This window comes from Salvelinus fontinalis, chromosome 41, assembly GCF_029448725.1.
Source record: "Salvelinus fontinalis isolate EN_2023a chromosome 41, ASM2944872v1, whole genome shotgun sequence".
NCBI classification, from domain to species: domain Eukaryota; kingdom Metazoa; phylum Chordata; class Actinopteri; order Salmoniformes; family Salmonidae; genus Salvelinus; species Salvelinus fontinalis.
This window is the reverse complement of record NC_074705.1, coordinates 21,064,393-21,133,863: the sequence shown is the minus strand read 5'-3', so window position 1 is coordinate 21,133,863 and position 69,471 is coordinate 21,064,393. Positions and strand designations below refer to the sequence as shown.

Genomic DNA, 69,471 nt, shown 5'->3' with positions numbered 1-69,471 from the left:
TTTAGTTTTACAACTTTTTTTTCCATTGCGTGCCCTAATGAACACAACCTTAGTAACACCTCACATTACAGTAGCCTCATATCAGTCTAACTTCAGTGGAGTAACTGAAGTACCTGATACATTCAGCTCTGCAGAATTCACAACTATTCACGCTTTAGCCAAGTCATTATTCATAAAAGATAGACAGTACTACGCCTACTGACCAGACGGACCAGTCACTTGACAGTAGACTACCAATCTCAACTCCAGGACCTGGATTCACAAAACACTTCTAAAGAAAAAATAAGAAGCTTCTTAAGAAAAAAAAAAAAGAGAAAAAGTCCAGAAGATTGTTCATAAGTGCAATTCACAAACATATTCTTAATAATTCATGATTTTCTTATGAACCTTGTAAAATATATTATTTTGAAGGTTTGTGAATTCGGGCCCAGTCTCTCTTTATCTGAAGATACTGCAATGTATTTGGTGAGTGACAGGACAGGTCAGATGGACAGGTCAGTATCTGGAGTGTCTGACATAGCTCTGGGACTGGTAGGACTGATGGCACCACACTCCTCAGGGATACTGTGGGAGGAGTGCCCGTTCACACTGGCATTGAGACACAGCACAGCGGTGCCTGTATGGATGAGACAAAATGGAGACTAGGCTCATTTTCAGCAGGAGAATACAGGAGAAAGTATTTTGAAACGGAGGTGCCTCGTCATACATGAACTTGTCCAATTAGAATCCAAAGTGTTTCGGTACGTTGTGTCCTCCCCTACTACACACCAGCCCCGACTAACAACTTATAAAAAGGGAATGTATGTGTGCAAGAAAAATACTGAACTAACATAACAAAATGCTAAAAAATACACTTTTTATTTATTTCACCTTTACTTAACCAGGTAGGCTAGTTGAGAACAAGTTCTCATTTACAACTGCGACCTGGCCAAGATAAAGCAAAGCAGTGCGACACAAACAACAACACAGAGTTACACATGGAATAAACAAACATACCGTCAATAACACAATAGAAAAAAAGTATATATACAGTGTGTGCAAATTAGGTAAGATAAGGGAGGTAAGGCAATAAATAGGCCATAGTGGCGAAATAATTACAATTTAGCAATTAAACACTGGAGTGACAGATGTGCAGAAGATGAATGTGCAAGTAGAGATACTGGGGTGCAAAGGAGAAGAAAAAAAATAACAGTATAGGGATGCAGTAGTTGGATGGGCTATTTATAGATGGGCTATGTACAGGTGCAGTGATCTGTGAGCTGCTCTGACAGCTGGTGCTTAAAGCTAGCGAGGGAGATGTGAGTCTCCATCTTCAGTGATTGTTGCAATTCGTTCCAGTCATTGGCAGCAGAGAACTGGAAGGACAGGCGGCCAAAAGAGGAATTGGCTTTGGGGGTGACCAGTGGAATATACATGCTGGAGCGCTTGCTACTGGTGGGTGCTGTATGGTGACCAGTGAGCTGAGATAAGGCGGGGCTTTACCTAGCAAAGACTTCTAGATGACCTGGAGCCAGTGGGTCTGGCGACGAATATGAAGCGAGGGCCAGCCAACGAGAACATACAGGCCGCAGTGGTGGGTAATATATGGGGCTTTGGTGACAAAACGGACGGCACTGTGATAGACTGCATCCAATTTCCTGAGTAGAGTGTTGGAGGCTATTTTATAAATGACATCGCCGAAGTCAAGGATCGGCAGGATAGTCAGTTTTACGAGGGTATGTTCGGCAGCATGAGTGAAGGATGCTTTGTTGCAAAATAGGAAGCCGATTCTAGATTTAATTTTGGATAGGAGATGCTTAATGTGAGTCTGGAAGGAGAGTTTACAGTCTAACCAGACACCTATTCTAAGTCAAGACCGTCCAGAGTAGTGATGCTGGACGGGCGGGCAGGTGCGGGCAGGTGCGGTCAGCGATCGGTTGAAGAGCATGCATTTAGTTTTACTTGCATTTAAGAGCAGTTGGAGGCCATGGAAGGAGAGTTGTATGGCATTGAAGCTTGTCTGGAGGTTAATTAACACAGTGTCCAAAGGGCCAGAAGTATACAGAATGGTGTCGTCTGCGTAGAGGTGGATCAAGGAATCACCCGCAGCAAGAGTAACATCATTGATATATACAGAAAAAAGGGTCAGCCCGAGAATTTAACCATGTAGTACCCCTATAGACTACCAGAGGTCCGGATAACAGGTCCTCTGAATTGACACGTTGAACTCTATCTGATAAGTAGTTGGGGAACTAGGCGAGGCAGTCATTTGAGAAACCAAGGCTGTTGAGTCTGCAGATAAGAATGTGGTGATTGACAGAGTTGAAAGCCTTGGCCAGGTCGATGAATACAGCTGCACAGTAATGTCTCTTATCGATGGTGGTTATGATATCGTTTAGGACCTTGAGCATGGCTGAGGTGCACCCATGACCAGCTCGGAAACCAGATTGCATTGCGGAGAAGGTACAGTGGGATTCGAAATGGTCGGTGATCTGTTTGTTAACTTGGCTTTCGAAGACCTTAGAAAGGCAGGGTAGGTATATGAATAAATAAAATTAAAACACATGGAAGATGTCTGGTATGTGAATTCACAAACGTAGAGTCTGAGAAGTGACATAATTTGGTAATTACTGTAATGTTTGAGGGGAGCAGTGTGCGTGTGTGTTTGTTCATTCATATCTCTTACGGTCCATCTCATAAACACAGCTGTCACTGTGAGCCTCTGTGTCCGAACAAGTCCGTGTCCTCCTCTGGGTTGACCTTTGACCTGATAACACACCCTCCTTTGGCGGGAGACCAGACCTGGAAATGACAAAGGCTTCACTTAGAAACACAGCTCCAGGGTGAATTTTCCCCTAGATACAGATCTAGGATCAGCTTCCCCAACCCTAACCATTAGTGGGGGAAATATAAAACTGTCCCAAGATCAGCGTCTAAGGGCAAATTCACTCTACACCTAGAAGCACACGGGTAATGACAAGGACCTTTGTAGTAGAACCAGTGGAATGTTTTCTGTACGCAAGAATACCTGTCAAAATTGTACGTGCCCGGGTAACTTATGGACCGCTTCATCTGCAAATGAAAAAAGGAAATGGACACCGTTAGTACCTGTGCCTATCACTGAATATCAAGGACTTTAAAATTGATTCCTACATTGAGCCTATTCACAGCAGCATAAAAGCGAACATCCACAATTGTGGTATATTCCAAAACCGTTGTATCAAAAGTAAGTAACATAGGAAACTAAAACACAGTCCCTGTTCAAGTCTACAGAAGCCAGAGGCAAAAAATAAATAATTGTACACTCTTGGAATTCTCATTAGAACGACTTAGTATATCGTTTGAATAACTTAGTATCTTGTTCAAACGACTTTTAGTATATTTTTCAAACAATTTGTATCTCGTTTGTCATTCAAACGATAGTATCCATTTTAAACAAATTAGTATAAGTAGTTTCAACCACTTATCTCGTTTGAATGACTTAATTGTTATTTTGTCTAATTAGGCCTCATTTGTTACGTAGCTTGTCAGACCGTGTAATGGTTGTTGCAGCCATTCCATCCATTGATATGATTATTAATTGACAGTTCTTTGATCATGCAGGGCTGCTTTTGAATGCCAGAGCATGTAAATAGGCCGCAGAGCGTAATTTGAGCAGATAAAAAAAATGGTGTCGGCCTTCTCTTCCGCTCCAATGTCACTCTGGTACTGCTCAGCCACAAGTTCTGGCCATGCTCTGCCTAGCATTTTTCGTTTCCTCTATCACTATTTCAATTAGGCCTATTCAGTTGTAATCATTTAGCCTACTCCACCCACAGTAGTCGATATCTAGTTTATATTCTACTTTCTAACTATAGGAAATGTAATTTCAATTTTGAAGGACTTTAAATGTATTAACAGATGTTTTAGGTAGGCAATAAATAGGCTACTGTCAAATGTTTTTCTTGGAATAGAAACACCATAACATAAATCAATTTAATTAAGCTATAATCTCAGAAATAAATAGTAAATAAAAGGCCACTATGAGCTTCTTTTCATAAATAATCATCTCAAACTGCCACAGTCAATTGATTTTGCGCACAGCAACAAGCACCAACAAGCTTCACATGTGCAATGAGTGTGGGAAATGTGCTCTACAAATATATTTGAATTATTATAAAAGACAGAAAAATACACATGTAAAAGCTTAATTACATAAAGGAATAGTAGTGAGAATATAGACAAGAGAAAAGAGGTACGTAATATATTTGAAAAGCCTCAAATTGAAAAATGCATTGAGATAAAGCCGTCACCTTGTGTGGATGTTATTTCAAAAAAATCTATTACATTTAAGTAGGGACCGGCACAGAGTCCAGCAGGACAGTGTCACAAGGCTGCATAGTCGTAGGCCTACACTTCACCATTGCTGTACGGAATACACAGCCGTCCTTGATTGTGAGCTAGAATTAAATGTGTGCAACACTACACGTAAACAACGGTTTTCCATCAATAGAATCAATGTAGGGAGGTAACGTGATAAGAAAATTGCTTAGACCGCATTTACCGGTAGGACTAGTTATCTTACGCGCTCTGGCAGAGAAATAGCCTGTGAGTTCTTTAACAGTAGCCTAAAGTAAAGTATCCATCACCAACAAATTCATGAATTTCCGAGATAATAGGCTGGTTTATGCTGCGAACAACATGCTTTTATCAGGCTACCAAAATCACCTACAAAAACAGGTTCGTGATAGGCCTTTAATTTAATAGTTAATAGCCCACAGTTTACAATAAGAGGAAAAAATGTATTTAAATCACTGAAATAAAATGAAGCGGTAGTAAACTTTCATGACATTTAATTTAATCTTTAAAGTGTTGGCTAATGGTTTACTGAAACATAAGGAAGCTATCTGATTTTCAAATCGCACCGATGACAATAACCTACTAACTTGATGGTTAGGCAAAAAATATATATCGATCTGAAAGCATCCTTGAGAAGGAGCGCTTGAGAGGGAGAACCATGTGCAATGGATAGAGTGTTGTTAAATAAATCCTTGCATTGCAGGGATCCACTTGATTTTTGAATGACTACCTCATCTATGTACCTCACACATACAAATCATTTTAAGGTCCCACAGTCAAGCAGTGAATTTCAAACAGTTTCAACCACAAAGACCAGGGAGGTTTACCTATGACTCGCAAAGAAGTGCACCTATTGGTAGATGGATAAAAAAAATACAAAAAAACAGACATTGAATATCCCTTTGAGCATGGTGAAGTTATTAATTACACTTTGGATGGTGCATCAACACACAGTCAATACAAACATACAGACGTCCTTCCTAACTTAGTTGTCAGGGATTTCAGCATGAGGCCAATGGTGAGTTTAAAACAGTTACAGAGTTTAATGGCTGTGATAGGAGAAAACTGAGGATCAATCAACAACATTGTAGTTACTCCACAATACTAACCTAATTGACAGAGTGAAAAGGAAGCCTGTACAGAATAAAAAAAATATTCCAAAACATGGAAGGCACTAAAGGCAGTAAAGTAGACACTAAAGTAATAATGCAAAAAATGTGGCAAAGCAATTAACTTTTTTCCTGATTACAAAGTGTTATGTTTGGGGCAAATCCAATACAACACATTACTGAGTACCACTCTCCATATTTGCAAGCATAGTGGTGGCTGCATCATGTTATGGGTATGCTTGTAATCATTAAGGACTGGGGAGTTTTCCAGGATAAAAAAGAAACAGAATGGAGCTAAGCACAGGCAAAATCCTAGAGGAAAACCTGGTTCAGTCTGCTTTCCACCAGACACTGGGAGATGAATTCAACTTTCAGCAGGACAATAACCTAAAACAAAAGGCCAAATCTACACTGGAGTTGTTTACCATGTTCATGAGTGGCCAAGTTACAGTTTTGACTTAAATCTGCTTGAAAATCTATGGCAAGACCTCAAAATGGTTGTTTAGCAATGATAAACAACCAATTTGACGGCACTTGAAGAATTTAGAAAAGAATAATGAGCAAATATTGCACAATCCAGGTGAGGAAAGCTTTCACAGACTTACCCAGAAAGACTCACATCTGTAATTGCTCCCAAAGGTATAACATGTATTAAAGGAGGTTGAATACTTATCTAATCAAGATATTAGTGTTTCAATTATCAATCATTTTTTACAAATGTTATAATTTTTCTTCCAATTTGACTTTACAAAGTATTTTGTGTAGATCGTTTCCATTTTAATCCCATTTTGTAACAACAAAATGTTGAAAAAGTCAAGTGGTGTAAATAGTTTCTGAAGGTATTGTAATTAAACAGTATTTTAGGGAGTGCAGATTACCAGCGTAGAGCTTTTTTTACGCAATAATCTGTGTTCTCTTTTGGTGATATCACCATTGCGCATGCACTTGGTGACAGTGTGTTAGATTACAGCCAAAAATTGTTTTGTTGGGTTTGTAGTGAGTCTCTTATAGAACGTCTGATAATTCAGTTGCCTGAGTAATTCAGTTTTATAGACAGCATATTCTTGTACAGTAAAAGCACCTCCCTTGTCCACTGGGTGGATGATTATAGAGGTGTCATTCTGCAGATTTAGGGGCTTGTTTCTCAGAGCGGGTAAAGTTATTTCTAACATGGGGATATGAAATGCAAATCTTTGAAATTGTTGCATGTTGAGCTTATATTCTTGTTTAGCATACATAGGGGACTGTATAGCTATGCTTTGGATCAAGTCAAGCAAGGATGAAACAGATAAGAAGAGATAAGAGATAAAGAGATAAGACATCTGGGTAGTGTTCATTAGGCACCAAATGGGAGAAAACAGATTGAAACGGAGTGACAACCTGTAATTTTCCAATACGAAATGCTCATTTTGCAATATGTTTTAAAACGTTGTTTGTTGCATGCCTTAATGTGCACACCCCTGTGATGAAGCTGTACAGAACATGGTGAAGTTGCCCCTAGACATTGATCATGGGTCAAGTGTTGCATTTTCCCCACTAATTGGATTGGGGAGGGGAATCTGATCCAAGATCTGTACCTAGGGGAACCTTCACTAGACAGTATATTGAATACCATCCTACCCGGGCCATCTGTATTGGGGACGGAGAAACAGGGGACATCATCATATCGTCTGGAGGGTTCAACAGCACCATGTCTGTCTTGAATTTGGAGTTGGCCATCTTCATACATTCTTCCAGTGTTTTGATGAAGGTGTTACACGTGGCACTCAGTAAAGAGGAGGCCTCATTCAGAGTCTGGAGCAACAAAGAAAAGACAAGGAGAGGCGAATCAGTCAACTACAATTGGAGATTGGGCACAGACAAAAATAAAAGACATAAATATACACAATATTAAGCCTAATATACACTGCTCAAAAAAATAAAGGGAACACTTAAACAACACAAGGTAACTCCAAGTCAATCACACTTCTGTGAAATCAAACTGTCCACTTAGGAAGCAACACTGATTGACAATACATTTCACATGCTGTTGTGCAAATGGAATAGACAACAGGTGGAAATTATTGGCAATTAGCAAGACACCCCCAATAAAGGAGTGGTTCTGCAGGTGGTGACCACAGACCACTTCTCAGTTCCTATGCTTCCTGGCTGATGTTTTGGTCACTTTTGAATGCTGGCGGTGCTTTCACTCTAGTGGTAGCATGAGACGGAGTCTTCAACCCACACAAGTGGCTCAGGTAGTGCAGCTCATCCAGGATGGCACATCAATGCGAGCTGTGGCAAGAAGGTTTGCTGTGTCTGTCAGCGTAGTGTCCAGAGCATGGAGGCGCTACCAGGAGACAGGCCAGTACATCAGGAGACGTGGAGGAGGCCATAGGAGGGCAACAACCCAGCAGCAGGACCGCTACCTCCGCCTTTGTGCAAGGAGGAGCACTGCCAGAGCCCTGCAAAATGACCTCAAGCAGGCCACAAATGTGCATGTGTCTGCTCAAATGGTCAGAAACAGACTCCATGAGGGTGGTATGAGGGCCCGACGTCCACAGGTGGGGGTTGTGCTTACAGCCCAACACCGTGCAGGACGTTTGGCATTTGCCAGAGAACACCAAGATTGGCAAATTCGCCACTGGCGCCCTGTGCTCTTCACAGATGAAAGCAGGTTCACACTGAGCACATGAGCACATGTGACAGACGTGACAGAGTCTGGAGACGCCGTGGAGAACGTTCTGCTGCCTGCAACATCCTCCAGCATGACCGGTTTGGCGGTGGGTCATTTCTTTGGGGGGCCGCACAGCCCTCCATGTGCTCGCCAGAGGTAGCCTGACTGCCATCAGGTACAGAGATGAGATCCTCATACCCCTTGTCAGACCATATGCTTGTGCGGTTGGCCCTGGGTTCCTCCTAATGCAAGACAATGCTAGACCTCATGTGTCTGGAGTGTGTCAGCAGTTCCTGCAAGAGGAAGGCATTGATGCTATGGACTGGCCCGCCCGTTCCCCAGACCTGAATCCAATTGAGCACATCTGGGACATCATGTCTCGCTCCATCCACCAACGCCACGTTGCACCACAGACTGTCCAGGAGTTGGCGGATGCTTTAGTCCAGGTCTGGGAGGAGATCCCTCAGGAGACCATCCGCCACCTCATCAGGAGCATGCCCAGGCGTTGTAGGGAGGTCATACAGGCACGTGGAGGCCACACACACTACTGAGACTCATTTTGACTTGTTTTAAGGACATTACATCAAAGTTGGATCAGCCTGTAGTGTGGTTTTCCACTTTAATTTTGAGTGTGACTCCAAATCCAGACCTCCATGGGTTGATCAATTTGATTTCCATTGATCATTTTTGTGTGATTTTGTTGTCAGCACATTCAACTATGTAAAGAAAAAAGTATTTAATAAGAATATTTCATTCATTCAGATCTAGGATGTGTTATTTTAGTGTTCCCTTTATTTTTTTGAGCAGTGTATTACTACATGTGCCTCAGGCCTTCTTAGGTGGTGTGAAGAAACTACTCCTTAAATTGGCAACACAATTTGTTACTAAAAAGTGCTTGAAGAGTTTACAACGCTCCAAACTACAACCATTTTAGTCACATTTCACGACCCTTTGACTTGGCTGTGAAGGTTACATTTTTAAAATTGGACATACCGGTGAGAGTTGCACATTTTACCTGGTCACCTCAATCAAAACTTCAAATGTTTTGGGTGGATAAACCCATGCTTTTGTCAAACAGTAAAGTGCATTATCCTCATGGTTCCTGTAATGAAATTGTCTGGCCTGCCACTGTGCCTGTTTTGATGGGGCCGGCTGATGCAATGAGTGAGTCTCTCACACCCTCTTCTCCCCCCTCGTGCACCCCGAAAAAATGCATTATGATTGTATAACATTTAAAAATGTAATTGCGGGGGTAAAACAACTTTGGAAGCAAGCCGCTGTCCATGCAAAAAATAGGAGGATCTCGGCTTCTGTAGGTATACTTATTATTTCTCAACTCTCAATATTTAGCTCAAAGCACACTGTTTTACAATCAAGATGTCTGATATGGCTTTGAAATACGGAGCGTGCGAACTGCATATCAGCCATCACGAGTGCACTAGGCCTCATTGGGAACATTTAATATACTGTTAGATTAATACATGGCAACACAAGCAGTAGGTGTTATATTTTTAGTCAGCAATCTAGCTAATGTGTTTGAAATGTTCACTCCCTTAGGTGGTGAATTAGTACCAATTTAATTCTGGAGTCCTATTTTGACAGTAAAACATAACAATAATTAATTATCAACCATTCATGACAATCACTGGATTATGTTACATACCAAAAATATATTGAATTACGCATTCCTGCTTGGACATGTTATATGTAACAACGTATTTATTGAATACTATATCAGTCCATTACACTAGCATTGCACATCTAAATTACTTTCTATTGCGTGACCCCGACCAAATTGCTGCTAGTGCCACCAACTGAAAAAGTTACTGGCTCCAGTGCCACCAGGGGGAAACGTTAGTCTGGAGCTCTGGCTCAACCCTGGGCTTGCAGACACACCAAACACCCACGATGAGTGCCTTGCTCAAAGGCACAACTGCAGTACCAGCTTGCACCAAATATTTTCTCGCCAGCCCAGGGATTCACACCGGCAACCGTCCAGATCTTGGCCTGTCGCTTTGATCTCGAGTACAGTGGCACTACCACGACTTCATTTGGCGTAGATGAAGAGTGAAAGAGCAAATGGGGAAAGGTGGATACCTAGTCAGTTGTATAACTGAATGCATTCAACTGAAATGTGTCTTTCGCATTTAACCCAACCCCTCTGATTCAGAGAGGTGGGGGGGGGGGGGGGGGGGGGGGGGGGGGGGGGGGGTGCTGGCATAATCGACATCCACGTCTTCGGCGCCTGGGAAACGGTGGGTTAACTGCCTTGTTCAGGGGCAGAACGACAGATTTTTACCTCATCAGCTCAGGGATTCCATCTAGCAACCTTTCGGTTACTGGCCCAATACTCTAACCACTAGGCTACCTGCCGCCACGCTGGTGATTTCTGACAGCCAACACTAGGGCTGCATCCCAATGGCACCCTATTCCATACAGTGCACTACTTTTGACCAGGGCCCATAGGTCTCCGGGCAAAATAAGTGCAGTATGTAAGAAATAGGGTGCCATTTGGGACACAGCCTAGCTAAAACCATGCAGGTATAGTTACCTCCGAGCTGGAATTGGAGTGGTCTCCTTCCTGGTCCTCCTGGCCCACAGACTCCTGTATCGTGTGGACCTGCTGCATTAGCAAGTCACAGTAGAGACGCAGCTCGGACATCTTCGTTTTCAGAGATTCTGTCGTCTCTGTTATTTCTTCCAATAAAAAAAAACAGAACACTGTTATGTTAGTGAGAGGCCCTTTAAGGTAAGGTACTGTAACTCTAGCCTGGTCGGTGGTCCTAGATCTGTTGGTGCTCTTCAGTTTCCCCCTAGGATTTTTTCCAGCAGCAGTGTCAGAGTTAGCGGTGAGGGGGGTCTCCCTGCGGGGGAGATGGGGTCTTTCTGGGGCATACATCTCCATATTTTTTTTTACCATTGCGGCCACGATTGCGATATGCTTGAAGGGGACACACAGCCATTTCCAACTTCATTGCTGTCATTTGGCATCACAATTCCATAAGGATTAGTCAGCAAGAGAGCATAAACAGACTGACATCCAGGTTAAGGTAACACATGATCCCTCATCTAAGTTCGGTTCCCTTTTTAAGGGCAATGTGAACACAAAGCTCCCCAGGTTCACTTGTCATTATTCCCGCACCACACAGACTACTGCAACACTTCCCCTGCCATGCCCCTCACATTGGTGCCACAAAACAGAGATGATGATGAGAAAGTTCAAGGGGAAAACGTGTCCGTTTTTGGATATTGATTAGCGATTTGATGGAGAGAAATTCCCAAATATGTGTAGAGATTTGTACTGGCACGATAATCAGATTATTTGTTTGCAATATGTGATCTAATCCAATGTAGATTTGGCCATGTGTTTTAAGGTTATTGTTCTGCTGAAAGTGAAATTCATTTAAGCAATTATTTTACTCCTGAACGTATTTAGGCTTGCCATACCAAAGGGGTTGAATACTTATTGACTCGAGACATTTCATTTGTAAACATTTCAGAAAAACATAATTCCACTTAGACATTATTGGGTATTGTTTGTAGGCCTGCGAGAGAAAAATTCAGGTTTACCAAATAAATCACTGGGAGCTTGAGTGTGCGGCTCTCTTTATTTTTATAGCCTACAAATTACGGATGTAACACATCAAAACATGTAAAAAGTCAAGGGGTGTGAATACTTTCTGAAGGCACTGTACATGAATGATCCCAATACAAGTTCAAAGACGGGCGCAATTAGAAAAAAATGAAAAACTAGATTGTGCTGATTTATAGGTACATTGTATCACGTCACAGATTAAAAACTCTGTGGATAGTGCCCAAACAAAGACTTCATATCTGAATTCCGCCATCTTTATGCACCTTCGCCATTACAGCATTATTTAATCTGCAGTATTCTTCTGCTATTTATTCTGTTACCAATAATATTTACATGCTAATATTATGTTCTGATTAGAATTGTCTCATCTTTTAACTAAATGCAATCTATTAGCTTTCAAAATGTTAGTTTTGAAGTTTTATTAGTTGTATTTACGGGATACACATGGTATACATCGTCCAACGAAATGCTTACTTGGAGGTTCCTTCTCGACAATGCAACAATAAGAAATAATAAAATAAAGTAAATGGCTTAGTAGAATAGAATAAATATTTTAGCATTGGTATAATACAGGAAGTCTAATATTTACAAGTGTATTGTGGAAGGGGGGCAGGGCAGTGTTTAATCTGAGCAGTATAATAAGAGCCTGGTAGCAGCAGTTGTGAAATGTGTGTAGCATGAACGTAAACTCAGCAAAAAAAAGAAACGCCCTCTCACTGTCAACTACGTTCATTTTCAGCAAACTTAACATGTGTAAATATTCATATGAACATAAGATTCAACAGACATAAACTGATCAATTTCCACAGACATGTGACTAACAGAAATGGAATAGTGTCCCTGAACAAAAAGGGGGGTTAAAATCAAAAGTAACAGTCAGTATCTGGTGTGGCCACCAGCTGCATTAACTACTGCAGTGCATCTCCTCCTCATGGACTGCACCAGATTTGCCAGTTCTTGCTGTGAGATGTTACCCCACTCTTCCACCAAGGCACCTGCAAGTTCCCTGACATTTCTGGGGGGAATGGCCCTAGCTCTCACCCTCCGATCCAACAGGTCCCGTCGTGCTCAATGGGATTGAGATCCGGGCACTTCGCTGGACATGGCAGAACACGGACAATTCCTGTCTTGCAGGAAATCACGCACAGAACGAGCAGTATGGCTGGTGGCATTGTCATACTGGACGGCCATGTTAGGATGAGCCTGCAGGAAGGGTACCACATGAGGGAGGAGGATGTCTTCCCTGTAACGCACAGCGTTGAGATTGCCTGCAATGACAACAAGCTCAGTCCATTGATGCTGTGACACTGCCTCAGAACACCCTCCCAGACCTTCAAGCCCTCAGTCCAGCCTCTCTCTATTGCGTACAGTCTGAGCACTGATGGAGGGATTGTGCGTTCCTGGTGTAACTCGGGCAGTTGTTGTTGCCATCCTGTACCTGTCCCACAGGTGTGATGTTCAGATGTACCGATCCTGTGCAGGTGTTGTTACACGTGGTCTGCCACTGCGAGGATGATCAGCTGTCCATCCTGTCTCCCTGTAGCGCGGTCTTAGGTGTCTCACAGTAAGGACATTGCAATTTATTGCCATGGCCACATCTGCAGTCCTCATGCCTCCTTGCAGCATACCTAAGGCACGTTCACGCAGATGAGGCACCCTGGGCATCTTTCTTTTGGTGTTTTTCAGAGTCAGTAGAAAGGCCTCTTTAGTGTCCTAAGTTTTCATAACTGTGACCTTAATTGCCTACCGTCTGTAAGCTGTTAGTGTCTTAACGACCATTCCACAGGTGCATGTTCATTAATTGTTTATGGTTCATTGAACAAACATGGGAAACAGTGTTTAAACCCTTTACAATGAAGATCTGTGAAGTTATTTGGATTTTTACGAATTATCTTTTAAAGACAGGGTCCTGAAAAGGGTGCGGAGAATCAGAGCAGGTTGTGGCTGGGGGTGTGTGGGGTCCTTGACGATGGGGTCCTTCCTCAGGCAACATTTTGAGTAGATGTCCTGGATGGGTGGGAGTACGGTCCCAGTGATGTATTGGGCCATCTTCACCACCTGCTAGAGGGCATTGTGGTCGTGGACGAAGCAATTAACGTACCAGGCCGTGATGCAACTGGTCAGGACGCTCTCAAAGTGGTAAAACCTTGAGGACCCGGGGCAACATACCGAATTTCTTCAGCTGCACTCTTGACAAGAGTGTAGTTGGTCCATGACAAGTCCTCGTGATGTGGACACAGAGGAACTTAAAACTTTTGACTCTCCTGCTCCCTCCTCTGGTTCCTGAAGTCAACAATCAACTAATTTGTTTTTCTGACGTTGAGGGAGAGGTTGTTGTCACGACGCCACAATGCCAGTTCACTTACAGTTGAAGTCGGAAGTTTCCATACACTTAGGTTAAAGTCATTAAAACTCATTTTTCAACCACTCCGCAAATTTTGTGTTAACAAACTATAGTTTTGGCAAGTTGGTTAGGACAGTTTACATACACCTTAGCCAACTACTTTTAAACTCAGTTTCACAATTCCTGACATTTAATCCTAGTAAAAATTCCCTGTCTTAGGTCAGTTAGGATCACCACTTTATTTTAAGAATGAGAAATGTCAGAATAATACTAGAGAGAATGATTTTTTTCAGCTGTTATTTCATTCATCGCATTCCCAGTGGGTCAGAAGTTTACATACACTCAATTAGTATTTTGTAGCGTTGCCTTTAAATTGCTGAACTTGGGTCAAACGTTTCAGGTAGCCTTCCACAAGCTTCCCACAATAAGTTGGGTGCATTTTGGCCCATTCCTCCTGTCAGAGCTGGTGTAACTGAGTCAGGTTTGTAGGCCTCCCTGCTCGCACACGCTTTTTCAGTTCTGCCCACACATTTTCTATAGGATTGAGGTCAAGGCTTTGTGATGGCCGGTGTGAGTTATTTAGCTTCTTTTTTTACCCCAAAGTTCACTTTAAAAAGGACTGCAATTGGTTATTTTAAAGAGGACAGTATGTGAAAACACCCTAAAAGATAGGCCTATACAGTACATGTTCAATTAGGACACTTAATGAGAACGCATGAGGGTCAATGTGAGAGGGAGACAAGCACAAGGGAGATTAATGACAAACAAAGAAAACACTGCTGGGTCAGTACCTTTTTCTTTATTGGCCCTCGTGTCAGCAAGGCCGGCTTTGGAACTTCCAAGTGCCACAAGCCACTTCTGTCGTTCGGCAGCATTGACAGCTTTGACGTAAAAATGCTGCTCTCCTGGTATGATCAGTTCCAGTCTGTTATTGTCAGTGGGGTGAACTAATGAAAAATACATCAACACAACCCTTCAGCACAAGAATCAACCATAAATTGAGATTTCAATAGCAAATACTACCTGTACTGAGATTAGAGGGGTTTAACTGGCAATCTGGGATTTAAAAGAACAATGAAGCAGAAACCCTGCCAATGTTTGGGAAAACAGCTGAGGGATGGGAGTTGAGAAATGTAACCACTACCAAATTCATTGGGTGAGTGGCACAATATAGGCCTTTCAGAAACAAATCATACCTTTGATTTCACAGACGGACATCTTAATACTTCCTTTGCTCCCTTTGCAGACATCATCTTGAGAATCATAGTAGGAAATTATTCCATCGTCTAAAACAAACCAGCGTGGCTGCCACCCTGTAATCATTTCAGATGAGCTAGGTTAGTTCTTCTTGCACTGACAACTTCTGTTTTTACAGGTTGGTTCTTCCTGTGCAGACAACTGATGAATCAACATAGCTAGATATCAACACAACCAACCAGTATTACCAAGAACACCTAGTCAAACACTCTCTTCCAGGTAGCCTAAACTCAACTCCACAATTTACGATGGAGTTGAGCGGTGACTAGTGTGAGAAGGGGGCAATTGCGACCTGCAATTTGGGGCAGAATTGCACGTGGGCATTCTTGCATATGTAGGAATCCCTCTTTATACTTCTAACGGTCCATTTTTAAGCTAGGATTCCGGTACACAGGCGGGGGTTGGGGGCGCTCCAGTACAGTAGGTGGCGATAATGCACCATAATGATGGATGCCAACTGACAATAAACTCCACAGAAGAAGAGACGGGGAGACAACGGTCGCTAGCTATGGTAAACAGTGTTCTTCACTCCCGCCTGTCGTGCAATGTTTTCCTGCAGTTCTGTTAACAAGGGCAGTTCTTCGGCAGGCATTTAGGACAATAGGTGCTAGCTAGCAAGCTAGGACTCCGTTACACAGCAAGCAGCAGGCGGGATAGGTAGCTAGCTAGCACACTGGTAGACAGTATCCCTCGCCCCGGCCTGTCAGGCACTGCTTTTCTGCAGTTCTGTTAACAATGGTGAGGCCAGGTGTTTGGCAAGAGGGAGCAAAAGACACTGTGTGCTAACTAGTTAACTGGGTCATTCCTCCATTGCGGTGCATGTTCTGTCGCCAGGAAATATCAGTTCTTATTTAGTTTAAAATGTGATTCCAAAAAAATTTAAATATGAGATCAGGTGTCCTTTACCTTAAAAACACCAAAATATGGATATTGAAAGGGCATTTTATGCATTTTGAATACTTTTTCTGTGGATTTGGGTGTTTTTGCCATGTACCCAGGTGTTATTCATCAACTTCTAATAGAAATATAAGCCATAAAAAAAATCCCCCCCCCAAAAAGTCATTATTTTATAGTCCTAGTTAATAAAATCTCAAAGTTTTTTTTTCATGATTGTATTTATTTTTATTGCATTTAAAATGTTCTGTATTCTTGATATCACTTTCTACCTTGTTAGTTTGTAGTAATTCTCCTTTAAAGCTGTCATTTGTAACTGTTTGGGTGACCTGACCAAATTCACATAGAAATACGAGTTATAGAGATGAAATTGTCATAGAAAGCAAGTCTATGTGGGCTATTTCTATGCTTCCCATTCTTAAATTTAGTTTTAGCCTCAGTTTTGTACACCAGCTTCAAACAGTTGAAAATACAATATCTTTAGTTATGGAAAATATTTTTCACAACTGTTTAGATGGTACAATCATTCTCTACAACAACCTTGCTTATTTTGTCACATGAACTGAAAATAGCCCATTCTATTAGAATTTAAGCAACAGAAAATGACAGAGCGATTTCTGCATAGCACATCTTTAGACTTGCTTTCAATGACAATGTCATATCCATAACTCCTATTTCTATGTTCATGTTGTTGTTTGGTGGGAAAACAATGGTGCAAAGCTAAATAGATATAAAACACTCGGTTTGATTTATTTTCCCATGTTTCATGACACTTGTCTGTCTCACACATGCATTTCCACCCTATTAGGCTAAATTTTATAGAAAATGTAACACATTTTCTAAATGTTAAAATACATTTCATATAGAAGTTCAAAACCTGTTCAAATGTTTACCATTATGCTAGTTTAATCTCAATCACCCACAGAGCTATGGCTAATTAAGGCTACACATTTCCACCCTGTTAGGTTCTACCTTGCCTAAATATCACTGTTTCCATGGTTAATTATGAATATCACTCTGAAAGAAGTCGCTGTAAAAAAGAGGCAATAGTCTCTAAGAGGCAGAAAGTTAAATAAAATTATATTGACACTTAATTTACTGGTTGTACATGCTATTGGTTCTTTTGTCGGTAGGAGGTGGAGATAGGGTATCCACAGGAAAGTGTTGTTTACCCCACTTTTTGTGGCGCGGTGGGTTCTGTCGCTTGTGTTTTTAATCTGTTGATGCATTGCACGTGATGCTCAATATGTAAAAAATAGCCGAACATAACCAAATGTAGTCGACCGAAGCACATTTCCTCACAATCAGCTGGAAGTGTTTGCCGTTCGGTTAGGCTCGGCCATATTGTGTAAGTGTTTGTCACATGCGAATTGCATCAGTATTGAAAATAAAAACCAGAAATACAAACGATAAACAGACCAGCATAGGCCTACTTTAGGTCGGGTTGATAACACTACTCTGGGAATATTTTGTCTCACATTCCTATCTGCAAAAGGACCAACCACACAGACAACCGGTAAAGTATGATTTTATTCAGCATTCTGGCTCATAGAGGTTGTGAAAGGAAACTTTCCTGGTCCAAACGTTAATTTCTATGTCTAGGGTCTTTAGGCTAGGTTCCACCCCGTTATTATTATGCAATAACTGTATGGGGTTATGCACCTAAAATAGATCAAAGTGTCTTAGTTTGACCAAAATGTTTTTCTGAAAGTCAAAGATGTCCTTTTCCTGAATAAAAAAATATATACAAATATTTGTTTTGTATTCTAAAGTTATGAGGTCCAAAAGGTACTGCAATGTAGGAATGACCCAACTAGGAGGACTCCGATGCACAGCAGGCGGGAGACACCGATAGATATCTAGGACACTGGTACAGTGTTCTTCACCCCCAAAAACCGTTGATAATACTTGTATTTCCCTTTTGACAATATTTTAATCGCATAGGCAATCAGGGGAAATCCAGAATATCAAAAGTGTCACAGAAGCATGAAGACGGCATGGGGGGCCCATGCATGGGGGGGGGGGGGGGGGGGGGTGAATGCCCACATGCAGGAACGCCCCGAATTGCAGGTCGCAATCATACACAATTGACTAGTGTGGGCAGACTGGAACATCAACGTCACATAAAAAAACGACTGATTTCAGCACCCAAAGAACAGCCCGCAATTACACACAACATTGGTAATTGTATGTGACAGCTCCAGTCCGCCCACAAGCACAGCACTAGTCACAGCCCAACTCCATCGTAAATCGTTGAGTTTAGTCGGTTAGTGCAAAGTTAGCTAGCTTATAAGTGTAGGTTGTAAGTTAGTAAGAATCGTATAAGTTAGTTACCTTACACATATATCAAATGACACAGCAAGGGCTGTGAAGGGCAGACAAGCAGAGGTAGGTTGTGTATCTAAGCTAACGTTAGCTTAGCTAAATTGAATGTCAGTGTGACAGCTATGCTAACGAGATAGTCAAGCTAGCTAGCTAAACTATGGACCAAACACATTAAATGCATAACGTTACCTGTCATATAATTTGTCCACTTATAGAGAACTCCTTCCATAATGAGCTTGCAGAAATACCACACGATCCACGTCCCCAAAAATCTCGTCACTAGCTAATACTGATAACGTACCAAAGCTAATAAGCCATTTAGCTTGCCAACTTCATGATGATAGCTAGGTAAAACCAAACTAAATATGTATGTTAACCTCACAGTATATAGTGCCATGTGAATTACTATGCGTCAGCCAACAACACAGTGTAAACTCCGTTCATTTTGTTATCGTTTTGTAATTGAACTAGCGTTGAATAAACATTTGCCAGCGGATTGCTTCCTAGCTAGCTAGCTATATTTGTAAACAAAAATAACGTCACGTCCGTTTTGAGCCTTCAAAATACAAGCTCTCGTTTGATTTAGATGCCTTCTTTACAAGCACAACTTTACACCCCGTAATTATCCTACATGGAAGAGAGAAATAGTAATAGCGTAAACTCTGAAAATAAGTTATGTTTTAAACACAGGTTTAGATCTTATACGTTTTGTTCTATGCGTTCATTTTCATCAGCTAATTTCACTTTTTGTGAATTTTGAAGAATTTATGTAATAAAAAAAGCACAAAGGCCTATTCATAAAGGTAATGTTAACTGACTAATATTATCTCATATAACAAAAAGTTATGCATCTCCTAAACCTGTGTCAACCTCAGACCTTATTTTGGCATTTATTCCAAAGGGATGGTTGAACAAACCAGAGGAAACTCATTTCCGGGTTCCTGGACTACAAACTGGCGAACTCTATAATCGATTTGATTTCATACCCCCTGCTTTTGGTGAGATGAGGTAACTGGCAGTTAATCCAAGAAAGAAGACCAGTAGGCGGCCTGTCCATTGCAATAAAAACGATTTGTCTTAGCTTCCCCTGTAAACTAAAGTGCACTTAAAAATTCTCAATACTATTTATCCATCCAGTTAATTTCTAAGGCTTCGTTTCAACCTTGGTCAAAACTGCGGACCATGCATGTATTCTTCTCCTGTACCTTCACCCAAACATGCTGGACTGCTCTTCAAGACAGAGATAGCGTTTTCAAGCAATTATATCATATACTGTATATGGTGATATTATAAAATATTCAAATTCGGAATTTCTGACCAATGTAATAAATATTGCCCATTTTTTTATCCACAAAGTGACATTTACGAAGGCTATCCACAACTTTGTTTTCCAACATGAATTCCACATTTATACAGAATCTCTTAAATTGATGAAGAACAAAAAAATATGTAAACTTCAGACAACTGTTATGGATGCAAATCTGATTTTATGAGAACCCCTGCTACAGTATGTACTGTTCTACTCTTTTTTTTTGTATTTTCTTTTTATGTATCCTATTATTTTCATTGTAAATCCTGCGCAGGCCTTTGTTTATATGATATTGTGAAACTATTGTGCCTATTGTTGTAAATTGAATTATTGTGAATCTTTTTTCTTCTTCTTAAAACTTCTAATTTGATTAGAAGACATAACAATTTTACATAAAATAATAATGGTCACAGTTATTGTTTAAATCATCAAATGTAATTTCGATTAATAAAAATGAATTACAATAATAACTCCTTTTTTGACATAATACATTACCAGACAGTTATTTGGACCGATTGAAGGTTACATCAAAATGTTAATTAAAAGGTCCCTAAAGAAATAAAATAACTTAATACAACAAATTTGAACAGAAAGTTAGCAAAAATAGATACGATTTTGCTACTATGGTAAGGAAAATACCTGTCTATTTGTGGAAAAATCACCATGATTCATTCTTTAGAACACATCCCAGTTTACCTATCTTATTTATGGCCCGGCACATGGAAAACAATTTGTCTTTAAAATTATTTGAGCAAAAATTATTTCACTTTATTTGGAATGGCAAGCCAGATAAAATAAAACGTGCCTATTTGTAAATGAATATGAATTTTGAGGGCTTAAAATATTAAAGCATTAAACCTCTCACTAAAAGCATCAGGGCTCCAGAGTGGCACAGCGGTCTAAGGCACTGCATCTCAGTGGTAGAGGTGTCACTACAGACCGTGGTTATATCCTGGGCTGTATCACAACCGGCCGTGATTGGGAGTCCCATAAGGCCGTGCACAATTGGCCCAGTGTCGTCCAGGTTAGGGTTTGGCCGTTGGTAGGCCGTCATTGTAAATAAGAATTTATTCTTAACTGTCTTGCCTAGTTAAATAAAGGTTAAATAAAATGAATTTAAAAAACCTGTCATCGAAAAGTTATACTTAAATCCAAACTTGTTCTCCAGTAGATTAGTAAAAATGGATCATCCCTTTTTCAAAAATATTTCCTTTTCTAAAACAAGCCACACAAAGCTGGTTGCAATTCCAGTTTCATCCTCCAGAAAAGACAGATCAAATATTACAACAACTAATATGGTTAAATTCAAATATACTACACTGAACAAAAATATAAACGCAACATGTAAAGTGTTGGTCCCATGTTTCATGAGCTGAAATAAAAGATCCCAAAATGTTCCAGAATTATGCACAAAAGGCTTATTCCTCTCAAATTGTGTACATACATTTGTTTACATCCCTGTTAGTGAGCATTTTAGCCTTTGTCAAGCTAATCCATCCACCTGACAGGTGTGGCACATCAAGAAGCTGATTAAACAGCATCATCATTACACAGGTGCACCTTGTGCTGGGGACAAAAAAGGCCACTCTAAATGTGCAGTTTTGTCACACAACGCAACACAATAATGAGGCTATATACAGGGGGGTACCGAAACCACGTACCGGCGGGGGTAAAGGTTAGTCGAGGTAATTTGTACATGTAGGTAGGGGTAAAGTGATTATGCATAGATACAGTTGAAGTCGGAAGTTTACATACACTTTAAATAAATACATTTCAAATCAGTTTTTCAAAATTCCTGACATTTAATCCTAGTAAAAAGTCCCTGTTTTAGGACAGTGAGGTTCACCACTTTACTTTAAGAATGTGAAATGTCAGAATAATAGAAGAGACAATGATTTATTTCAGCTTTTATTTCTTTTATCACACTCCCAGTGGGTCAGAAGTTTACAGACACTCAATTAGTATTTGGTAGCGTTGCCTTTAAATTGTTTAACTTAGGTCAAACATTTTGGGTAGCCTTCCATTTGCGACCAAGCTTTAACTTCTTGACTGATGTCTTGAGATGTTGCTTCAATATATCCACATAATTTTCCATCCTCATGATTCCATCTATTTTGTAAAGTGCACCAGTCCCTCCTGGAGCAAAGCACCCCCACAACATGATGCTGCCACCCCCGTGCTTCACGTTTGGGATGGTTTTCTTCGGCTTGGAATCGTCCCCCTTTTTCCTCCAAACATGACGATGGTCATTATGGCCAAGCAGTTCTATTTTTATTTCATCAGACCAGAGGATATTTCTCCCAAAATTATGATCTTTGTCCCCATATGCAGTTGCGAACCGTAGTCTGGCTTTTTAATGGCGGTTGAGGAGCAGTTTATTCCTTACTGAGCGGCCTTTCAGGTTATGTCGATATAGTACTCGTTTTACTGTGGATATAGATACTTTTGTACCTGTTTCCTCTAGCATCTTCACATGGTCCTTTGCAGTTGTTCTGGGATTGATTTGCACTTTTCTCACCAAAGTACGTTCATCTCTAGGAGACAGAACGTGTCTCCTTCCTGAGCGGTATGACGGCTGTGTGGTCCCATGGTGTTTATACCTGCGTGCTATTGTTTGTACAGATGAATGTGGTACCTTCAGGCGTTTGGAAATTGCTCCCACGGATGAACCAGATATGTGGAGGTCTACAATTTATTTTCTGAGGTTTTGTCTGATTTCTTTTGATTTTCCCATGATGTTAAGCAAAGAGGCACTGAGTTTGAAGGCCTTGTAATACATCCACAGGTACACCTCCAATTGTCTCAAATGACGTCAATTAGCCTATCAGAAGCTTCTAAAGCCATGACATCATTTGCTGGAGTTTTCCAAGCTGTTTAAAGGCACAGTCAACTTAGTGTATTTAAACTTCTGACCCACTGGAATTGTGATACAGTGAATTATAAGCGAAATAATCTGTCTGTAAACAATTGTTGGAAAATTAACTTGTGTCATGCACAAAGTATATGTCGTAACCGACTTGCCAAAACTATAGTTTGTTAACAAGAAATGAGTTTTAATGACTCCAACCTAAGTGTATGTGTCATGGTCGTTTGTAGAGACGGACCAAAACGCAGCTCGATATGAGTTCCACATACTTTATTACTAGTGAAAATTAACAAAACAATAAAAAATAAACGAACAAACCATGACTACGTTAGTGCTATGTGCACTAACTCCAAACAATATCCCATAACACACAGGTGGAAAAATGCTACTTAAGTATGATCCCCAATTAGAGACAACGATAGCCAGCTGCCTCTAATTGGGAATCATACCAAAACACCAACATAGAAAAAACAAACTAGAACCCCATATAGAAAATATAAACTAGACTAAACCCCTAGTCACGCCCTGACCTACTCTGCCATAGAACATAAAGGGTTTCTATGGTCAGGACGTGACAGTATGTAAACTTCCGACTTCAACTGTAGTAAACAGCGAGTAGCAGCAGCGTAAAAACAAACGGGGGTGTCAATGCAAATATTTGATTAATTGTTCAGCAGTCTTATGGCTTGGGAGTAGAAGCTGTTAAAGAGGCTTTTGGACCTATACTTGGTGCTCCGGTACTGCTTGCCGTGCGGTAGCAGAGTGAACAGTCTATGACTTGGATGATTGGAGTCTGAACATTTGTGGGCCTTCCTCTGACACCGCCTAGTATGTAGGTCCTGGATTGCAGGAAGCTTGGCCCCAGTGATGTACTGGGATATACACACTACCCTTTGTAGCGCCTAGCGGTCGGATGAACAGCTGGTGCCATACTAGGCGGTGATGCAACATGTCAGGATGCTCTCGATGGTGCAGCTGATTAACTTTTTGAGCATCTGGGGACCCATGCCAAATCTTTTCAGTCTCATGAGGGAGAAAAGGTGTTGTCGTACTCTCTTCACAACATTCTTGGTGAGTTTGGACCATGATAGTTTGTTGATGATGTCAACCCTTTGGAACTTGAAACTCTCGACCGCTTCACTACAGCCCCGTTGGTGTGAATGGGGGGCGTGTTTGGCCTTCCTTTTCCTGTAGTCCATAATCATCTCCTTTGTTTTACTCACGTTGAGGGAGAGGTTGTTGTCCTGGCACCACACAGCCAGGTCTCTGATCTCCTCCCTATTGTCTGTCTCATCATTGTGGTAGGCCTGAGGAGGCACCCCCGTGTTGAGGATCAGCGTGGCAGATGTGTTGTTGCCTACCCTTACCACCTGGGGGAGTCCCGTCAGGAAGTCCAGGATCCAGTTGCAGAGTGAGGTGTTTAGTCCCAGGGTCCTTAGCTTAGTGATGAGCTTTGTGGGAACTATGGTGTTGAACGCTGAGCTGTAGTCAAAGAACAGCATTCTCACATATGGTGGGGAGAACAAGTATTTGATACACTGCTGATTTTGCAGGTTTTCCTACTTATAAAGCATGTAGAGGTCTGTAATTCTTATCATAGGTACACTTCAACTGTGGGAGACGGAATCTAAAACAAAAATCCAGAAAATCACATTGTATGATTTTTAAGTAATTCTTTTGCATTTTATTGCATGACATAAGTATTTAATACATCAGAAAAGCAGAACTTAATATTTGGTACAGAAACATTTGTTTGCAATTACAGAGATCATGCGTTTCCTGTAGTTCTTGACCAGGTTTGCACACACTGCAGCAGGGATTTTGGCCCACTCCTCCATACAGACCTTCTCCAGATCATTCAGGTTTCGGGGCTGTCGCTGGGCAATACGGACTTTCAGCTCCCTCCAAAGATTTTCTATTGGGTTCAGGTTTGGAGACTGGCTAGGCCACTTCTTATGCTTCTTATGGAGCCAATCCTTAGTTGCCCTGGCTGTGTGTTTCGGGTCGTTGTCATGCTGGAAGACCCAGCCACGACCCATGTTCAATGCTCTTACTGAGGGAAGGAGGTTGTTGGCAAAGATCTCGCAATACATGGCCCCATCCATCCTCCCCTCAATACGGTGCAGTCGTCTTGTCCCCTTTGCAGAAAAGCATCCCCAAAGAATGATGTTTCCACCTCCATGCTTCACGGTTGGGATAGTGTTCTTGGGGTACTCATTCTTCTTCTTCCTCCAAACACGGCGAGTGAAGTTAAGACCAAAAAGCTCTATTTTTGTCTCATCAGACCACATGACCTTCTCCCATTCCTCCTCTGGATCATCCAGATGGTCATTGGCCAACTTCAGACGGGCCTGGACATGCGCTGGCTTGAGCAGGGGGACCTTGCGTGCGCTGCAGGATTTTAATCCATGACGGCGTAGTGTGTTACTAATGGTTTTCTTTGAGGCTGTGGTCCCAGCTCTCTTCAGGTCATTGACCAGGTCCTGCCGTGTAGTTCTTGGCTGATCCCTCACCTTCCTCATGATCATTGATGCCCCACGAGGTGAGATCTTGCATGGATTGACCGTCATCTTGAACTTCTTCCATTTTCTAATAATTGCGCCAACAGTTGTTGCCTTCTCCCCAAGCTGCTTGCCTATTGTCCTGTAGCCCATCCCAGCCTTGCAGGTCTACAATTTTATCCCTGATGTCCTTACACAGCTCTCTGGTCTTGGCCATTGTGGAGAGGTTGGAGTCTGTTTGATTGAGTGTGTGGACAGGTGTCTTTTATACAGGTAACGAGTTCAAACAGGTGCAGTTAATACAGGTAATGAGTGGAGAACAGGAGGGCTTCTTAAAGAAAAACTAACAGGTCTGTGAGAGCCGGAATTCTTACTGGTTGGTAGGTGATCAAATACTTATGTCATGCAATAAAATGCAAATGAATTACTTAAAAATCATACAATGTGATTTTCTGGATTTTTGTTTTAGATTCCGTCTCTCACAGTTGTAGTGTACCTATGATAAAAATTACAGACCTCTACATGCTTTGTAAGTAGCAAAACCTGCAAAATCTGCAGTGTATCAAATACTTGTTCTCTCCACTGTAGGTGTTCCTTTTGTCCAGGTGGGAAAGGGCAGTGTGGAGTGCGATTGAGATTGTGTCATCTGTGGATCTATTGGTGCAGTATACAAATTGGAGTAAGTCTAGGGTTTCCGAGATGATGGTGTTGATGTGAGCCTTGTCTAGCATTTCAAAACACTTCATGGCTACAGACGGTAGTTATTTAGGCAGGTTACATTCGCTTTCTTGGGCACAGTGACTATGGTGGTCTGCTTGAAACAGGTAGGTATTACAGACCGGGAGAGATTGAAAATGTCACCGAAGACACTTGCCAGTTGGTCCGCGCATACTCTGAGTACACATAATGATAATCTGTCTGGTCCCGCGGCCTTGTGAATGTTGACCTGTTTAATGGTCTTGCTCACATCGGCTACGGAGAGCGTGATCGTAAACTCATCCGGAACAGCTGGTGCTCTCATGCATGCTTCAGTGTTGCTTGCCTCAAAGCGAGCATAAAAGGCATTTAGCCCCTCTGGTAGGATCGCGTCACTGGGCAGCTCGCAGCTGGGTTTCCATTTGTAGTCCGTAATAGTTTGCAAGCCCTGCCACATCCGATGAGCGTCAGAGCTGGTGTATTAGGATTCAATCTTAGACCTGTATTGATGCTTTGCCTGTTTGATGGTTCGTCTGAGAGCAGAGCAGGATTTCTTAAAAGTGTCCGGATTAGTGCCCCTCTCCTTGAAAGCAGCAGCTCTAGCCTTTAGCTTGGTGCGATTTTGCCTGTAATCCATTGCTTCTGGTTGGGATAAGTACGTACGGTCACTGTGGGGACGACGTCGTCGATGCACTTATTGATGTAGCCGGTGACTGAGTTGGTACACTCCTCAATGCCATTGGATGAATCCCGGAACTTATTCCAGTCTGTGCTAGCAAAACAGTACTGTAGCATAGCATCCGTGTCGTCTGACCACTTCCATATTGAGCGAGTCACTCGTACTTCCTGCTTTAGTTTTTGCTTGTAAGCAGGTGTCACGAGGATAGAATTTCCAAACGGAGGGCGAGGGAGAGCTTTGTACTCGTCTCTGTGTGTGGAGTAAAGGTGGTCAACTTTTTGCCCCTCTGGTTGCACATGACATGCTGGTAGAAATTTGGTAAAACAGATTTAATGATGCAGTCAACTCCATGCTTGAAAATATGAATAGTGGTACTCAGTGATGTGTTGTGTTTAATTTTCCCAAACATAATGTGTTGTACTCAGGACATAAAGTTTTAAAAAATTGCCAATTTTTTGGGCAGTTTTACTTTTAGTGCCTTGTGCACAGACTTCAGTCTTTTCACTCTGTCATTTAGGTTAGAATTGTGGAGGGACTACAATGTTGTTGATCCATTCTCAGTTTTCTCCTGTCACAGCCATTGAACTGTTTTAAAGTCACCATTGGCCACATGGTGAATTCCCTGAGCTGTTTCCTTTGTTAGGTATGCATAAATGGCTGTAAGGGAGTCAGGTGCAGGAGAGCAGATATTGGGTAGCAAACAGAGCCTTTTATTTGGCGAACCAAAAACACACGGCACAACGAACACGAAATACAATACGGGTTGACATAACCCAGCGCAACCAGCCTAACGTGCGCATACATGAAACAATAAACAAACCCACACAAAGACATGGGGGGAACAGAGGGTTAAATTCACAACAAATGATTGAGAGGATTGAAACCAGGTGTGAGGAAAACAAGACAAAACATATGGAAAATGAAAAGTGGATCGATGATGGCTAGAGGACCGGCGACGCCGAGCGCCGCCCGAACAAGGAGAGGACCCGACTTCGGCGGAAGTCGTGACATCCTTCCTCTCTGGCGACTGAGTAAGTAAGGATGCCTGTATCTTTCTAGTGACCGGGTGTATGGATACACCATCCAAAGTGTAATTAATAATTTCATTTTTACACATCTACCAATAGGTGCTCTTCTTTGCAAGGCATTGACAAACCTTCTTGGTGTTTGTGGTTCAATATGTGTTTGAAAATTCTGCTCGACTGAGGGACATTACAGATGTGTGGGATACAGAGATGAGGCAGTCCTTCAAAAATCATGTTAAACACTATTATTGCACACAGAGTGAGTCCATGCAACTTATTATATGACTTTTTAAGCATATTTTTACTCCTGAAGTTATTTAGGCTTGTCATAAGAATGGGTTGAATACTTATTGACTCAAGACATCTCAACTTCTCATTTTTAATTAATTTGTAAATAATTCTAAAAACATAAATCCACTTTGATATTATGAGCTATTGTGTAACCCAAAATCTAACCCCAATTCTCAATTGATCAAATTTAAAATTCAGGCTTCAACACAACTAAATGTGGAAAAAGTCAAGGGTTGTGGATACTTTCTAAAGACACTGTATAGCCTGATTTAACAAAGGGACAGAAGAAGCAGTAGCAATGATGTAGAAAATGAAGGGAGGAGGCTCTTGGACTGGTCATATCTCAGGAAGTGTCTGTGGTTGGAAGAGCACGCTTGTTTGAAATGGAAAAGCTTCTCGGTAGCTAATGACAAAGAAGAACATCAAGACAAAGCAGCTGCTTTAGAAGTGGGATGCACTGTTGAGCGCTACATCCCGAGGGGTTTGTGCTGATTGGACAGAGATTGTGACAGCCGGTTAAATGGTGCCCCTTGAGAGGGCAAGAACAAGATGTCAGGATGTATGTCAGGAGAAGTGCAGTATTATCATAAGGGGACGTATACTTGGAATAAGGAGGAGGAATGGAGGGAAAAAGAGGCAAAGGAGTTCGAAGAGTGAGAGGGAGGAAGAGGTTGAGCCTGAGTAGGTTAAACATGGCGGGGAAAAAGGGAGATTATTTGTTAAAGAAGAATGATAGAAAGTGTAAGCAGAGTCGGCTGTACGTCAGATCGAAGACAGGAGGAGAAATGGAAGTGAATGAGGGAAAAGTATCGGAGGTGGTAGGTGTGGTGAAGTTCTCGGAGCCCAGGCTAAAGTTGAGTCTGTGACAGTAGGAGTGAAAGGTGGACCCTTGCCTTTTGGCTGATTCATTTGTGGTTTCAGGGTGGGCGAAAACAGAGGTGGGTGCTGTGGAATCGGTGAAGGTAACCAGAAGTGGTCTTGTGATAATTGCTTGGGTTTCTGCTTGTCAGAGGAAGCAGGTGCTCCGTGTTAAAGGAATGGGGACAAGAGATGTGAATTGTTTTGCTCTCAAGGAAATGGTGCCATTGAGAGGAGTGTTTACTGGGGTAGCGGTAAATGTGAAAGTTGACCAACTGAAGGGGAAGATTCATGGTGTTTGTGATGCTCGTCCTTTGGTGCGATGCAGACAGGGTGGCGTGAGTGGTGAAATGGAAGAGTTGTTGTCTGTCCTTTTGATGTTGACACTGCCCAACAAAGTGCTGTTAGGATAGTAAATTATCCCGTATGAGCTTTGTGCCAAATACATTGTTGTTATAGGTGTCAAGCTTATGGGCATGTTGCAGCAGTGTGTAGGAGGGAGGTTCCTAGGTGTGAGAAATGTGCAGAAGGGCATGAGACAAAGGAATGTGTAGCATTGGGGAAAATAGTGGTAGGTGTTAATTGTAGGGGTGCCCATGGGGCTGGGGATCAGAAATGTCTGGTGTAAGAGAGGCAGATTGAGGTTTCCAGGGTTATAGTGCAGAAGTTGTTGTATGCTGAAGCAATGAAGAAAGTAGAGGAAGATGGATGAAGGGGGAGGGATCCTGAGAGGAGTGGTGTGAGTAGTACAGCTGTACAAGGATAGGCCAACAAGTGAAATGTTTCAGTAAGATTGGATTTTTAGCATTTATAGCAATGGTTATCAACTGTACTGCAGGGATAGAATGTAAGGCGCGGAAAATTGAGGTTGTGGTGGCAGCTGCAGAGAGGTATTTGGATGTGCAAGACTGGACGTCAGAAGAGTTACAGGGTGTTAAGTGGTGGTATCCCATCCTTTCATGCTGTTGGCCTGAGGTAGGACTAAATTGATTTAAACAGTTTAGTAGGATGGTGAGTTTTTAGTGAGTGTAGGGTTAGATGGTAGGGTATTTGTTTAATAAATAAATAAATAATTCTCAAGCAAAGTCTAAGTGAGTTATATTCCAGTCTAGTAGGTGGCGGTAATGCAACATTTATTGGATGCTAACCGCCGTTAAACCTCATCGACAAAGAAGAAGATTTAACAAAGGACTCCATGACGGGTTTTGATAGAACCAAGCAGCCAAGAAAAAAAAACAGTCCGTGTTTTGCGATTCGCGCCAAGTTGAAAGCGCGAGCTCTCATCTCTTCCTTTCCTTTGTGTATCACTTGTGCATGTACCGTCAGGGGCGTGCGAAGCGGGTTAAAATTCTTGGCGACTAAGGCAACTTGATACGGCTACTTTTCTCCCAAACATCTGTACACACCGTACCGCAACCATGTCCGTTGGCGTAGAGTCTGGATTTTCAAACGACGAGGTGCTGAACATTCGTTACCCTCTCCACCGGGCGTGTAGGGATGGAGACGTTGTTTCTTTGTGTTCGCTTCTTCAGTGCACCACAAACCAAGCAGACCTCATCACGGAAGACTCCGTCTATGGCTGGACTCCCATTCATTGGGCAGCACATTTTGGAAAGGTAGCTCGCAAACAATCTAAAACCAATAGGGATAGATGATTCATCCCGTCACATTGTTAGCAGGCGTAAATATAGCTAGAAATGCTGTTATCATTTTCGAAGAACTGACAAAGTTAGATTTTCCGATTTGTGATGCTAATCCGATACGATTTAAGTATGTATATTTATCTAAAACGTTACAATGTAGCAAGCTGTCTATCTGAACAGCGACTTACGTTTTTTGTCTCAACACTCATCGTAAGAAGAATGTTTTCTTATATTTTCTAATTGTTAACGTTAGGTGTTTGTTCATCTCCATAATGTGAAATCAAATGTTATCACCTAATGTCGTGAAACGTGCGTGCGTTCACACCTGAAAGTAACTATTGTGTGAATGTACAGCTATGTAATAGCGCCGTTGATTGTCCTAATAGTGCATTCATGCTGCTGTTGAAGCCTAGTTGTCAGTATTTGTTGGGCCATAGAGCTAACGTTAGTCTTCCCGAGAAAGTAGCTAGTCTTCCCGAAAAAGTAGCTAGCCTTCCCTTCCTGTCAGTTTATTTCAGGAAATGTCCAATATTTTATAAAACATTGCATCGTTTTCTATTGGCTGTGCATGGGCCAATGGCAAACAACCCGCCAAAAAATATCTACAGTTGAAACAACTTGCACGTACCTGCTCTGCATACATTTATAGGCTGTGCTGTGCTCATGGAACAAACCATTTTCTCAAAAGTCTTACATGACTGTGGCATTGTTTTATTCAAACTTTGTTTTACAAGTATATCCCATAAACAAATGTACGTAAATTTTTTTCCCCCACCAATATCTTTCAAACTCTTGACTTGTTTAATTGAAATGAACTGACAGGCTCCCAACTGGGATCACTGGTACTCACAACTTTAAGAAGTTAAGAACGCAACATTACATTTAAGAGCACCATAATTGTTTTATTTGTATCTATTGAGATATAGCCTATATGAATTCTAGCTACTTCTGAAGCACATGCTGTGCCCTAGAAAAAAAATATTTAACTGTAAATACACTTTTTTTAAAGCTACACTTTTAAAATTAACAAGTCATGTGTAATATGAGGTTTCAACATGTAAAAGCACAATTTTCCTATTGCAATACATTCTAGAACATTTACACTGTCTCTTTAAGAACGTCAAGTTTCTGATGACAACATGCAAGAGATCTGTCATTCCTATATTGCTATGATCATAGATCTCCTGAAGAAGCGTTTCCTTTCTTTTTGTGCCCCCAAATTTTTGGATATACTGGTAATGTTACCAGGTTGTTAGCTAGCTAATGAGGTAACAAACATGACTGAACAATGTGTAAAACAAATGGTTAAACTTGCCCGCAAATGGCTTTAGAACTACCTGTGACATGGTTTATGAATAAAGGGGTTTGTTTTTCTGGCTGGGTTACCCCAGTGGGAAGAATTTGAGCTGGGTGGAATGTGATTGCATTTGTTTTAGAACCGGGCTGCCTCCTGGGGGTGAGCCAGGTGCCACGCTCTGGCCTATGGTGAAGTCTGCTCAAAACAAAAGGGAATAATTACAGTGGTTTAAAAATACTTAAATGCTACTTAAGTAGTTTTGGGGGGTATCTGTACTTTACTATTTATATTTGACACCTTTTACTTCTACATTCCTAAAGAAAATAATGTATTTTACTCCATACATTTTCCCTTACACCCAAAAGTAGTCATTACATTTTGAATGCTTAGCAGGACATGAATGCTCTAATTTGTTAAACGTATCTATAGGTCATCCCTGGTCTAACCTACTGACTGATCTGGCGGACTCACTAAACACACATGCTTAGTTTGTAAATTATGTTGGAGTGTGCCCCTGGCTATCCGCAAATAAAAAAAATAAGGTGCCGTCTGGTTTGCTTAATGAGGAACTTGAAATGTATACTTTTACTTCTGATAAAGTATATTTTAGCAATTACTTTTAGACTTTTACTCAAGTACTATTTTACTGGGTGACTTGAGTAATTTTCTAATTAAGTTCTCTTTACTTTTACTCAACTATGACGATCACCGCTGCGTAATTAAGTGATGAGTAGGACTGTGTTTTCATATGGAAAAGTGATTGATTTTGAAAACCGCTGTATTGGCCTTTCCAATGATAACTAGTTTTGAAGTTTCAAACATTTATTTAATGGACAATAGATGTTGTATGTTTATGGACGATGCACCATGCTGCCTTGTTGACCACATGACCGAGCGGTGCAGATTTATGTTTGATTTGAGAAGGGCACTCCTCCCTCCTTGCTTTCGTTCAGTGACGTGACGGGCCATTGCTTGGTTCAACCTGGGCCAGTGTAATAGAGCTCCCTCAATGTAAAATGCATTCCCCCAATCCTCGACAGGAAGAAAAAAACATTGCACTGGTGATATGGGTCAGATCTTTTTAAAGGGATGGTTCGGGATTTTGGCAATGAGGGGCTTTATCTACTTTCCCAGAGTCAGATGAACTTGTGGCTACCATTTTTATGTCTCTGTTTCCAGTATGAAGGAAGGTAGAGGTAGTTTGTGAGCATTGGCTAGTGTTAGCATTGGCTAGTGCAATGACTGGAAGTCTATGGGTATCTGCTAGCATGCAAAGCTACCTCTAACTTCCTTCATACTGGACATAGAGACACAAATGGTATCCACAAGTTCATCGGACTCTGAGGAAGTAGATAAAGGTCCTAATTGCCGAAAATCCTCGAAGTACAGTGTCTTGGGAAAGTATTCAGACCCCTTGACTTTTTCCAAATTTTGTTATGTTAGCCTTATTTTAAAATGGAATAAATTAAATTTTACTCATTCTACACACTACCCCATAATGACAAAGTAAAAACGGATATATATATATATTTTTTTAACATTTTCCCAATCTATTAAACAGAAATACCTTACATAAGTATTCCGACCCTTTGCTAGGAGACTCGATATTGAGCTCAGGTGCATACTGTTTCCATTGATATTTCTACAACTTGATTGGAGTCCACCTGTGGTAAATTCAATTCATTGGACATGATTTGGACAGGCACACACCTGTCTATATAAGGTCCCACAGTTGACAGTGCATGTCAGAGCAAAAATCAAGCCATGAGGTCGAAGGAATTGTCTGTAGAGCTCAGAGACCGGATTGTGTCGAGGTACAGATTTGGGGAAGGGTACCAAAACATTTCTGCAGCATTGAAGGTCTCCAAGAACACTGGCCTCCATAATTCTTAAATGGAAGAAGTTTGAAACACCAAGACTCTTCCTACGCCAGGCCAAACTGAGCAATCGGAGAGGGAGGTGCCCAAGAACCTGATGGTCACTGACAGAGCTCCAGAGTTCCTCTGTGGAGATGGTTGTCCTTCTGGAAGCTTCTCATCTCTGCAGCACTCCACCAATCAGGCCTTTATGGTAGAGTGGCCAGACGGAAGCCACTCCTCAGTAAAAGGCACATGACAGCCCCCTTGGAGTTTGCCAAAAGGAACCTAAAGACCTCAGACCATGAGAAACAAGTTTCTCTGGTCTTATGAAACCAAGATTGAACTCTTTGGCCTGAATGCCAAGTGTCACAGCTGGAGGAAACCTGGCACCATCCCTTCTCACAGTGAAGCATGGTCGTGGCAGCATCATGCTGTAGGTATGTTTTTCACCGGCAAGGACTGGGAGACTAGTCAGGATCAAGTGAAAGCTGAACGTAGCAATGTACAGAGATCCTTGATGAAAACCTGCTCCAGAGTGAAGGTTCATCTTCCAACAGGACTACGACCCTAAACACACAGCCAAGACAACGCAGGAGTGGCTTTGGGACAAGTCTCTGAATGTCCTTGAGTGGCCCAGCCAGAGCCCGGACTTGAACCCAATCGAACATCTCTGGAGAGACTTGAAAATAGCTGTGCAGCGACGCTCCCCATCCAACCTGACAGAGTTTGAGAGGATCTGCAGATAAGAATGGGAGAAACTCCCCAAATACAGGTCTGCCAAGCCTGTAGCGTCATACCCAAGAAGACTCGAGGCTGTAATTGCTGCCAAAGGTGCTTCAAAGTACTGAATACTTACGTAAATGTGAGATTTCCGGTTTTTATTTTTAATAAATTAGCGAACATTTCAAAAACTGGTTTTACTTCTTAATTATGGGGTATTGTGTGTAGATTGATAGAACAATTTAATACATTTTAGAATAACCGTAGCAGAATAACAGTAAGAATAAGAGTAACAGAATGTGGAAAAAGTCAAGGGATCTGAATACTTTCCGAATACACTATATTTTGTCGCATATGCGACCAAATTGGTCACACTAGAGCTCTGTGTGTGTCACTGGCAAGGTTCCCCTGCGTGAGGTGGTTTGGAGAAAGTTCCACAGATGTTAGAGAAGGAACAGGGAAGGAATGAGGCAGTTATTAGTTACTATTGTGCCCAAAGCCGAAACAATGAAACAGCTGCGTTCCCTGCCCCGTGTCCACAGCATGGCCACCATCATATCATATCTTCATTTTATTTTTATCATTTCGGCACTTCTCAATCTAGAGATGCACATTTGACAGGAGAGAGATTGTTTAGTTAAGTCAGTCAGGCATACACATTTTGAACAGCTGCTTGGATCATGTTTTTAAACTACATGTACTGTATTTACCAAGCCCTGTCTTGAAGTGGGACTTCAGTACAATATCAACTATGACTCATGGCCTGGTCTTTGTTGCAGAGCTATTAGGCTACATGTCCTCCCAGACAACATTATTTGATATGGCGGGTTAAAGTGTCTTTGTTTGCCAGGAAAACAGTAGTGTCTCCCGCCAAAACTGCTTAGGCTGGGTGTGCCCACTCTTCCCACACAGAGGCTGGCCTGAACATAACAGTCAGTGGGAGTGACTGCAGTTGAAGCCCCTATACTGTGACCATATATGGGCTTAGGTGTCCTCTTCAGTACAAGAAGCTCAATACAGGGGGAAAAAAATGTGGAGACCAACAAGATTAGGGTTGGGACAATGCCAATATCGCGATTACTATCGAGGCAAGGAAACAAAACACAAAGTGTATTGAACTGCTTTGGGAAAACAGCCCTAATTTTGGAAACAAACAATTATTTTGTCATCCAGAGTCACATTTTCCAAGCTATAGCACACTATCTGACATACAGCAGGTTTTTAAAGGATGGAATCAATCAAATGTATTTATAAAGCCCTTCTTACATCAGCTGATGTCACAAAGTTCTGTACAGAAACCCAGCCTAAAACCCCAAACAGCAAGCAATGCAGGTGTAGAAGCACGGAAGAGTTTGTTCTTCGTGTTTTTATTTTTGGTATGAAAACAATATTGCGATACTGGTATCGTCCAAGCCCTAATAAAGATGCCACTGGTTGGTTAGTGTGCCTTTGGGGTTTACCTCAAACAAACACACTTTCTTTGCTGTGGTTTGGTTTCTGTAATGACATAGAGCTCTGAATACAACAGTCTGTAGTAATACACTCACTGTGATTTGCGTAACGGCTGTGTTTCTTGTCAATCATTAACTCTGCTCTCAAAAGAAAAGCTTTTGTGATTGGTCAACTACAGTATGTTGACTCACTCACTTTCTTTACAGTTGGAGTGTGTAATGTGCCTGGTGCAGGTGGGCTGCAAGGTGAACGCCATGACGACGAGGTTTGCCCAGACGCCCGCCCACATCGCGGCTTTTGGAGGCCACCCAGAGTGTGTGCTATGGCTGTTGCAGGCCGGGGCCGACATCAACAGACAGGTGGGTCTCAGTCTTACAGGTTACACAACAATGGCACTTATGACTGGATAGACAAAATAACAGGACCGACTACAAGAGCTACATGATTTGTAGGCCTGTTTGTGTCAAACTCACAGTAATTTCCCTGTTTGCAAAAGTGAGTCAAACCTCCTATGTCTATCTTTTCCATGCGGCCCACGTAGGCCAGAATTATCCTACTATGGAGGGATCAGGCTTTCTGGGAGACAGAGCTATAGTTCATGCTGTGTGTCGGTTTGTCTGAGACTGTCTCTTCACGTCACACCAGACTGTTTGACTAGAGAGTATGTATGGCCTCGGAGTCACACCATAGAGCCAACAGGCAGGCAGCCGTGTCATGACCACAGCTCAAATTGGTTCTGCCCCGGCCTGCCGGTGCTACGGTTTGTCTGTGACTACCTTTTTTAAATGCACCTAAAAGAAGCAGCCAGGGAAGCTCTGCTCAGGAATTCAGATTAGGTCGTCATGATTGCATAACACTCCACTGCTTCATCCTTTCCACCTGGCTCTTGCCACTGTGACATTTAGCTCTGTAGCTCTGAACTTGACCCATAAAACCTTATGGGTCAAGTTCAGCAGTCTGATCCAATGTAATGGGGTAAGTAGGAGAAGATTGTGATGCCTCAGAGCTACGGGGAGCATCGCTACACTGCCCTACAACAAACATACACACATAAATAAATAGTAGGGATGTGCATCGTTCCCTTTTAAGACGATTTGATACGCAAATGGATACATGGACTCCGAAATGATTCAGGAACGATACGTTTTAGTTTGAAACGATTCGGTACGATTGCGTTTACTGCGATATGATTCGATGCACTAATATTTGTTACATAAACGCATTCATTTTCCATTCGATGTATACTGAATATACCAAACATTAGGAAAACCTTCCTACTATTGAGTTATACCCCCTCCCCCTCTCTTTTCCCTCAGAACAGCCTCAACACGTCAGGGCATCGACTCTACAAGGTGTCGAAAGCTGGCCCATGTTGTCTCCAATGCTTTCCACAGTTGTGTCAAGTTTGCTAGATGTCCTTTGGGAGGTGGACCATTTTTGATATACATAGGAAGTGATTTTTGTCCTAGTTATGAAATTATCAACTTTACCCTGTGTTTCTAAAAATGACCATATACCCTGATTGTTTAAAGCAAAACTACCAAAACTATTGCTAATGGTGAACCTATAAAAAAATATATATATTGTATGCCCCGTTCAGCAGGTATAGCCAGCTGAGGGTTGTCTCCGGTAGCTTACTTTATTATGCTAAAACAATTTAACAGCGCATAGACAACAACCACCTAGCAAATTACATAGGTTGTCACTCAACTAATAAAGCCTAATATCTAGCCATTTTTGTGTTTGAATGTTGCAGGTGCCACGCAGATGTGCAAAATCAGGAACAGGCCGCCTACTTCACATTGGTTAGCTCGCTAAGCTGGGCACAGTTTGACTAGGCTAATGATATTCCCTGGGGTTGTTCGGTATGCAAAATGACTTGTAGATCAATGACTGTCAACACCGTAACATGCTTAGTTTGACACTGAAGGTGAAAAACGCATCAGTTGTCACAAAAGATTAGGTATTTACGGAAGGTCGAAAAAGTCATGAGCAACAGTTCTTGATTTTTGGACCGCCGCAAGCTTAATTTGGATCAGTTTGGGGTCCACGGAACCATGTAATCATATCTTAAACATTTGAATCAGGGACAGATGCATATCAGTGAATGTTACATCTCTAATACATACACACAGAGCCCCTTATCCCTTCACCACCCTTAACTGTTCACTAACAGTGAAATTGTGCAGCCTGACTTCCATTCTGGCTGCATGGAGCAGAACGGGATGGTAGCTGGAGGGCGGATATTCTGGCTAGAGTGCAATGTGTCAGTTCTGCTTGGCTTGAGGGGGTGCCGGAGAGCTGGGTGAGGAGTTCAGCGCCTGTCTCCAGTGCCCACTGTCTCTGTTGGCAGCAGACACCTTTTCACAGCCTCTCTCTGTGATTAGTCTCTCTGGAGGACTGTTGCTGCTGTCTGCAGCTGTGCTCAACTGTTGGGGCATGCTGCACAGATAGTGGCACCTTTCAGCAGACACTTAGAGCCTTATTTATGAGTGGCCAATATCAACATAAGCGGCAGGTAGCCTAGTGGTTAAGAGCGTTGGGCCAGTTACTGAAAGGTCGTTGGTTTGAATCCCTGAGCCGACTAGGTGAAAAATCTGTGAATGTGCCCTTGAGCAAGGTACTTAATCCTAATTGCTCCTGTAAATCGTCAGCTAAATTACTAAAATGTATTAACAATGCCTTGTATATTGATATATTACATTTACATTTAAGTCATTTAGCAGACGCTCTTATCCAGAGCGACTTACAAATTGTAAAGTTCATACATATTCATCCTGGTCCCCCCGTGGGGAATGAACCCACAACCCTGGCGTTGCAAGCGCCATGCTCTACCAACTGAGCCACACGGGACCACATATATTGCAAGCCATAATGTTTTTCCATTCTCCCCATTGTACTGGTTGAGCGCATGATTAATCCATCTAAAGTGTTCTATCACTTTGTATAGTGATGTGTTTTTGCCTTGTCTTGTTCCAGGACTATGTAGGTGAGACCCCTATCCACAAGGCAGCCCGGGCTGGTAGTATGGAGTGTGTCAACGCCCTCTTGATACAGGGTGCTAAACCGGAGTAAGTCCCCCACTTCACTGTGCCCATTTACACCAAACTGTACCACACAATACGTTGTTACCACGGCAACAACATTATTGTTGAGAAGGGGAACTCCACCAGATGGCCTCCACTCTGCATTCTGCCCCCCCCCTTGAAGTCGAGGCAATTTAGCTGTGTGAATTTGGCATCCCGTATTGCTCAATGATTGTCTTTGTGCCACTTCTGTGCTGGGTTGTGTTGTAGAAAATGTTTGTGCCAGTAGGGTATCTTTACAAGCATGCTTGCTCAAACAACAAATTATTTTATGAACCAAATCAGTACAAACATGGCAGAAACGAGTGATAAATCGGATTATTTCTGAGTGACACGAGGGACCTACTTCTCTTTTTGAATGAAATCACTAATTGACACAATTGTCACAGCACAGGTGCCAGATGGCTCTGTAATGAAAGGCCTGAACTGGCTGATTCGTTCGGGGTGCTTCTGCAGCAAATGGAGCTTTAAGGATTTGGCTGTTAGGCTGCGCCATAAGCTCATTTGCATTTCGGTGGGGGACATCCAAATCCTCTGTGTCCATAAGGTGACTCATGATAAAGCCCCTTTCCCGAGGGGTTGATGAGGAAGTTGTTTCTGTGTGATTTTATTTAAAAACAGCTTAGTTGGCGACGACAGTGCCAATTAGTCAGTTCCCAACCTTCTCAGTAATACTCTCCCTCGCTGCACTGTATCATTACCATGTGCCATCCACTTCAACCACTCGAAATGATGGTCTTGAATTAAAATCTGCCATCACAACCACACTCTCATACTTACTGTAGGTGACTTTTTGTCCCACTTGTCTACTGCCGTTTTTGCGATACACATGGCTTTTGGAGAATGTTTGTTGGTGGCGTTCCTCATCAATAAGTCTGCTGCTGTAGTGGTTATTTCAATGTTTACGTTTCATTGTCTTTTATTGTAACTCGGTAATGTTAAATAATGTAAGGTTATGCTAATTGAATGCGTTTAAAATGTCTGTAAATATATATACTAGAAATATACTATTCAGAGTTAATGTACTTCTCTCAGCAGGGCATAGGGCAAATGCACATTTCCTCCTTTCTTATACGGAGTCTGGATTTCTCCCTCTCCTTGCTAGTGCCATCTAATAATTATCTCACCATGTGAGGGATGTGACAACAGTACTATAGCATATATGTAGCGTTACGGAACTACAGTGGTATGTGATATCTTAACTTAACCTTGGCCTAACGCCTCGATCACACCAATCGCGTCAGTGCATTTTGGTACACCAGAAGTACATTCATTTCCATCGGAACGCTGCGTTGGCCTTGCAGCGTTGCAGTGCGTTCTGTGTGGTTCATACGTTGGATTTATCAAGCGTATGTGACAAACTGTATCTGGAGACGGCTTGACAGAAATGGTAGCAGAAGGTGAATGTTGAAGTGTAACTGTTTACTTTGGCGTCTTTTGAATGTATTCAGTTGTCATGTTGAGTTTTTTTAAACTGCATCTTATCGGATACTTTTCATTAGTGTATACGCATGAACTTGTAGCTGGCGCAAACAGTTAGGCCCTGTACTAATTTAGTACGTTTGGTGGTATTAAGGGATGCAGTGTTAAGGGCATACCCCACCTTAAGTGTTGAGTGTTCTGTAAGCTTGATAACAAGCATTGTACCTGGACACCTCGCCTAATTGATTTGACCACATTTACAGTCAAGTTTCACAGTCAAGCCCATTAGTCACAATGACGATTTCACTTCCTTGTCAGGTTTTTGTCACAATTTCACAAATCTCCACAAGGATGATTTAATCATGAAAGAATTGAAAATGAGCAAATGTGCATTTGGTCCATGTTTCCTTCCAAAACTATCAATGAAAAATGATTTGTAAGAAACGTGGTACAAGTCATAATATAACTCTTAGTAGTCTGCATCTGTGTATATTTATAGCATTATGTATTACCCATGCTTTTTCATGCCTTTGACAGCTACTAAGATCTAGTATTTTAGTCCTGATGTTAGTGAAAAGTTTAGGTAAAATGTATAGTGACTAGTAAAGTGAAGGAAGCTCATGTTTCGTAGACTATTTTAATTTGCAGTCACTCAAGAAGATGACATCTGACACTGACATTATCCTCTCAACATTAGTTTGAGATATATTCAACTATCTTGAAAATTAAAGATCCATGGTAATTCCTTTAAATAACTTAAATTGGCACAATACGAGAACCTTAAATCCAACATTTATTCCACATCCACCAATTTAGAATATGGCTATAAGATAAGAACTCACCATTTCTATGGCTTTCAAAAGCCTGGCAAACCTAAATTCATTTCTGTAGCGGGGATTGGTTCTACTTTTAATGGTCAATGCCTCTGTATTGACTTCCCCAAGCCAAGTGAGCCAAAATACTGGATTAGCGGCTTCCATGGAAAAACAGACTATTCAACTGTTTATACCTCTGAGTTGATATTGCCTCCAACTGTGGCTCAATAAGAGTTGAGGTTTTAAATAATGTCTCTCAAAAGTGTCCTTCCTCACCACACTCAATCAGGACTGTAGTGTCTTACAAAAGATGGAAACTTTTGATTTCTCTTGAATCCCTTATGATTTAAAAAAATAACACGTACCAACCAAAGCCACCATGGAACAATTATTACATGTTATGTCCTTGTTACATCATATTTATTCTCGTTCAAAGCCTGGAGATTAGGTGAAGGCAGATTTGCACTTGTTCACAATTCATTCGACGTTGTGTCCATGGAGAGACCGTTCGTATTGATCTTATTGGACATCTCTCCAAATCGTGGGTTTAACGTTAAACTTTAAGGAGCTTTTTTGTTGTAGGATGACTCTGTCCTAGACCACATGATTACTCAGTTTTTCTCTTAAAATAAATCGTAACTCCAAATAGAACATTCTGAGCAGAACAAACTTTAACATTCCTTACCCAAATTACACCATTACATGTTTCTATAACACCCTCCTCAGCTATACCTGATAACATAGCTTGAACAACTATACATCTTGAAGATGCCATTATCAATAAAACATCACAATAAGGTGCAGAGGATTAGATTTGCCTGCTGGCGGGCAAGGAGACTCCAAGCTCTGCTAAAACCACTGACAACTGCGTGACGTTTTCAAGGGATTGTTAAATAATGTTAACTATTTGGTTGTAATATCACCTCTTGAAGAGCATAGTCAGAACCACAAATTTTGGATTATTCCGTGCAAAACAATTGCTCACATTTAGCTCCATCATAGTTGTACAGAAAGTAATGGCATTCTTTAAAAGATCAGTAAACAGCCATTTATCATGTAATTTCAGATACGTGAGGGTAGCCTTACGATATCTCTCAATATTGGCCACCATTAATTGGATATTTGAGTGATTTTATAAAATAAAAGTGAACTATACCTGACCTATACCCATCCTTTATGGGTTCAGCCTGTCACGCAGAAGGGCGCTTTTGCAGATGTACTGTTTGCTGATCATGTTTACTATGTAAGCTACTGGTAGAAACGTTTTACAGTTGACTAGACCTAATGTACATTTTTTATCCAAGCAATGTAGGCCTACCTAGCTTAGTTAGCTAACATTATCCCCTTTTGAACATTGTTTTTAAGTGTTAATCGTGATAGCTGCTGACAGACATCATAGGCTTCATTTAATGATGGACCACATTAAATTGGCTAGGTAACAACAGATCACGTCAATATGGCTAGTTAACAAGCAAACTTCAGGGGATAAACTAGATGGCTATATCCAAATATTATTTGACTTGCTTGCAATCCATACTGGTGATGACAGTAGTCCGACTGACAACTTTACTAAGACGAGGACTTGCCAATGTCAAGCTCTTTCCAAAGCCTAATCTCTGATAAAGCAAGCTAAATGACACGCTGCTTAGCTAGCTACATGCCAAATGGATAGGTTACCCTTGCGTATCTGAAAATACATCATCAATTGATGTTTACAGATCATGAAAAGCATGCAGTTACTTGCTGTGTAACTCTGATGGAGCTTAATGTGAGCAATCGTTTTGCATAGAATAATCGAAGGCCTCTACGTTGTTCCAAATTCTTGCATATACTTTTCCGAAATCAAGTTATCTACGTGCCAATGCCTTGATCACCGGGCTGTAGGTAGCCTAGCTGTTAGAGCGTTGGGCCAGTAACCGAAAGGTTCGCTAGTTCAATTCCCGAGCCGACTTAAGCAAGTCACTCAGCCCTAATTGCTCCAGGGTTGCAGTTGATAATGGCTGACTCTGGCTGGGACCTTATTCTCCAAGGTTGTCTCAGGGGGAGTTGGGATATGCACAAAATACATTTCAGTTCCGTGCGTATAATACACACTTGTGCATATGTGAAACAGGACAAATAAGTACCCATCAAATGTTTATTTATATTTTATTATTAACTACCCCATGCGTTCCAATTCTTTCCATTATTGTCTTATTACTTTCCATTATTTATACTGCCAGATTCACCCGGACATGGAGCAGTAGTTTTTTTGGTCATTTCTTGTCAACTTATTAACAATCCTCCAAGTGCCATAATTACCAGATTACTCATTAATTACTCATTAAAATTTTAAGAAAAATTACTCATTGATTTAAAGATACATTTTCAAGAGAAACCAAATGCATAGTCCCGAAATGTGTACATGTACAGTTAAGTGACTGCTATATTATTATATTTTTCTACATCATGAGCTTTCAGGTTCCTGAATTTAGTGGGACAGTCAGTGAAGGGGTGAAAATATAGAGAGATATGTTAGGACAGCACTTCCTGCGTGAGTTTAGGTTGCTTACTTGTTACAGCATAACAATGATTCATTAATGTTTCCATGTTTTATGTAGGATTGTTTTACTGCTTTGAATGTTATTTATATTTGATTTAGATCTTGTTGAAATCATTTGCTAAATGGCCGTCTAAGAATTGATTGCAAAAAAAATTGTACTGTCACTAAAAAACAAATCCCCTGCACGTTTCGATGTTTTGCAGCTATTGAATTTGAACTTGAATTTCTCAAGTAATCCCAGAAAGGGGGAGCATTCCAAATAGGCACTGCAGAATCTGCCACAAGTGCTACAGCGAACATCTTACTGTTGTGGCATTGAGTGTTCTCACTATCGCTTGGTTTCTACACACTGGCAAACTGTCAAGGTATTTCTTGCAGTGATTGGTTTTAATGCTAGGATAGCAGCCATGATAGTCATGTCTAGACCTGCATGTTTAGTTTACCTAATTGTTCATCTAATTTTATTCAGATACTTGCTAACTAACCATAGGATCATTGGTCAAGCTCAGGATTTACAAATCAGAAATGGTGCAGAATGCAGTCCAATTGAGTCATTAGTATGCATTTAGCAACTTTTGTTACAGGTCTTACTCTCAATGCCAGACAAGAGAAGTAAGCCTAATTTAATACCCAGTCTTGACAGGGTATAAATCCCATAGACTCAATCAATGCCTTTAGAAAAAGATCAATCCTTGTTTACAAGAAGCCTGATAAGCATCTTGTTCATTATTTTATAATCAGACTAAATAACGACAGGAGCCACTGGCATACATACAATGTGCACCAGGCCCAAGTCCATCATAGGATATTGCATACACAGACTTCTCTATTAATAGCCAACACTGTTGCTATATTGGTCTGTTTTCATGGACCCCTGGTATCCGGATGTTAGTGTTGCAAGGCAAAACAGTAGTCCTATTCTTTCCGCGCTGAAAGAAAGCCCAAACAAACATGATCACTGAGTTTTTTAAATGTATTTATATTTTTGGGGACCGAGCCAAAATGGTGCTTTCCTAACTGATTTTATTAGGATCTATGGATTTGGTTACAACCAACCTCCATTCAACTGATCGCAAATAGGTGAACTGATTGGAAAATAGATGAGCAGACCATTCAAAGGTGTTGGGTTAGGGTTCTTCCTTGCAGGTTGCCTGGCATTGAGAGCGACTCTCCAGGTGACTCCCCAATACTAAGTAATGTCTGTTTTATAAGACAGTTAAAAAAAAAAAAAAAAATCTGATCATGTTTGGAAACATTGTATTTGTAAGTGCTGGATAGCTGGGGTATACTGGGGAAATGGCTGTATGCAAATCATCTGTTCATTTAATTTGTAATGTGATATGATTGTGCACTTGAAATTCTAACTTACAACTAATTGCATTTTGCTGTTTATTTTACTACATTTTTTGAGCTTGTTATACAAGTGATGAAGAATAAAGTAGAGCTTAGGCCTATGTTGCATTTGTCTGAATTCATAAATGATCAATCTCCATAAGTAGTAGTAATGACCAAATGAATGTCACATAAGACCTGTAGGGCCTATTTCGGCGAACATTGGTCAGCGTACTAACACAAGATTATCTCCAGCACAGCTGGTCTCAATTACAACCATCATTGGCCATTGATTTTACTACTCCCTAAAGTAGATGCCAAGGTTATTTTAGTCCCGATCGCTGCCAACATTTGAAGACTTTCGCCGTCTGGTGGTTATCATTGGGAAAAATGAATCGTAATTAATCCTAAAAGCGATGTATCAATTTGACAATCATTCCGTACAACTGAAATAAAGTATTTCATAATTTACCATGGCAAATCTGTTGTGGTAATTTACCCTAGATACTAATGGAAAACAAATTTTGGTGCTCATGTTAATTTTTCATTTCCAATTTATCTAATCCAGTAATTACAATGTGTCTTTACAAAGTATAATAATTTCTTATCAAGACCGGGGGGGATATCCCTGCACTGTCCATATTTGAAATATGTAACTAAATCAAGTCAACCATGATGAGTTACATATCTTCATTTATCAAAATGAAAATAGTAAAAAGTTATTTCAAATGGCACACATTATTTTGCAATTTTAAGAGGAAACGTTTGAATGAAGTCTACTACTACTTCTCTTATATTAAGTATTTTACATTCATCGGGCTTATGGTTTCCGATGCTCCTGATAGGTCATTATTTCGTTGAGGGGTGAGAATAGAGAACCTGGATGACAACAAGTTACAGCAAGCTGTCTGTCAATGGAAGAGCAGCTAAATCACTAGTTTATTCTTGTTGGTTTTTCGTTGCAATCAAGCTCATTTTAGTACGCATGTGCAGTGTGCTTGTAATCATCTGGGCGTATAGTTTTGAGGAGAGAAAAACACAGGGCTCAATGTAAAGTCCCTTGTCTTTGTTGCAATGCACCCAAAAATCTGTTCGACGTTGATATAGGCTGCTATAATGAGCAACCCTGTACAATTGACTGATGCTGCACTGTTGGGAGACAGTGTCTTAACATTCCCTAATTTCAATGTAATTACAGAAGCTATCGCCAGCAGCAGAATGTCCCTGCCAGAACCAATGTTCTGCCCACAGCCCTCTGAGTGCCAACCCTTCTGATGCCAAACAAGTTTGACATTTACCACCTGTGGAATATACAGTGCATTCTGAAAGTATTCAGACCCCTTCACTTTTCCCACATTTTGTTATGTACAGCCTTATTCAAAAATGGATGAAAATGTATCAATCTATACACAGCACACCATAATGACAAAGCAAAAATAGATTTATAGACATTTTTGCAAATGTATTAAAAATAAACTGATATTATATTTACATAAGAATTCTGACCCTTTACTCAGTACTTTGTTGAAGCACCTTTTGCAGCGATTACAGCCTCAAGTCTTCTTGGATATGATGCTACAAGCTTGGCACAACTGTATTTGGGGAGTTTCTCAGATTCTTCTCTGCAGATCCTCTCAAGCTCTGTCCGGTTGGATGGGGAGCGTCGCTGCGCAGCTATTTTCAGGTATCCAGAGATGATAGATCGAGTTCAAGTTTGTGCTCTGCCTGGGCCACTCAAGGACATTCAGAGACTTGTCCCGAAGCCACTGCTGCATTCTCTTGGCTGTCTGCTTAAGGTCGTTGTCCTGTTGGAATGTGCACCTTCGCCCCAGTCTGAGGTACTGAGCACTCTAGAGCAGTTTTTCATCAAGGATCTCTGTACATTGCGCCGTTCATCTTTCCCTCGATCCTGACTAGGTTTCCTCCAGATGTGACGCTTGGTATTCAGGCCAAAGAGTTCCATCTTGGTTTCATCAGACCAGAATCTTGCTTCTTATTCTTTTAGGTGCCTTTTGGCAAACCCCAAGGGGGCTGTCATGTGCCTTTTACTGAGGAGTGGCTTCTGTCTTGCCACTCTACCATAAAGGCCTGATTGGTGGAGTGCTGCAGAGATGGTTGTCCTTCTGGAAGGTTCTCCCATCTCCATAGAGGAACTCTGGAGCTATGTCAGTGACCATCAGGTTCTTGGTCACCTCCCTTACCAAGACCCTTCTTCCCAGATTGCTCAGTTTGGCTGGGCAGCCAGCTCTGGGAGAGTCTTTGTGGTTCCAAACTTCTTCCATTTAAGAATGATGGAGGCCACTGTGTTCTTGGAGACCTTCAATGCTGCAGAAATGTTTTGGTACCCTTCCCCAGATCTGTGCCTCGACACAATCCTGTCTCAGATCTCTACGGACAATTCCTTCAACCCCATGGCTTGGTTTTTGCTCTGACATGCACTGTCAACTGTGTGACCTTATATAGACAGGTGTGTGTGCCTTTCCAAATCGTGTCAAATCATTTGAATTTACCACAGGTTGACTCCAATCAAGTTGTAGAAACATCAAATACGATCAATGGAAACAGGATGCACCTGAGCTCAATTTTCGAGTCTCATAGCAAAGGGTCTGAATACTTAAGTAAATAAGGTATTTGTTTTATTTGTAATGCATTTAAACAAATTCTGAAACAGCTTTTGCTTTGCTATTATAGGTTGTGTGTAGATTGAGGAAAAATCAATTTAATCCATTTTAGAATACGGCTGTGACGTAACAAAATGTGGAATAACTCAAGGGGTCTGAATATTTTCCAGAATGCTCTGTATATTGTAATGTTTTTGGCTACCTCTTTTAAATCTGAGGTAGACGAGGCCTAAGGAACTGACAGTTTAGGTCAGATGGAAAATGTTTTCTAAACATTTTGTTTACACTGAAACCAAGTAGGGCTGGGAATTGCCAGGGATCTCATAATACGATATTATCACGATACTTAGGTCCCGATACGATATGTATTGTAATTCTCATGATTCTGTATGTATTGCAATTCGATACTGTAATTATTTTTTAAAAGATATTCTTTTTTTGCGATTCGACGTTCCAAACGTATTGCCCACCATATGTCTGCTGCAGAGGAACAGGAGAGCTTTGAGAATTTATTTTGATCAGTCCTACAAATAAAAGTGCTGATAACAAATTGGCTCCCTTAAAAAAAACAAAAAAACAGGCTATGCAGTGTTTTGACGCAGGTACAGCCAACTAGCGCACAAATAATATTGCAATATTGTCAAATTGATACCATACGAAATATCATCAAATAATTTCCCGATAACTAAATCGATTTTTATTTTCTTCCCATCACTAAAACCAAGGGTATAACATATTTTCTTAAATGACAAGATAAAGATCAAGTAATATATCTTCTACTTTTTCAACCAGTCATATTAAAAATATACAAATATTTAATTAGATTTCTGAACATCTTGATGTATTGTGGTACAGACAACCCATACTAGTGACATGCACTTTATGACTTGATTTCTTCAATGAATAGTATTGGGAGGCCCATTTATACAAGTGAGTTACGAGACTAATTAAAGGGTTTTGTTCATTCATGAATTCGGACCAGGATTAGCTCACACTGCAGTGGGAGATGGTCAGGTCTAAGGTGAGGATGCTACAATCCATGTGGATGCTGTGTCCATTCCAAACAGTCACTTGGCCAACATGCCTTTCCTGTGTGTCTCAGGCTGTGCTTACACAGGCAGCCCATTATGGGGGAAAAAATCTGTATTGGGCTGCTTGTGTTAACACAGCCTTACTACTTTCACATTATCCATTTAGGGGGAAGGAATACAGTTCCTTAACTTCAATTAAACATTATTTTGGTCTTCTCTGTTCCTGCTTAGACATTCTGAAAATCTAACCTTGTTAGCTATGAATATGGACTGAACTTCTAGGCCTATTCAATGCCTGAAATACCACCTGGGATCAAGGCTTTCACGCAGATCTACATTCCGGCAGGGCCTTTCACTTGAACATTTGTCTGTCCATATCCAGGAAGCTTGACGATCTTGGCTTCTCTAACGTCTATAATGAAGGGACACTACACCGGGTCTTCACTTTCTCGATGGATCCCACTCTTATTCACTCTGCAAATTATCATATTTTTCCATCATCAACCACATCATGAAGATCTGGACTTTGTGGAGCTTGTTGACATGGCATCCTCTTGGTAAGACTATTTGAACAGTTATTGGTAGGGCCCAGAGAACCGGGACCAATAGGTTGTTGCAATAGCCTACATTCTCAAGTCTGTGCTTAAAAGGATAGTTTTCTTACGTGTGTTAACTCTTCTTACCATGTAATTAATCATTCATTGACTCCAACAACCAACTGAGTATTATAGTGAGTTTCAAAGCAGAGAAATTCTACATCTTTGAATCCTTATAAACAACTTATGCTCTGTCTATATGGTGTAACATTCTATGCAGTCTACCTTGCTATCCCCCCAAAAAATGTAAACGGAACACTTTTTCTACCAGTTGGTTTAAGCACAAGGTTTTTCCACAATTTTATCTTTTTGGGACTGCATTCTCTAAAACCTCACTTTTTGGATTACTTTGCAGTTGAAGCTCTGGTCCTCTTCTGTCTAGCTGGACCTACTCTATCTACTGAACTACTACGAAAAGTCAAATTCTTTCCTGGATTGTCACGTTTAATGCTACCCATAGATGGACATTAATCATCTCTTACTGCAGTGTTGGTTTCTACCATCCTTCGTCTATTTTTGTTTTGTTATTTCAGGATAAGAATTGGGTCAGTTTCAGTGTAACTGAGTCAGTGCAATAATCTGTAGAATAATAGCAGAAGTAGAGCAGACAGGGTTGGATATAGAGGGGGCTGTGTGACTTGTCTTGTACGTGCTTGCGGAAGTTCTTAACTTCGGTCCCATCTCACCGGGCAGCTTAAGGAACGCTAATGGCTTGACGGCGGCAGACCTGGCCCATGCCCAGGGCTTCTGGGAGTGCGCCCAGCTGCTCTCCAACGCTCAAAACCACCTCAACCAGCTCAATGGTTTCCACTCCAACGGGGTGCTAAACGGCCACCGCTCTCTCAGCCAAAGCCAGGGTCTCAATGGGCTGGCCAATAGAAAGAGGCTTCTGGACGGCGTGGAGCACAATCGCATCAAGAAGGCCAGAACAGACGGTAGGGGCCTATCTAGTCTGATGCAGGGCCTGCGAAATGTTCAAATGTGTGTATTTATCTTTGCCAATGTGCTGATTCAATATGAATCAGTTGGACTATCTTTCTAGCTATTACAAAAATGTAATTGCATGGAATGTCAGTGGGCATTAAAGTCCGAACGGCAACTCTTATAGATACCAAATGAACAACATTTGATCTGTAGACATTCTTATAGTAGGTCATTAACTATGTCTAATTCAGCTCTGTCTGTCCGTCGTCCCTCAGGTGTGGACCTGCCCAAGTGGATGCAGCATGGCTGCGGGGAGGAGCTGGAGACCATGTATATGGAGTCTGCAGACCCCGTCTCAGGTGGGACTGGCCCCTCCACAGCCCCGAAAGAGCTGGATATCTCTACTGTGGTCTTGCCGCTACACAAACTCCTGCACCTATTTGTAGTGGCATTTCTTAAAAAGCCAGTTTCACTCTCTGAATCATGTGTATGTATAAGCTAGGTTGTTATGGTCTTGACTTTAATATCTTGTCAAGATCAAGGCATCTGAAAATGTTCAGTGGTTAAGAAATGTATGAAGCTTCTAGTAATGTCAATGTTAACTTTCACTATCCCCGAGCAGCTCATCCCACACCTTCTGCATTTCTGGCACATTCATGTTCAAGATGTAGGAATGGACACATATCCAGACATGCATATTTTATGCATGGAATCCATTAATGCATTTTCCCATTCCGTGTGTATCCAAATGCCCTTTCCTTACTGTTCAGTTTGAATGATTTCCCTTGTTTTTGATAGGCCTCCCCAATGTGGTAGTTGTGTGAATGAACCTCAAAAAATGACATTTGTTTTTCACAACCGTCTGTCATCCACAATTTGGTTATGCCATAGTCGAATCCTGTGTAGAAAAAATACGACTATATCCACATCCCTGCGTGCCATTTATGCTTTGGCAACAACTAAATGGCAGAATCCCTACCTGGACTGAAACTGTAAGGCTTTAATGAATGTATCCTGTAGATTCAGGTTTTCTTGAAAGAGGGTGTTTATGAAAGTACATTTTGACTGATTACATGGTATAAGTGTTTTTCCAAGTTCGCCCCCTACATATTCCCTTCTGTCAATACCGAGGTTATAGTAAACAAAACTAAATTGTTTTTCCAATTTTTGTTAAAATAATGAAGAACATTTAGTTTTGATATTTTTCTATCTTTGACTGTATAACGAATTAAAATAAAAACCATCGTCCTCCAAGTGGCGCAGCAGTCTAAAGCACTGCAATGCACTGCAAAGCACTGCAAAGCATTGCAGTGCTTGAGGCGTCACTACAGACCCGGGTTCGATCCCAGGCTGTGTCACAAGCGGCTGTGACCGGGAGGCCAATTGGGCGGTGCACAATTGGTCTAGCGTTGTCTGGGTTAGGGAAGGGTTTGACCGGGGGGGCTTTACTTGGCTCATTGCGCTCTAGCGACTCCTTATGGCGGGCCGGCCGCCTGCAGGCTGACCTCAGTCGTCAGTTGAATGGTGTTTCCTCTGACACATTGGTGCAGCTGGCTTCTGGGTTTAGAAGCACGGTTTGGCAAGTCATGTTTCAGAGCACGCATGACTTAGTTTTCTGAATCTGGTGGAAAAATGCTGCCAGTAGATGGCAATGTTTCAACTAGGCCAAGCTTGTGCATCACTATCACAACCTAACGGGGAAGAAATCTGAGGGTGAGCAATGGTGGCAGCAAAAGGTAAAGCGCTGTATGGGATTATTTTGAGTACATTGCTGGAAAGGACCATGTATTATATTGTCAGCAGCAAAAGGGAAATCCCAACCAATCTCAAAGTTAATCTGAACAGTGTCCACAAAGAATCATGCAAACAATTTCAAGCTAAAGACAAGGTGAGACAGCCAGAAGCTACAAGTAGCTGCACGGCAACGTTAGGACAACCAACTAGCAGTTTGAATGAAAAGAGCAGAAACATGGAAACCTCATTCAAATGTGTAAAAAATGAATTAAAGCAGCACTGGTTAATTTATTCATCCAGTCTGGCAAGTCCACAAGACCGTGCGATGAACCAGCCCATTGGGCATACATTGGTTGAATCAATGTTGTTTCCACGCCAGTGTGGAATAGATTCTGAATCGACGTCTTTGCCCAGTGGGACTTGATCCCAAATTTAAAACTTCTGCCTCTGCTAGAGTAAATGTGTTGATTGCTTTGCAAATTGGTACAGCAACCCATAAAGTTAAGGACATTCTAAAAGACGCATGAAAAGCAACCCTGTGTGTAGACTGCTGGAGCAAGAAAAGACTGACTGCTTTGTTTATGTGCATATCAGCCTGCTTCTATCACCCCTCCAAGACACCACGTGTTGCTCAGCCTCTATTGGATTTAACATCCACACACCGGAGTGGTAATTGACTGCACATTGGACGTATAGAACATACCAAAGGAGAAGAGCCTACTCGTAACTGACAACGGGGCGAACATGGCTATCAAGCTTTCCAAACAGGCAAGAGAATACCCATGAACAAGAACCACCAGAGCTGGCCATGACTATAAACGGCGTGGCAGAAATGTCTGAATCTGAGTCGGACACCGACGATTATCCTTTTAAATCCAAGTCACATTAAGTTCCTTTAAACATAGTCTAACCTATTACCTGACCTTCAGCTTGTATTACTGCCCCCACTGGCAAGATGTGAAAATCCCCCAAAAAACAACAAAAGGCCAACAACACATAAATGGCTCTTAGCTTCCCACACATGGGCAACTTTCTGTCCGTAACACTGAAACTAAATAATACAAAAACAAAATAGATAGTTTTATAAAATCATAACTGAATTTCAAATAAAATTTGAAGAACTAATAGAAACGAATACAAAATCACAACTATAGTAACCTTGTCCCATACCCTGTTTGATCTAAAGAAAATTAAGAGAATGAGATACAAGCTGGTGCTTTGGTTTAACTCCTTGTAAATCCTTTGTTTAAGAGCCAAAGGGTAGACTTCTTACTCCCCTGACTTATTTTACATTCCGAAGGAAAGCGATGAGAAATGAACTTGTTTGTACTATAAAATTGGCCAGTTAGTGGTTTAATCAGTTCAATGAAACACAATATGGACTGCATTGTATAATAGGCTAATTAAGGATTTGTGCTGTGCCACTATATTTGATAAACCTTAGCAAATAATACATTTTCAATTTTATTTGCATTGTATGGTAGTGATTCATCTGACACCGTATCTTTCAACTGTACATTATAGAAATAATTACCAATGTTTATAGTACGCCTAGATTTTTTTCTGATTCTGACAGTTATTAATATTTTGTTAGTGTAAGTACAAATCTAGTTTGGCCAGGGGTATGTATTTCTGGTACATTGTCATGCGTTTGAAAGGCACATCGATAGAGAATGTATACTCGAAAATAATATTTTTATTTACCTTTTTGATGACCTTGACTTGATGATTGGCATTTAATTACATTGAAATCATCTGTCTAGGGTAAAGTAATTGTCTGGGTCATATTCAAAGGTTTATTTTTGTAAACGTATCATGAGAATCGGACAAGGACGTGTTTGCAAAACAAAATCAAGATGCTTACCTCGTATTTATGTGTTTGGAGAGTTGCTACCAAATCCTGTTCATTAACCTGCCAAGTGTGTTCCTTCTATGTGTCATCCAACATTTGAATATGACAGGTCATGTCTTTTTTTCAACAGCAGATGACCCCAAAGCCACCACGGGTCAGACGAATGGCAACAATGGGCCACAGAACGGTGCCATCTCCACCAATGGCCACATGCCAAAACACCTCAGTGGGGACAACCCTGTTGTGCTGTCAACCGGCTTCTCCACGCCATGGGGACTGACGGCCTTGGCTACTTCCACTGAAAACGGACTGTCGTCATCACGGTTAGCTAATCAGGAGGCGGAGGAGACCCGGCGGCGTTCAGCCCACGAGATGTGCGGTTCGCTACACCTGACAGGAAGCCCCAGCAGCTGCGTGTCCCACCGGCCCTCCTGGGAGGCCATGGCCAGCGACCTGGGAGACACCCTGCACTACGGACACTACCATGGCTTTGGGGACACGGCAGAGGACCTGGCTGAAGAGCACAGCAGCTCGGTGTGCGTGGAGCAGTGTTACGACCAGGCCGTGCTCAGTGACATGCACCACTACCACGGATCCTAAATCGGGGGAGGCTGGCCCTTCCCAAGAAAGTAGTCAGTCTATCTACCTGCCCCAGCGGTGACGCAACTTTGCCTAGAGCCGCTAGCCTGCCTTAAAATCCAATGGTTACCATAACATCGTTGTTGCACTGGGGATGGAGAGGAGAAAGAGACACTTTGGCCCATCTACCAAAGGGAACAAGTACAGTTCAAGTCGGAAGTTTACATCCACCTTAGCCAAATACATTTAAACTCCGTTTTTCACAATTCCTGACATTTAATCCTAGTAAAAATGCCCTGTCTTTGGTCAGTTAGGATCACTTTATTTTGTGAAATGTCAGAATAATAGTAGAGAGAATGATTTCAGCTTTTATTTCTTTCATCACATTCCCAGTGGGTCAGAAGTTTACATACATTAAATTAGTATTTGGTAGCATTGTCTTTAAATTGTTTACCTTGGGTCAAACGTTTCGGGTAGCCTTCCACAAGCTTCCCATAATAAGTTGGAAGAATTTTGGCCCCAGTTCTGCCCACAAATTTTCTATGGGATTGAGGTCAGGGCTTTGTGATGGCCATTCCAATACCTTGACTTTGTTGTCCTTAAGCCATTTTGCCACAACTTTGGAAGTATCCATTTGGAAGTCCTATTTGTGACCAAACTTTAACTTCCTGACTGATGTCTTGAGATGTTGCTTCAATATATCCACATAATTTTCCATCCTCATGATGCATCTATTTTGTGAAGTGCACCAGTCCCTCCTGCAGCAAAGCACCCCCACATGATGCTGCCACCCCCGTGCTTCACGGTTGGGATGGTGTTCTTCGGCTTGCAAGCCTCCCCCTTTTTCCTCCAAACATAACGATGGTCATTATGGCCAAACAGTTCTATTTTTGTTTCATCAGACCAGAGGACATTTCTCCAAAAAGTACAATCTTTGTCCCCATGTGCATTTGCAAACTGTACTCTGGCGTTTTTTAATAGCGGTTTTGGAGCAGTGGCTTCTTCCTTGCTGAGCAGCCTTTCAGGTTATGTCGATATAGAACTTGTTTTACTGTGGATATACAGTCGTGGCCAAAAGTTTTGAGAATGACACAAATATTAATTTCCACAAAGTTTTTTTGATATTTTTGTCTGTTACTATGGAATACTGAACTATAATTACAAACATTTCATAAGTGTCAAAGGATTTTATTGACAATTCCATGAAGTTGATGCAAAGAGTCAATATTTGCAGTGTTAACCCTTCTTTTTCAAGACCTCTGAAATCCGCCCTGTCATGCTGTCAATTAACTTTTGGGCCACATCCTGACTGATGGCAGCCCATTCCTGCATAATCAATGCTTGGAGTTTGTCAGAATTTGTGGCTTTTTGTTTGTCCACCCGCCTCTTGAGGATTGACCTCAAGTTCTCAATGGGATTAAGGTCTGGGGAGTTTCCTGGCCATGGACCCAAAATATCGATGTTCTGTTCCCCAAGCCACTTAGTTATCACTTTTGCCTTATGGCAAGGTGCTCCATCATGCCTGAAAAGGCATTGTTTTTCACCAAACTGTTCCTGGATTGTTGGGAGAAGTTGCTCTCGGAGGATGTTGGAACCATTATTTATTCATGGCTGTGTTCTTAGGCAAAATTGTGTGTGAGCCCACTCCCATGGCTGAGAAGCAATCACACACATGAATGGTCTCAGGATGCTTTACTGTTGGCATGACACAGGACTGATGGTAGCTCTCACCTTGTCTTCTCCGGACAAGCTTTTTTCCGGATGTCCCAAACAACCGGAAAGGGGATTCATCAGAGAAAATTACTTTACCCCAGTCCTCAGCAGTCCAATCCCTGTACCTTTTGCAGAATATCAGTCTGTCCCTGATGTTTTTCCTAGAGAGATGTGGCTTCTTTGCTGCCCTTCTTGACACCAGGCCATCCTCCAAAAGTCTTCGCCTCACTGTGCGTGCAGATGCACTCACACCTGCCTGCTGCCATTCCTGAGCAAGCTCTGTACTGGTGGTGCCCCGATCCCGCAGCTGAATCAACTTTAGGAGACGGTCCTGGTATTTTGCTGGACTTTCTTGGGCACCCTGAAGCATTCTTCACAACAATTGAACCGCTTTCCTTGACGTTCTTGATGATCCGATAAATGGTTGATTTAGGTGCAATCTTACTGGCAGCAATATCCTTACCTGTGAAGTCCTTTTTGTGCAAAGCAATGATGACAGCACGTGTTTCCTTGCAAGAATCCATGTTTGACAGAAGAAGAACAATGATTCCAAGCACCACTCTCCCTTTGAAGCGTCCAGTCTGTTATTCAAACTCAATCAGCATGACATAGTGATCTCCAGCCTTGTCCTCGTCAACACTCACACCTGTGTTAACGAGAGAATCACTGACATGATGTCAGCTGGTCCTTTTGTGGCAGGGCTGAAATGCATTGGAAATGTTTTTTGGGGGATTCAGTTCATTTGCATGGCAAAGAGGGACTTTGCAATTTATCTGATCACTCTTCATAACATTCTGGAGTATATGCAAATTGCCATCATACAAACTGAGGCAGCAGACTTTGAAAATGTATATTTGTGTCATTCTCAAAACTTTTGACCACAACTAGATACTTGGTACCATCTTCACAAGATCCTTTGCTGTTGTTCTGGGATTGATTTGCACTTTTTGCACCAAGTACTGTCATCTCTAGGAGACAGAACGCGTCTCCATCCTGAGCGGTATGACGGCTGCGTGGTCCCATGGTGTTTAAACTTGCGTGCTATTGTTTGTGCAGATGAACGTGGTACCTTCAGGCGTTTGGAAATTGCTCCCATGGATGAAAGCAGACTTGTGGAGGTCTACAATTTATTTTCTGAGGTCTTGGCTGATTTCTTTAGATTTTCCCATGATGTCAAGCAAAGAGGCACAGAGTTCGAAGGTAGGCCTTGAAATACATCCACAGGTACACCTCCAATTGACTCAAATGATCAGAAGCTTCTAAAGCCATGACATCATTTTCTGGAATTTTCCAAGCTGTTTAAAGGCCGAATCAACTTAGTGTATGTAAACTTCTGACCCACTGGAGTTGTGATACATTGAATTATAAGTGAAATAATCTTGTCTGTAAACAATTGTTGGAACAATTACTTGTGTCATGCACAAAGTAGATGTCCTAACCGACTTGCCGAAACTAAAGTTTGTTAACAAGAAGTTTGTGGAGTGGTTGAAAAACAAGTTTTAATGACTCCAACTTAAGTGTATGTAAACTTCTGTCTTCAACTGTAGCATTGTCGTTTTTGTATTTGATATTTGAAATTCTTATTTTATTACTTTCTGTGTTGTAATGCAAGAGATGTGATTGTGGTAAGCTGATCCTAGTTTGTCTGGTGATGGTATTGCTTAAAATGCAGGTTATTAGAATTATGAGTTATGATAAGTCGGCGATGCCTGATTTTTTTTGGGATTTTTTTTTGTGTGTGTGTTAGACCAAAAGGGTAAATGACTTGTGTTTGGTATGTAGGTTCTGTGCCAACACACATCTAATATGGCACAAAAAAAGTGTTTTTGTACCTTGTTGTTCCTTGTCTGTACTTGGAGCACTGCAAACAGTATTTATCATGTAGACAATCTGTAAACTGAATTATGACAGTCCTGTTTAGATTCATTTTTGTTGGGTCTTCTGAAATAAATGTTTTATCAAATTGCGTGCCTGACCATGTCTTTCCTTTTGCTTCTATGACATTGCTAAAATGTTTAAAAGATGTTTTTGAATGACCTTGTCTTATCTTGCTTGTGCAACTGGCATTTATTTTTAATGGGAATTATAGGGTTGTGTTGGATTTAATAATACAAACTCAATCATGTCTGAAGATGTACAATCATGTGCTTTCATGAGATACTACTGTAATCAAATCAAATTTTATCACATGCGACGAATAAAACTGGTGTACACTTTACAGTGAAATGCTTGATTACGAACCTTTCCCAATGATCCAGAGTTTTAAAAAGAAAATAGTAACTAACACATGAGGAATACAATAACATACACAAGAATGGAGCTATATGCAGGGAGTACCAGATCAATGTGCAGATGTACTTGAGGTAGATATGTACATGAAGGCAGATTAAAGTGACTAGGCATCTGGATAGATAAGAGTAAAATAAGAACAGGGTAGCAGCAGCAAATGAGTGTATATGTTTGTAGTCTGTGTGTGTGCATATGTAGTCTCTTAATGTGTGAGGGATATGTGTGGGAGTGACAATGTAGTGTGTGTGTGTGTGTGTAGAGTCATTGCAGATATTTTGGATTTTGGGTACCCATTAATTGACTAATTTAGTGGTCTGGCTATTTAGCAGTCTTATGGCTTGGGGGTACTAGCGGTCTTGGCGCCTGTTGATTCGAGAAGGCACCGTGTGTCAGACAACAGTATATGGCTTGGGTAGCTGTAGTCTTTGGCAATTTTTCGGACCTTCCTCTGACACCACTTGATGTAGAAGTCCTGGATGGATAAGGTGTGACTTGACTAATTTTAAGGTAGGTCAAAGACCACAAAATACATTTGTCAAATCTATGTAGCGACCCGCACAGACAGCTGTGTGTTATGTGTTAGGCTAGTAGGTGGTTGTGTTCGCGGGGTCCGACATGTCAGTCAACCTGCTATCTGCCAATCACGGGAATGCCTGGAATGTTCTGATGCCGGGCATCCTGGTGGTTGGCGGAGTGGCGTGGAGGGGGGTTGGGCAGGGGGATGGAGCATTGGAAGTTAAGACCAGGTTTTGCCTTTGTTCTCTCTCTTACGTCTGGGCTTCACAAGAGAAGGTCACGATTGGCTTGTGGGCTATCTTTCATTTATTTGGCGTGGGCTACGGCCAAACAGTAGCCTGTGTAAAGTTGGTTTAATAAACCGTCCATTCGTAAACTCAATCCTCTGTCTGGACAGTCGTTCTTTTATGATCTAGTCAGGTCATTACATTGGTGTCAGAAGTAAAAACGTTGATAAAAGTTAGCCAGCTAGCTAGCTGACTTCTGTGGCTAGCTACCGTAGGTGAGAACGGGGGTTGAAAATGCTTCGAGGGAATCCGAAAGTGAAGGTGGAGGTAGGGGAAGATTATGGCCAAGGAGATACGTGTGAATGGACGTCGGAGGTTCTGGCTGAGGAGATCGCCAGGGCGTCGGAGCGCAGAGGCCGCTTGAGGGAGGACGCTAGAGTGATGGCGGCTGAAGCGGGCATGAGCGCCTCGTCGACTGTGTTTCGCGCGGATTCTGGTGGGCGGGCCGAAGTGGTGACGTCGACGCGGCGGGACGAGGAATCTGGGGCTCAGGATGTAAACAAACATGGCGGCGCCAAGTTCCCGGCTGCGTCCGTATCTGTTAAGACCCCGAAGTATTCCGGTAAGGCGGATTGGGAAGCTTTTCATGCTCAGTTTGAACTGTTAGCTCATTTTAGGGGGTGGTCGGATGAAGAAAGGGCACTGCAGTTGGCTTTATGCCTCACGGATGAAGCTCTGTCCTGTTTGATATTGATTAGCCCCGAGGACAGACATGATTATGGCGCTTTAGTGGGAGCACTGAGGAGGCGCTATGGACAGTGTGTACAGCCCGGGCTACTGCGCTCCGAACTGAGTAATAGACGCAGGCAGCCAGGAGAGCCTCTACGGGTGTTAGCTAATGACATTGAGAGCCTCTCTCGGCGGGCATATGCTCACATGCCCCCCTCCGTGCAGAGCGAGCTAGCACGGGACCAGTTCATACAGGCGCTCTCTCCTACGGAGCTGCGCATACAGACCCAGCTGGCTCATCCTGAGTCATTGCAGATAGCCTTGGAGATGGCTTTGGAGAGGGAGCTGGTGTGGGCTGGGACTTCAGCTGGGGCTTTGGTGGGGGTGCAGGGAGACACACCCTCTGTGCGAGCTGGGGGGCAGAGCAGCCCGGAGCCGGAAAAGCCTGCATGGGTGGCTGAAATGACAGAACTCATTCGTGCTGTGTCGCTACAGGCGGCACAAAACACACACCCTGGTCCCAGGGTCTGCTGGGGTTGTGGCCAGCCAGGCCATCTGCGCCGAAATTGCCCCATGTCCCCCAGAGCTCAGGGAAACGGCTCGGGGTCCGCATAGACCGGGTAGTGCGGACCCCTGGCTTTCTATCCCAACCACCATCATCTTCAGGAGGAGCCCACCGGCACAGACGGGGAAGCAAGGCTCCACTTCCCCCAGAAGCAGACGAGAGCAAGCGGATGGAGCCTGTTGTTGTGGTGGGCCGGACCTGTGTTGGGGACTTTTGTCATGTCCCTGTCACTGTGGAGGGTGTGCCCTGCTCCGCCCTGGTGGACACTGGGTCCACAGTAACCCTGGTGAGGCCAGATATTGTGCCAGGTTGGACTCAGTGTGAGCCTACAACTGTGCAGCTCCGCACAGTCACAGGTGAGCTGGCACCCATGAAAGGGAAGGGAATAATGACTCTGACAGTAGGGGGCAGGACTGTGCGTCATCCTGTGTGGGTGGCGGCTGTGCAGGACCCTTGTATCCTGGGGTTGGACTTTCTTTGGAGCACAGGCTGCCAGTTAGACCTAAATAGGGGCACACTGAGCTTCCAGGGAGGGCCGGAAGTCACCATGGCCCCCCCTAATGTCACATTCACTCAACCCAACAAACCCTTTACTCCAACAGTTAAAGCAGCAGAGACTCATGGCTGCCCCCCCTCCCCCACAGCTGTGTGTGACTTTTCCCCAGCCCCCCTGTCACCTACTGCGGTGTGTTACATTCCCCCAGCTACCTCCATGACACAGCCCTCTGTGAGCCCAGGCCGCGCCCCCCCAGCCCAGCTACCCCAGATGGGAGAGGAGAGGACACTGTCTGCAGTGAGGGAGATATGGGGGAGGAACTGTGTTGGTCTTGACCCCGAGCAGCAGGAACGGTTGTGGCAGTTGCTGTTTGAATTCAGAGACAGCTTTGCGCTGAGTGAGGAAGAGGTGGGTCAGACTCATCTGGTGCAGCATGAGATCGACACAGGTGATGCTCGGCCCATCAAGATGCGTCCCCGCCGTATCCCGCTGGCACGCCAGGAGGCGGCAGACAAGGCTGTGTTGGAGATGCAGCGGGCAGACTTCATTGAGCCCTCAGACAGCCCCTGGGCGGCGCCAGTCGTCATGGTTCCGAAGAAGGGGGGCAAGCTGAGGTTCTGTGCGGACTACAGGCGGCTGAATGAGGTAACCAGGAAGGACTCATACCCCATACCACGTATCGATGAGTCGCTGGACCTGGTTAGGGGGTCCTCCTGGTTCTCCTCACTAGACCTCCGCAGTGGCTACTGGCAGGTGCCCCTCTCCCCAGAGGCCAGAGCCAAAACTGCATTCTCCACTAACAGAGGACACTGGCAGTTCAAGGTCCTGTGCTTTGGCCTGTGCAACGCTCCAGCTACTTTTGAGCGTTTGATGGACAGGGTGCTGGATGGCATCCCCAGACAGCAGTGTCTGGTATACCTCGATGACATCCTGGCCCATGGCAGCTCCTTCCAGTCAGCCCTGGGGGCGCTACGGCGTGTGCTGGAGAGGGTGGCTGCCGCAGGTCTGAAGCTCCACCCCGAGAAGTGCCACTTCATGAGGAGAGAGGTGTCCTTCTTGGGCCACCGAGTGGGGAAGGAGGGGATCAGCACCATGGAGGACAAGGTAGGGGCTGTCAGAGACTGGCCCACCCCCACCGACCAGCGTCAGCTGAAGAGCTTCCTGGGCCTGGCCTCGTACTACAGGAGGTTTGTACGGGGCTTCTCAAGCGTTGCTGCTCCACTGAACCGCCTGCTGCCGAAGGACAAAGCTTTCACTTGGACAGTGGAGTGTGAGGAGGCGTTCAACACCCTCAAACGTGCACTGATCGAGGCCCCCGTGCTCGCCCCCCCTGACCTCACCTTGCCCTTTATCCTGGACACAGACGCGAGCAATGTGGGCATGGGTGGGGTGCTGGCCCAGGTGGGGCCAGCGGGGGAGAGAGTGGTGGCGTACTTCAGCAAAACATTTGACAAACATGAGCGCCGCTACTGTGTCACCCGGCGGGAGCTCTTGGCTGTTGTGGCTTCCGTCAAACACTTCAAGTACTACCTGGGTGGTCTGCCCTTTACTGTAAGGACTGACCACTCTACTCTCCAGTGGCTCATGTCTTTCAGAGAGCCAGAGGGCCAGGTGGCACGCTGGTTGGAGGAGCTTCAGCCGTATGACTTCACGGTGGTGCACAGGGCAGGGGCACGCCACTCCAACGCCGACGCCATGTCCCGTCGGCCCTGTACTGCAGACGGCTGCCGCCACTGTGAACGGAGAGAGGGACGGGAGAGAGAGCTGTGTGCAGAGGGGGTCTGTGCCACAGTGTGTCGGGCGAGCGGGCCTGTCTGCTGTGAGCTGCAGACTGTCGACATGGCTGAATGGCGGCAGCAGCAGGGACGGGACACAGACCTACAGCCAGTGCTACAGTGGGTAGAGGCACAGGTGAGGCCACCATGGGAAGAGGTGACAGCGCTCTCACTCGCGACCAAAGGGTTGTGGTCAAAGTTTGAGAGACTGCGGCTGGCTGATGGCGTGCTACAGCGGGCATGGAAGGAGTCAGCTACGGGAGTGGAGAGGTGGCAGGTGGTGGTCCCAAAAGCATTGCGGGAGGCTGTGCTCCAGAGTACTCATGGCGGGGTGGGGACTGGACACTTTGGGGTCACAAAAAAACTGCGCCGTCTCCGTCAGGGCTTCTACTGGGGGCAGCACAAGAGGGATGTGGAGGACTTTTGTCGCCGCTGTGACAACTGCACAGCGAGAAAGGGCCCCCCAGGCCGCTCTCATGCTCAGCTCCAACAGTTCCCAGTGGGGGCTCCCATGGAGAGGGTGGGAGTGGATGTAGTTGTGCCGTTCCCCACCACAGACAGTGGAAACCGCTGGGTGCTCACGGCCATGGACTATTTCACAAAATGGCCCGAGGCCTATGCTCTGCCTGACCAGGAGGCAGAGACCATCGTTGACGCCCTGACAGCGGGGATGTTCAGCAGGTTTGGAGCTGCAGAGTCCATCCACAGCGACCAGGGCAGAAACTTTGAGTCCCGTGTGTTCGCCACCATGTGTGAGAGGCTGGGTATGCACAAGACCCGCACTACTCCTCTCCATCCTCAAAGTGATGGCCTTGTAGAGCGCTTCAATAAAACGCTTGGACAGCAGCTGGCCATCGTCTCTTCCAAACACCAGCGTGACTGGGACAAGCACCTGCCTATGGTCCTCATGGCATGCCGCTCCGCTGTCCAAGACTCCACCTCCTGCACGCCTGCCCTCCTCATGCTGGGGAGAGAGATCCGCACCCCTGCGGAGATGGCGTTTGGTCGGCCCCTGGATAGCCCTCATGTTCCCCCGGGGCCGGAGTATGCCCGGAGACTCCAGGACCGCCTGGAGACAGCCCACACCTTCGCCAGAGAGCAGCTGGTGAATGCAGGTGTGAGGCAGAAGAGGAACTATGACGTGCACACCCGGGGAAGGCACTTTGTGGCTGGGGAGCTGGTCTGGGTCTACAGCCCGCTAAGGAAAAAAGGCAGATGCCCCAAGTTGGACAGTCACTGGGTGGGACCCTGCAGTGTCCTGGAGAGGGTAGGGGAGGTTGTTTACCGGGTGCAGCTTCCTCCCAGGGGGAGAAAGGTGGCACTGCACCGGGACAGGTTAGCCCCATACAGAGGGGCCTCTTCTCCCCAAACCCCAGGAACCCCCACAATTCCCCTCTCTGGCAATGCCATTCTCCAGGCACCCACCCCCAGGTGCCGCAGACAAGGCTCCAGACAGCCCACTCCCCCTGTCTTCCCCCCTGTGTCACCGCGTGGTTCCCCAGAGCCACGGACTGTATTACCCGTTCCCGCTTCCTTGTCCCCCATATCCCTGCCTTCATCCCCTGGTTCCCAGAGGGGCACTCTGCGACCATCACGGCCACGTAGGCAAAGGAGACCTCCGGGTCGCTTCAGAGACTTTGTTTGTTCCCTCGGGGACGAGGGACTTTGTGGTGGGGGGGCTGTGTAGCGACCCGCACAGACAGCTGTGTGTTATGTGTTAGGCTAGTAGGTGGTTGTGTTCGCGGGGTCCGACATGTCAGTCAACCTGCTATCTGCCAATCACGGGAATGCCTGGAATGTTCTGATGCCGGGCATCCTGGTGGTTGGCGGAGTGGCGTGGAGGGGGGTTGGGCAGGGGGATGGAGCATTGGAAGTTAAGACCAGGTTTTGCCTTTGCTCTCTCTCTTACGTCTGGGCTTCACAAGAGAAGGTCACGATTGGCTTGTGGGCTATCTTTCATTTATTTGGCGTGGGCTACGGCCAAACAGTAGCCTGTGTAAAGTTGGTTTAATAAACCGTCCATTCGTAAACTCAATCCTCTGTCTGGACAGTCGTTCTTTTATGATCTAGACAGGTCATTACATCTATTTCAAGTTGTTCTTCCCATGCATGTAGTCCTAAAAGTACATGCCATCCCTTGAGCGCAATCTCAAACTCACATGGCTATGCATTCGTGTGCGTCACCTTGTCGCCTCTATGGTCAACCTTTTTGTACAACCCCTCACGTTCCAAGGCCACGCCTCCAGCTGGGTCTGTTCCATTTTACACCTAGAAATAGGGTTGTGCATTTGTAGTATCTCTAGACGTGATATTAGCCACGCTGATGGACATTATTGTAGATTTTCAAAATACATTACAAGAATGTATTATTTTTTGAGGATGACAACTATATACAGAACTCTATATACAGAACGCCTGACTCCGCTACATCTCTGCACCCAATCGCTGACAGAATCACGGACATTTCAAATGGAGTCAGGCGCAGGACACAGGCTAGAGCAAAACAACCGAGTTTACTCAATAAAACAAACACGCAATATTCCAATAAGGAAAATACATACAAACTAACACCTACAACAGCCACTAAGACACCAACAATCACGGACAGAACAGAAAGGTATGCCAGAGGGTTAAATAGGGAACATGATATGGGAATTGAAACCAGGTGTGTGTAATACAGACAAAACAAAACGAAAATGAAACATGGATCGGTGGTGACTAGAGAGCCGGTGACGTCGACCGCCGAACACCACCCGAACAAGGAGAGGGGCCGACTTCGGCGGAAATCGTGACAAAAGCTGTACAAGAAAAGTTGGCAAACAAGCACACACTGGCCACGAACGATGCGTTTACAATACCGCGTTGGTGAAAATAGACATACATATTAGGGTGAGGCACATGGGCTACTAACAGCTTACTACACAACATACACTTAGTATTACTTTCTTAGCTACAGTATACATATCTCCCTTGCATATTACATAATTGTACACCACCACAGAAAGCACTGAGAGACAGACCATGTTGTAATGCTGCTTTATTAACTCAACGATATATATATTTTTTTACATTGTTTGTAAACTGACGTGTGACACGTATTAATGCCAAAATAACATGCAAAACAGGCAAGCCCCCAAAATTGTGTTTTATTTATATATATACACTACCGATCAAAAGTTTTAGAACACCTACTCATTCAAGGGTTTTTCTTTATTTGTATTATTTTCTACATTGTAGAATAATAGTGAAGACCTAAAAACTATGAAATAACACATATGGAATCATGTAGTAACCAGAAAAGTACAAATATATTTTATATTGAGATTCAAATAGCCACCCTTTGCCTTGATGACAGCTTTGCGCACTCTTGGCATTCTCTCAACCAGCTTCACCTGGAATGCTTTTCCAACAGTCTTGAAGGAGTTCTCACATATGCTGAGCACTTGTTGGCTGCTTTTCCTTCACTCTGCGGTCCGACTCATCCCAACCCATCTCAATTGGCTTGAGGTCGGGGGATTTTGGAGGCCAGGTCATCTGATGCAGCACTCCATTACTCTTCTTCTTTGTACAATAGCCCTTACACAGCCTGGAGGTGTGTTGGGCCATTGTCCTGTTGAAAAACAAATGATAGCTGGACTAAGCACAATCCAGATGGGATGACGTATCGCTACAGAATGCTTTGGTAGCCATGCTGGTTAAGTATACCTTGAATTCTAAATAAATCACAAACAGTGTCACCAGCAAAGCACCACCACACCATAACACCTCCATGTTTTACGGTGGGAAATGCACATGCAGAGATCATCCGTTCACCCATACCGCGTCTCACAAAGACACATCGGTTGGAACCAAAAATCTCAGATTTGGACTCCAACGGTCTAATGTCCATTGCTCGTGTTTCTTGGCCCAAGCATGTCTCTTCATCTTTTTGGTATACTTTAGTAGTGGTTTCTTTGCAACAATTCGGCCATAAAGGCCTGATTCACACAATCTCCTCTGAACAATTGATGTTGAGATGTGTCTGTTACTTGAACTCTGAAGCATTTATTTGGGCTGCAGTTTCTGAGGCTGGTAAATCTAATGAACTTATCCTCTGCAGCAGAGGTAACTCTGGGTCTTCAATTCCTGTGGCGGTCCTCCTGAGAGCCAGTTTCATCATAGGGCTTGATGGTTTTTGTGACTGCACTTGAAGAAACTTTGAAAGTTCTTGAAATGTTCCATATTGACTGACCTTCATGTCTTAATGTAATTATGGACTGTTTTTTCTCTTTGCTTATTTGAGCTGTTCTTGCCATAATATGGACTTGGTCTTTTACCAAATAAGGCTATCTTCTGTATACCCCCACCCCCACCCACCTTGTCACAACAGAACGGATTAGCTCAAACGCATTAAGAAGGACAGAAATTCCACAAATTAACTTTTAAGAATTCACACCTGTTACATTTTTTTTCAATTGCTAACAAGCATCGGTCAATACAGAAGCCACTTTTTCAAAACTCTTCACATAGTCTGCATTACCAACATGCATCAAACCACCAAAATGCTTCATACATGTCTCACAATAAGCTCGTTCGACCATAACACTGGCAACAATTCTCACTCAGAAAGCATACATTGTCACCCATAACACACTGACCTACAAAACACTAACAACAGGGAGCATTACATGAATGATGAACTTTTCTCTTTGAAGTTTGAATGATTTTTCACATGAATAAGTATTTCATTATAGAATAAGAATAACACCATTTCACTTTAATGACTGTACTAAATTATATGTAACAAGAATGAATCGGAAATGCAGCCATTTGCTTCAATAGCCTTTCATGTTTTCTATATCTTTGCATATAGTAATTTTCTTCTACCCCCAAGCCATTAGACTGCTGAACAATTCATAAAAATAGCCACCGGACAATTTACATTGATCCCCCCCCCCCTTCTTGTACACTGCTGCTACTCTTCGTTTGTTTATTACCTATGCATAGTCACTTTGCCGCCACCTACATGTCATCTATATTACCTCAACTAGCCTGTACCCCTGCACACTGACTCGGTACCGGTGCTCCTTGTATATAGCCTCGTTATTGTTACTTTTTATTATTTATTTTTATTTTAGCCTACTTGGTACATTTTTTATTTTTCTTGATCTGCACTGTTGGTTAAGGGATAGTAAGTAAGCATTTCACGGTAACGGCTACACTTGTTGTATTTGGCTCATGTGGCAAATAAAGTTTGATTTGAGCTCTGCTGCGCTGTATCAGCCCAATGTACAGCGTGCTACAGCAAGGCCGTTTTGGTAATGAATATATGCCTCAAGATAGATAGGGTAATTCACCTATTACAAATTGTTTATGTGAATGCAGTCATACACACAGTTGTCTTACCAAAATAATGCAAACTAAATGCTGAAAGTAATAGCCTAGTTATTCACGCTTGCAACAAAAAAACAGAATAGATGTTTGGCTTAGCATACAGACACAACTGCGAATGCGAACAGAACAAAACAATGGTACAAAGTAGTAGGTCTATTAAACAAAATATCAGTTCGATAAAGTTAGTTAACAGGAAACACAGTAAACTAAAGGTGAATGGAGATCCAAATAACCAAAACACAGCCTACTATGATGAGATGCAGCCATGCACAGCTGTCTTCCCAAATAAATAGACCAATACAGGCCCGCTTCAAACGTGGAAAATCATGCCCCTAGCTCATGAGTTCAACATAAACAATTTTCCAATACGTAAAGTAACATCTACAGCAACGAAAACCAATAGGCTACCAAGAAAACCATAACAGAATGTATCTATGTCTATGTCTCCCTTTCTGCATCCTTTGACTCTCTATGTCCCCTATCCTCCAGGCCGGCTCGGTCCTCCCCTCCTGCTCCGTGGCTCGACGACTCATTGCGAGCTCACAGAACAGGGCTCCGGGCAGCCGAGCGGAAAGGGAGAAAAACTCGCCTCCCTGCGGACCTGGCATCCTTTCACTCCCTCCTCTCTACATTCTCCTCTTCTGTCTCTGCTGCTAAAGCCAATTTCTACCACTCTAAATTCCAAGCATCTGCCTCTAACCCTAGGAAGCTCTTTGCCACCTTCTCCTCCCTCCTGAATCCTCCTCCCCCTCCTCCCCCCTCCTCCCTCTCTGCTGATGAATTCGTCAACCACTTTGAAAAGAAGGTCGACGACATCCGATCCTCGTTTGCTAAGTCAAACGACACCGCTGGTTCTGCTCACACTGCCCTACCCTGTGCTTTGACCTCTTTCTCCCCTCTCTCTCCAGATGAAATCTCGCGTCTTGTGACGGCCGGCCGCCCAACAACCTGCCCGCTTGACCCTATCCCCTCCTCTCTTCTCCAGACCATTTCCGGAGACCTTCTCCCTTACCTCATCTCGCTCATCAACTCATCCTTGACCGCTGGCTACGTCCCTTCCGTCTTCAAGAGAGCGAGAGTTGCACCCCTTCTGAAAAAACCTACACTTGATCCCTCCGATGTCAACAACTACAGACCAGTATCCCTTCTTTCTTTTCTCTCCAAAACTCTTGAACGTGCCGTCCTTGGCCAGCTCTCCTGCTATCTCTCTCAGAATGACCTTCTTGATCCAAATCAGTCAGGTTTCAAGACTAGTCATTCAACTGAGACTGCTCTTCTCTGTGTCACGGAGGCGCTCCGCACTGCTAAAGCTAACTCTCTCTCCTCTGCTCTCATCCTTCTAGACCTATGGGCTGCCTTTGATACTGTGAACCATCAGATCCTCCTCTCCACCCTCTCCGAGCTGGGCATCTCCGGCGCGGCCCACGCTTGGATTGCGTCCTACCTGACAGGTCGCTCCTACCAGGTGGCGTGGCGAGAATCTGTCTCCGCACCACGTGCTCTCACCACTGGTGTCCCCCAGGGCTCTGTTCTAGGCCCTCTCCTATTCTCGCTATACACC

The 69,471-nt window shown here is 43.0% G+C and overlaps 2 protein-coding genes across 3 annotated transcripts in view; one reads left to right on the top strand and one right to left on the bottom strand.

Annotated features, from left to right (window-relative positions):
- The window catches only part of plekha3 (pleckstrin homology domain containing, family A (phosphoinositide binding specific) member 3), a 19,762-nt gene extending 721 nt beyond the window's left edge, over positions 1 to 19,041 (bottom strand). The window contains exons 1-8 of the mRNA XM_055908622.1: positions 18,687 to 19,041; positions 15,218 to 15,334; positions 14,813 to 14,968; positions 10,634 to 10,779; positions 7,047 to 7,220; positions 3,008 to 3,051; positions 2,666 to 2,781; positions 1 to 616 (exon numbers count right to left, since the gene is read on the bottom strand). The exon at positions 1 to 616 is cut by the window's left edge and continues 721 nt beyond it. Coding sequence (XP_055764597.1) covers positions 483 to 616; positions 2,666 to 2,781; positions 3,008 to 3,051; positions 7,047 to 7,220; positions 10,634 to 10,779; positions 14,813 to 14,968; positions 15,218 to 15,334; positions 18,687 to 18,726 — 927 coding nt within the window. The 5' untranslated portion in view covers positions 18,727 to 19,041 and the 3' untranslated portion in view covers positions 1 to 482. The remainder of the gene's footprint in view (positions 617 to 2,665; positions 2,782 to 3,007; positions 3,052 to 7,046; positions 7,221 to 10,633; positions 10,780 to 14,812; positions 14,969 to 15,217; positions 15,335 to 18,686) is intronic.
- Positions 19,042 to 29,926: 10,885 nt separating this feature from the next.
- Positions 29,927 to 59,126, top strand: ankrd10a (ankyrin repeat domain 10a). Of its 2 annotated transcripts, none has more exons than XM_055908848.1 (6): positions 29,927 to 30,338; positions 35,900 to 36,052; positions 38,673 to 38,764; positions 49,832 to 50,073; positions 50,338 to 50,421; positions 53,782 to 59,126. In XM_055908848.1, the coding sequence occupies exons 1-6, from the start codon at positions 30,141 to 30,143 to the stop codon at positions 54,246 to 54,248; spliced, it is 1,236 nt and encodes a 411-aa protein (XP_055764823.1). In that variant the 5' UTR covers positions 29,927 to 30,140; the 3' UTR covers positions 54,249 to 59,126. The 2 variants fall into 2 exon arrangements, with proteins under 2 accessions (XP_055764823.1, XP_055764822.1); XM_055908847.1 differs by having other exon boundaries at positions 53,779 to 59,126.
- Positions 59,127 to 69,471: the final 10,345 nt, after the last annotated feature.

Bases quoted from the DNA above. Each gene is read 5' to 3' on its own strand.
- ankrd10a (XM_055908847.1), top strand. From the start codon at position 30,141: ATGTCCGTTGGCGTAGAGTCTGGATTTTCAAACGACGAGGTGCTGAAC. The intron at 50,074-50,337 runs GTAGGGGCCTAT...GTCGTCCCTCAG, and splicing joins CAAGAAGGCCAGAACAGACG to GTGTGGACCTGCCCAAGTGG. The intron at 50,422-53,778 runs GTGGGACTGGCC...TTTTTTCAACAG, and splicing joins GTCTGCAGACCCCGTCTCAG to CAGATGACCCCAAAGCCACC.